The sequence below is a fragment of the Triticum aestivum genome, chromosome 6A, assembly GCF_018294505.1.
Source record: "Triticum aestivum cultivar Chinese Spring chromosome 6A, IWGSC CS RefSeq v2.1, whole genome shotgun sequence".
In the NCBI taxonomy this organism is placed as follows: Eukaryota; Viridiplantae; Streptophyta; class Magnoliopsida; order Poales; family Poaceae; genus Triticum; species Triticum aestivum.
Genome location: NC_057809.1, coordinates 171,765,271 through 171,836,510, shown reverse-complemented (window position 1 = coordinate 171,836,510; position 71,240 = coordinate 171,765,271). Strand labels below are relative to the sequence as shown.

General features: G+C 48.7%; 4 protein-coding genes and 1 pseudogene across 16 annotated transcripts; 2 read left to right on the top strand and 3 right to left on the bottom strand.

The window, feature by feature from the left end:
- Positions 1–9,726: 9,726 nt before the first annotated feature.
- Positions 9,727–14,691, bottom strand: LOC123132653 (uncharacterized). Of its 13 annotated transcripts, none has more exons than XM_044552498.1 (5): positions 14,592–14,691; positions 13,950–14,485; positions 13,789–13,845; positions 13,519–13,699; positions 9,727–11,908 (listed from the first exon to the last, which is right to left on the bottom strand). In XM_044552498.1, the coding sequence occupies exon 5, from the start codon at positions 11,075–11,077 to the stop codon at positions 9,974–9,976; it is 1,104 nt and encodes a 367-aa protein (XP_044408433.1). In that variant the 5' UTR covers positions 11,078–11,908; positions 13,519–13,699; positions 13,789–13,845; positions 13,950–14,485; positions 14,592–14,691; the 3' UTR covers positions 9,727–9,973. The 13 variants fall into 13 exon arrangements, with proteins under 13 accessions (XP_044408433.1, XP_044408427.1, XP_044408435.1 ...); XM_044552492.1 differs by having other exon boundaries at positions 14,340–14,485; XM_044552500.1 differs by having other exon boundaries at positions 13,519–13,721; positions 13,789–13,836; positions 14,340–14,485.
- A 2,545-nt stretch (positions 14,692–17,236) lies between these two features.
- LOC123129558 (glycosyltransferase family 92 protein Os08g0121900-like) lies at positions 17,237–23,438 on the top strand (annotated as a pseudogene).
- Positions 23,439–34,619: 11,181 nt separating this feature from the next.
- LOC123132652 (uncharacterized) lies at positions 34,620–43,101 on the top strand. The gene is made up of 7 exons (XM_044552491.1): positions 34,620–35,126; positions 35,495–35,554; positions 35,750–35,998; positions 36,336–36,412; positions 41,977–42,053; positions 42,142–42,274; positions 42,363–43,101. The coding sequence occupies exons 1-7, from the start codon at positions 34,718–34,720 to the stop codon at positions 42,516–42,518; spliced, it is 1,161 nt and encodes a 386-aa protein (XP_044408426.1). The 5' UTR covers positions 34,620–34,717; the 3' UTR covers positions 42,519–43,101.
- Positions 43,102–48,492: 5,391 nt separating this feature from the next.
- Positions 48,493–49,456, bottom strand: LOC123132651 (uncharacterized). Its single transcript, XM_044552490.1, has 2 exons — positions 48,984–49,456; positions 48,493–48,831 (listed from the first exon to the last, which is right to left on the bottom strand). The coding sequence occupies exons 1-2, from the start codon at positions 49,279–49,281 to the stop codon at positions 48,572–48,574; spliced, it is 558 nt and encodes a 185-aa protein (XP_044408425.1). The 5' UTR covers positions 49,282–49,456; the 3' UTR covers positions 48,493–48,571.
- A 582-nt stretch (positions 49,457–50,038) lies between these two features.
- Positions 50,039–55,350, bottom strand: LOC123132650 (leucine-rich repeat receptor protein kinase MSP1-like). The gene is made up of 2 exons (XM_044552487.1): positions 54,756–55,350; positions 50,039–54,180 (listed from the first exon to the last, which is right to left on the bottom strand). The coding sequence occupies exon 2, from the start codon at positions 53,866–53,868 to the stop codon at positions 50,302–50,304; it is 3,567 nt and encodes a 1,188-aa protein (XP_044408422.1). The 5' UTR covers positions 53,869–54,180; positions 54,756–55,350; the 3' UTR covers positions 50,039–50,301.
- Positions 55,351–71,240: the final 15,890 nt, after the last annotated feature.

Here is a 71,240-nt window from a genome sequence, read left to right as displayed (position 1 = left end):
TCATTTGCTGCATTCAGACAGACGATTAAAAAATTAGCTCGAAAATACGAACTCGGTAGGACTTGGACCATTTTCTAAATTACTCTTAAACCATTCAAAATTAGAAAAAAAAACTTTCAAGATGAAAAAGTAGCGCATTTTCATAAGCTTTCCAACGCCATATCATATGCCTCAATTGGATTAGCCGTTTAGAAATGACATCGAAAATACGAACTAACCTGTTCGGTTTACGAAATTTTACATTTTTTCAAAGTACTCTTTAACCATAGGGAATTAGAGAAAACTTTCAACATGTGGAAGGATCGGTTTTGCAGCAGCTTTCCAACGCCATATTATATGCCTCATTCTGATAAACGGTTTAGAAATGCGATCGAAAATATGATTCACGTTTTGTGTGTGAAGAAAAACGGTTTTCAAAACTGCTCTTAAACCGCTTATATTTTGTCAAAAATTTAAGTTGGGTCATGATATTGGTGTCCATAACTTTCCAACGGTATATCACAAGTCCCGTTTGGGCAATGTTAGCGGAAGTTCAACCTAGTACAGAGGAAGTTCAACGTACTACCAGCGGGGCAGGTCAGGTTGTGATCAGAATATTATTTTGATCCCATGATCAGAATAGTGTTTATGTGTGTGTGTGTGTGTGTGTGTGTGTGTGTGTGTATATATATATTCAGGCGCGTTACTCAGGCAGTTCAGGTTGTGATGAGAATATTATTCTGATCCCCTGATCACAACATGAGCTTCCCGAGTAACACGCCTGACCTTCCCCATGTGCTAGATTGAACTTCAGCTAAAAGGTGTCTAAATGGGGCTTGCTATATGACCCAAGTTAAATTTTTGGCAAAATATAAGTGGTTTAAGAGCAGTTTTGAAAACCGTTTTGTCTTCGTACAAAAAACGTGAATCGTATTTTCGATCGCATTTTTAAACCATTTATCGGAATGAGGCAAATAATATGGCGTTGGAAAGATGCTGCAAAACCGCTCCTTCCACATGTTGAAAGTTTTCTCTAATTCCCTACGGTTAAAGAGTAATTCGGAAAATCGTAAAATTTCACAAACGGAACACCCGAGTTTGTATTTTCGATGTCATTTCTAAACAGCTAATCCAATTGAGGCAAATAATATGGCATTGGAAAGCTTATGAAAATGCGCTACTTTTTCATGTTAAAAGTTTTTCTAATTTTGAACGGTTTACAAGTAATTTAGAAAACGGTACAAGTTCCACTGAGTTCATATTTTCAAGCTAATTTTTAACCGTGCGTCCAAATGCAGCAAATGATATGGCGTTGGAAAGCATGAAGAAATGCGAAACTTTTTTGTATATATTGTTTCTCCTAATTCATTACGGTTTTATGTCAGTTTTGAAAATGGCTAAAAACGTATTTTTGCCATAATTTCTACAAACTTTATCGGAATGGGGCAAATAATATACCACTGAAAAGCTACGAAAAATGTGAAACTTTTTCATGTTGATGGTTTTCTCTGATTCCTAGCCGTTTTTAAGTAATTTCAAAAACAACGAGATCATTCGTTCTGCCTGTATCACGAAACAAATTCTTCGAAAATGCACCGCGTGAAGAACCTGAACTTCTCGGCATTTCTACTTGAACTTCACTCTGTTTTGCACGTGTTTTTTTTGCTCGTAGATCTCCATCCACTTCTTGTAGCTCTCCATCCACTCACCGAAATTGAGCAAATGATATCCCGATGGAAAGCTATTGTAAACACGCAACTTTCCCGTGTTGATCATTTTTTCATACTCGCGACGATTTTAAAAGCTTTTCATCTGATATTCATTCAATGTAGTTGGTGAACTTCCTATTGTTTTCACGTTGAACTTTTGTGACGTATTTTTCGTTTGTAATTTTCTCATCCATTCGTCAGTATTACACAAATGATATTCTTTTTGTACAAACCTCTCTTACAATAACTTTTTTAACTTTCTCCGACCGAGTACTTGAACTTATAACAACAACAAAATTGGGCCTTAGCTTTAATTCATTTTTCTCATATTAAACACACACCATGTAGTACATGAACTTTTTCCATTTTTATAATTTGAAATTTTGTTTTCTTTTTGAAATCAAATCGCTCCCAAATAATAACTGAACTTCTTCGTGGATTGAGAGAATTATTTTAAAACACAAAAAAATAATTCTTTTTTGTGTTTTTGAAGATGGAAATACAAGATGAACCTTTCTCGCAAGAATTTTTGAATTTTCCCGGATAGAGCACTTGAACTTCTGTCAACAAACCTTTTAAGCTTTTATTTTTCTATACTTTTATTTCTCACCTGAAATTCATTCCTTGCCGTACTTGAACTTCTCGTTGTTTTCAAAATGAACTTCTCACACATTTTTGTGTATACGTTGAGTTACACAGAATTGAAGGTTGAACATCATTTTTTGCCATTTTAAAACATGTAATTGGAGATCGAATGACTCGCAATATAAATTCTGAACCGTGCACGGAGGTGCACGTGAACTTCTTGCAACAAATCTGAGTTTTTTATATACTTCTAACTTCTCAGTTATTTCAAATTGAACTTCTTAGTCTCATTCATAGGAAAAAAATGTTTTCAAATAAGTATCAAACATTTTTCTAAAATTGAAACTCGTACCTTTATTTTTCCTATAAATGGAAAAAATTGAGTTTTCCGTAAACATCAAACTACTCCTTTTATTTTAATTCGAACCTTTTTAATTTTAATCTTTAGTAACGAAGAAAAGTGTGTTTTTTTATAAATATTGAACTTCTCTTTTTTTATATAATTTGGACTTCTTGGTTTATTTCTTTTAGCATCAAAATATCTCAGTTTTGTCATAAATATTGGACACCCTCCACAATATTTTTCTAATTAATTTTTCTAAACTATTTTTTGTTATTTTAATTTGAGCTTCTATTGAGGAAACTTGTTGGACAGGAGGAACTTTTTGAACTTTCCTGATATGTGCACTTGAACTTCTAGCAACAAAAAATTGGACTTCACATTTTTACTCATATTTTTCTCATACCATGCAGTACGTGAACTTTCGTCTGTTGTCAATTTGAACTTCTCCCTATTTTACTTTAGTAAAGGAAAAAATCTGAGTTTTTTATAGACATCAAAACCGTTCTAGCTTTTTTTCAACTTCTTTTGTGTGCTTTTTAGAAATGTGAAGATTTGAAGTTCTTCATTTTTTTTCTCTTAGTACCAAGAAAATGTGAGTTTTTATAAACAGCGAACTTCTCTATTTTTGAAATTTGGACTTCTTGGTTTTATTCTTAGAAAATATATAAATTTATTCTTACATCTTTTTCAGAAATGCACCTTTGTACTATATGCGAACTTCAACTTTTTTATACATGAACTTCAATGTGAATTTAAATTTATTTTAGAATTGGGGAAACTTCGTATTTAATAAACTTTTTTGAAATGTTATGTTATTTAATTTGACCTTTCTTGGATTTTTTAGAAACATGAAAAATATGTTTGGCAATAAAAATCAAAGTACCTTTTTTGAACCTCTTTGTTTTGATAAGCATCTTTCAATTTATGATTTTTGCTGAAGTTTTAGTGTTTGAACTTCTAGTGGCTTTTATATTGAACTTCTTTGAATTTTTGTGTTTGAGTCAGCAAATACACATTCATATTTTCATTAAACAAAGGAATGGCAGGACTGATGTTGTAAAAGTAGCAAGCACAATAGAGCACTAACATACACATTCATATTTCTCAATCTCTCACTCCCGTATAATGCAAAAGATGCACACATTTCAACAAAATTTTAACTTTTGTTTACCAAAGCCACAAGAAGTAGCGATAGTACAACAAAACACAAATTCTTATATATTAATTGTTAATTCCCTTTTGCTCCAGTACAACAACGGCAACCTACTAGTGGAAGCGAGCTTTTTTCACAGAGCATGTAGTAACAACACCGAGGACAGTAAAGCGTACAACAAAAACTCTACTCTCTCTCACTATTGACATAAATGACAGCGACCAAAAGCACAAAGAGATGCCGGACTCCAGGAAGGTTGACGAGCAACGGGATGGCACCTCCTGACCTCGGCATGGACCTTAGAATTTTGAAACACTCTGCAACATGGAGGAAGAAAGGCTCGGATCTGGAGCAAGAAGCCAGCGACACGATGAAGTTCAAATTTGCCGTGGGAAGAAAGTCAATGATAGCTATAGGGTGGGGGAACCGGCGACACGGCTAGAAGGCGGGCGTCGAGAAGGACCAAGTGAGGGAGGTCGAGCAATGCAGCGGGGTAGGTGGGTCACGCCAGTTGTGGGGCCCAAGTCGGCAATGGTGGTTGGTGGAAGTCGAGTGCAGCCCGTTTGACCTCAACACTGGGGGTGATTGGTGCGGGTGGTCCGCGTCGGCGGTGGTGTGCAGGATGTGGTGGCCGCGACGCGCGCAGAGGTCCACTGCCGGGCGGTGCGGTGGTGGGATCCAAGGATAGCGGTCGGGGCGGCAGGTTGGGATCCAGGACCGACAGCGGCATGTTGAGATCCAGGGCCGATGGCGCGTGGGGATCCAGGGTCGGCTGTGCATGGATCCAGGGCCGATGGCGGGAGGAGCGCTGGGGTCGGGGGGCGCCGACGAGGCCGGAGTGGCCGGTGGCGGGAGGCGCGCTGAGGTCGAGGGACAGCGACGAGGCCGGACTGGCCGGCGACAGGACGTGTGTCGTGGTCGGGGTGGACGAGCATGGGGGGCGCATTGGGGTCGGGGGTAGGGACGGGGTGGCCGGCGGGGGGAGGCGTGCCGACTCCGGCAGCGGGAGGCGCACCGGAGCCAGGGCGGCGGCAGTTGTGGCAGGGGGCGAGAGGTCCACGGCGCTGGATCGGGGAGGTTGGGGATCGAGGACGAGGTGGCGGGCGTGGCCGTGGCCCTTTTTTTCCTCTGTGAGTTCGGGAATTCAGGAAGACCTTCGCTATATATATATATATATATATATATATATATATATATATATATATATATATATATATGGTCGCGCTATTCATCACCCTGAGTGAGGAATTGTTATTCTTTACCCCAGCCTCTTCATACACCCTACGCACACCACAACTAAGCGCACCCAAAGAAAAAGGTCCTGGGAGGTAAAATTACAATTTGGAGGAACGAGCGTGTCCCTCTGAAACAACCGTAAGCAGAAGGCCTTGTGAGGTAATTTTACGAGATGAATGGAGGTGAGTTACATCGTGCATGTGACAAACCCATTCAGTTTTATTTTTCCATGTAACGTAGTCTTGGCTAGTTTGTTTTGCCTGCCATGTAATTTTACAGCGGACAAGCTACTTAAATTACCTCTGCCCATACGGGCTCTATGGCACTCCCTCTAAGTCAATTTTTCTGCTCAATCATCAATGAATTTCTTTGAACAAGGAAATCTTCAAGTCAACTGCCAGAGAAATGACCATAGAGAGCGGATAGACTACGGAGAGCAAGATGAGATGCTTCTCCAGGTCGTTGTCCTGCACCCCGTCGTCGGCCAGCCGATTCGGCCGAGATGCTTCTCAGGTCATTGTTGTTCGCCGCCATCTTACGTCACTCAGCACGTGCATTATGTTATCTTGCCAACCACCAACATAGCGACCTGACGAAGAAATATACTACTCCACTCATTTTGCCAACCACCAATGTAGGAATTTTGAAGCCGACATAAGAACAAAATAAAGTTGGGAGACGATGTAAAACAAAGATGATCATCATACTCTAAAGAAAATGTCACCAATGCACCATCCATGATTCAATGTAAAAATACATTATATGCCATCTTGCATCTTGTTTTTTTTGAGAGAGAGAACGTCGGCTTTATAGATTAATGAACAACATTACATAGAGTTTGCCGGATACAATCCGGAACAGAATGGAACACACAAAGACTAGAATAGTTCATACATGATTTAGCTAGCACATGAGCAGGAACATTCAAATGCCGACGAACATGCTTGAAGGACACTGAAGAGAAACTTTCAGACATAGACTTGATATCAGCCACCACCACTCCAACTGAAGAACAGTCACTCATAGGCGAGTTGATTCTTTGCACAAGTGAGAGACAGTCAGAGGCAAAGATAACATCTGAAACTTGTACATCATGCGCCAAAAGAACAACACGTCGAAGAGCCATGGCTTCAGCCATTTCAGGTTCCAAGCTACCCTCAATCGGCTCGCTACAGGCCACCACGAATTGACCTCTGTCATCCCTGCCGACGACCCCAATGCCAGACTTATCCAGGCTCGAGAAAGTTGCAGCGTCTGAGTAGAACATGATGGTACCTGACGGCGGCGGAGACCAGTCGGAGCTGGACGCATTGGTTTCACGCCTATGTTCAGATACTGGAAGGAAAAGATGCTGCAGGATAAGGGCGACATAAGCCTTGATCTTCTCAGCAGTACGTCGTGGATGGGGAGCCTCCGGACTGTTTCTCGCAAAGTTTCGAGCCTCCCAAATATGCCAGAGGGTCACAACTAGGACAGTACGCACCTGATCAGACGACCTTGCCAAGAAGTCAAAAATCCATTGCCTTGAGACAGAAAAGTGCCACGGTGCAAGCTGAAATTATATTCCTCTTTGATGATATCCCACACGTCCCTGGCATGTGGGCAAAACAGCAGAGCATGCTCAACATATTCAGACCGAGCACAAAAGCAGCAGTGTTTAGAATTGGGTACCTGGCGGCGTTTAAGTTGTTCCCCAGATGGTAAACAATTGTGCGCAAAGCGCCATAAGACAACTTTCATCTTGCCCGGTGCTTTGATAGACCATAGCAGTCTCCAATCCTTTTCCTGGGAAGAAAAATTGGAACTCAAATCCTTTCCTTTTGAACTATGAGACTCCAGGAAGTGTGCAGACTGAGCCAAATTGTAGGCTGATCGCACCGTGTATTCCCCGAATCTTGTGAATGGCCATCGAACAAAATCCTCACCATGCTTGTAGATAGGGATATGAAGAATCTCGCATGCGACGTCATTCCGAAAGAAGGCACGCACCGTTGCTTCATTCCAGGACCTGCTTTCCTCATACATAAGGCACTTAACTTTAGCATTGGCAGGAATAGGAGAGAGCGGCTGGAGAACACAAGGCGGAGATGAAGGGATCCAGTGGTCAGAAGTAATGTGAACCTGGCAGCCGTCCCCAATTCCCCATTGAACTCCCTTCTTGAGCAGGTCACGGCCAGCAAGAATGCTGCGCCAAGTGGCAGAAGCTGAACGCGGAGCCGGTGCATTCCAGAAATCCGTGTGAGGGAAATATCGGCCTTTTAAGACACGAGCACACAAGGAGTCCGGAACAGTAAGTAGTCGCCACCCTTGTTTGCCTAGCATTGCCAAATTGAAGATGTGCAAATCCCGAAAACCCATCCCGCCAAAAGACTTGGGCATTGTGAACCAATCCCATGATCTCCAGTGTATCTTCTTTTTCCCATCCTCTCTGCCCCACCACTCATCGGCAATAATTTGTCTGAACCTTCTGCAGATAGCCTTAGGAAGTTCAAAGCAGCTCATGATGAAAGCAGGGATCGCCTGAATGATAGATTTCAGTAGTGTTTCTTTCCCTGCTCGCGAGACCGGTCGATCAGACCATCCATGAACACATCGCCAAGCCCTATCTGGCAAGAACTTGAAGATACTAGTAGGGGATTTACCAACCTCGGTAGGCATACCAAGGTAAGTGTCATTGAAGGCTTCGTTAGATATCCCAAGACTCGCCTTTACTCTTTGCTTAACAGTCTCCGAACAACCACGACCAAAGAGTAAAGAGGACTTGTCCTTGTTAATTAACTGACCAGAACCAGAGCAATATAGTTCCAGAGTGGTCTTCAGAGCAGCCACGCTACGAGCATCAGATCTAGCAAAGAAGATAATGTCATCGGCAAACAGGAGATGTGAGATAGGAGGACCGGAACGACCGTTCCTAATGCCATGTAGCTCGCCACAACTCTCCTTTTGGAGTAACAGAATTGACAGTCCTTCAGTGCAGAGCAGAAACAAATAGGGGCTGATAGGATCACCCTGACGAATTCCTCTCGATGGAGCAATAGGTGCAGTAAGCTCACCGTTAACCCTTACAGCATAGCGAACATTGGTTACACACCTCATCACTGAGTTGATCCATGCAGGGTTAAAACCAAGTCTGAAGAGGCAACCATGAAGAAAACTCCACTCAACACGGTCATAGGCTTTCGTCATGTCAATCTTCAAGGCAAAGAAGGGTTGTTTAGCTCGCTGATGTCTGATGGTGTGAAGAGATTCAAAAGCAATAAGAGAGTTGTCAGTGATCAATCTTCCAGGCACGAAGGCACTTTGAAACTCAGAGATGACAACAGGGAGCAATAACTTCAAACGATTGGCCAACCTTCGAGGCAATCTTGTAAAGAACATTACATAGACTAATTGGACGGAAATTCTTCAGGTGCTTGGGTCGTGTCACTTTTTTTGAGAGAGATGGGTCATGTCACTTTAGGAATAAGGACGATCACTGAGTCACAAAAACCCTCCGGAATTGAGCTTCCATCCAGAAAGCATCTCACGGCTCGACAAATCTCCTCTCCCAAGAAGTCCCAATGATTCTGATAGAAGAGGGCTGGAAAACCATCAGGTCCAGGAGCTTTAGTAGGACCCATCTAGAACAGAGCAGCCTTGATTTCCTCGTTAGTGTAGGGCTTACTCAAATCCTCATTCATCTCAGGAGAAATCTTTTGAGGGATAGCATCCAGGACTGCATCAGCTGCATCACAAGGTTCGGATGTGAAAAGTTTCTCATAGAATTGTTGCACCAAACCTTTAATCTCTCGTTGAGTATCACAAAAGGACCCATCATCACGGACCAGATGCTGGATTCTGTTGGTCCTCTTGCGGGCAGCAGCTCGAGCATGGAAGAACTCAGTGTTGCGATCCCCCTCACGCAACCAGTCCACCCTCGAACGTTGACGAGCCATGATTTCTTCTCTTTCAAATAACTCACATAATTGAGTCTTAATAGATCTTTCCTCAGCCAAAGATGAGTCCGTGACTGGCATAGACCGGATGGACTTAAGTCGTTGCTCCAGTCTATTGATCTGACGCCGGATAGAACCAAAAGTGTCACGACTCTAGGACTTAAGGGCCCCAGCGACATGATGAAGATTGTCCCATGTCGCCTGCAGAGAAGAATCACCACTCCGCCCCTCAGTCCAAGCACGTTCCAGCTGCTCTCTATAGTCGGCTGCCCGCAACCACATAGCCTCGAACTTAAAACCTTGCTGCACTGGCCGTTGTGTCCTCTGGGTGGGCTGCCCGGCAAGCTCGATCAAGATAGCATAATGATCAGACGAGGTGGTGATCACATGTTCAACAGCGCAAACATCATGCAACCTTACAAAATCTGAATTGGCCACTGCTCTATCAAGCCGGACTTTCACATGGCACTCCGGGTCTTGGCGATTACACCACGTAAACTTAGGCCCGGAGAAACCCAAATCCATCAACTCACAGTCCATGAGACAATCTCGAAAGGCTGAAATCTGAGCTTCAGATCTGTCCCGGGGACCACAATGCTCATCCTGGGATAGAACCTCATTGAAATCCCCACATACAATCCAAGGACCTTGCCATTGAGCTTTCAAACGTTTCAGCAACTCCCAGAATTGTGGCCTATCCTCTCTCTCCTCGGTTCGCCGTACACAAAGGTAGCACGCCAAGTTGAGCCCGCCTCCGAAGTAACAAGAACATCAATACATCGAGCATTGCTCCCCTTGAGAGAAACATTAACAGACGCCGTCCAAAACAGAGCCAAACCACCACTCAAGCCGTCGGAATTAACGGCCAAACACCCGGTAAAACCTAGAGACCACATAAAGTTTCTGACACGTGAATCCCTCATCTTTGCCTCAGAGAGAAAGAGGAGGGTGGGGCGGTGAAGCTTAACTAACCAGCGAAGCTCGCCAACCGTCGAGTCCGACCCCAAGCCTCGACAGTTCCAGCATAACAGACTCATTGCGTCTGGCGGCGCTGCTCCGCAGCCGCCGCCGGATCCGCCGATCGGGTAGGAGAAGTCCTTTGTTTCTTAACTGACTCAATATCTCCAATCATTTCAAGTGGAGGAGCAGCTCCAACAGAATTGCCAGATAGAACAATAGCAAGCTGATTGATTTCAGAGCAAGTAGTACCTTCAGAGAGCTGACCAGGTGTGTCTTTAGCAGTTTTGCGTTTCTGTCCGGACATACCTTTCTTTGACTTAGAGACCGGGAACAATTCCTTGCCCGAGCCCCCAATCTTCCCTCGGACACGACCACGGGCAGAACTGGCACGCCCCCTTCCACGGGATGAGCTACCACGGCCAGGACCACCCTTAGCTGGGGAGGAAACCTCTGTCTCATCGACCACATTATTCTTGGCAACATTATTGACTTGACTGCTAGGATCAGAAATTCCAGTACCAGCAGTAAAGGTCTTCTGTCCCGAGGTTCTTTGAAAAAAGCCGGACGAGGAAGAAGCAAAACTGGACTTTGAGCCCCCCGACCACTTTGGTTGATCATTAGGAACACACACTTTCATGGCAGCATAGGGGAGCTCTCCATTTTCATCACGGACGCCCGGAGTTGGGCACAACATCGACGAGTGACCTAACAGGCCACATGAAAAGCAGAGGAAAGGTAGTCGCTCGTACATGACTGAATATGTTTCGGTGCTCTTTGTTTTGGCAGATGTTACAGTAACATACCTTACCACTGGTTCCTGAACCAAAACCTCGGCCCGAACCCTCATGTCGGAGCCCCAACAACGACCATCGGCATCCGACTCCACACGCACAATCTTGCCAATCGGCTTTGCAAATTCCATACCAAGGTTGGATTTCATCAGTCTTGGAGGCAGGGCCATAATTCGTGCCCATATGGTCAGTCGATCAAAGATCATCTGAGTCGGTTGAATTTCAGCATCAAAATCCTTGAAAAGGACAGCATGGCAACCCACCATCCATGGCGAGCCTTCCAGAACACAAGCACGGCCTGCAGGGGTGGCGAACTCCGCCACAAACAGGTTATCTCCTACTGGATGGAACAACAAGCCTTGGGGATTTCCCCACGCCGGCCTCATTGCCGATGAGATGGTGTTGATGTGGAGGACGTTGGGGGAGAGCACCTTCCCCACCAGCGCACGACCCGGATCCACCTGATCTGCCTCATCTTCATCATCCACCAAGACCGGTTGCGGCCTCAATCGCCGTCAGACGGAGGCGCTCCATCTCCACCACACGAGGGGCAGAATCAGAACCAAACTCCCCGAGCACCGGGGCGGGGGTCGGCACCGGATCCCTTGTTGCAGGCGCGGGGGCGCGTCGATCCAAGGAGTCCTGGGTCCCAGCCTCTCCAGTAGCCGCCGCATCAAGGGTGGAATTCGAGCCTCGATCTGCCATTGCCAAGGGCAGGTAGCGATGCACAGATCGCCCCTTAATCGCCCCGAACAAAACAGATCTAGGTCAACCCACCACAAGGTAGCGCGGCAAGGGAGATGGAGAGGGGGAAGAAAGCAGCGAGAGAGCGACCGGAATCGCACTCCCAGACGAAGAATCCTCCCAAGGAAATCAGTAGCGGGAGCACCTTGATGTCCTAGGGGAGGGGAACAGAGCAGGAACAGAGGAACGGACCCGCCCCTCGTCCATACCTCGGCAGAAGCTACATCCATCTTGTTTGGTACACCGGCAAGCAAGCAAAAATGTAAACGAAATCACACGGTGACCTTAGAACTATTCTAACAACATGATGCTCTACAAGTTAACGCCAGTTGCATTAATTTACACAACAAGATTAGGGCATTAGTCACTTGCTGTCAGCCATGCAATGCTGGAGTAGCTCCTCTCTCTGTCTGCCATTGTGAGAGCTCCACGAATATTTGTAAACTATAGGGCCTCTCTCGCCGAGCTTCACCCTGTTTATAGGACACAAAAACAAAGTAAGCCTAACAATAAATCCAAATCCAGCTGCCATTCAAACTAATGTTGTAATTGCATAGAAATAAATACCGAGGATCATGAAATGCAATGATGTCAGAACAAGAAACGCAATTCACATGTAATTGGTATGTTTGAGCTGTGATACATGTGTACTGCAAACTGAATATTTCGCCAATCTTGATTATTACACATTCTGGGCGGCCATTTGGAAACTTATAAATTTGACATCTCCTGTCCTATCCTTGCTGGATACCGCTAGCTGTTTTCTAGCTTCATTTATCAAACTACCACATCGGCAATTGCTAGTACCAACGTACACACATAACACAAATACTTACTAATTACTGTGTGTACAAAATAACTAGATCACCCTTCATTTTTTTATAAGCTATGTTTGATCAAGAATGGGGATTAAACAGGGCACAGAACAAAAACGATGTTCAGTGAAATGACCATAGCATCCATAAATAAATATGGGAGAGAAAGAGAGTATAGAAATGAGGGAATACAAGAGAAAACATATCTAAAAGTAAAGTTACAAAAACTATATGCCTGATGTTTTAAATGAAAGGAGTATTTTCCTACAAATTGATTAGTACAGTTCTACTAGTTCCCATTATCCATTTGCTAATAAATTGATTAGCATTTTCCTACAAAAACTATCTGCAAAGGATGAATCCTTATTTCCTCCTACTTCTACTACTTCTCATTATCCATTTGCTAATTACTCCGCCGCCGTCGCTGCCGCTAATCATCGTTAATCTAGTCGATCCATATATTCTAGTACTACACCACGGTGCAACTTCCATCCACTATTTTTTCATCTCGCTACTACAGCATGCGACTGCCTAATTAACGGCTAGCCAGCAAATTTTACAGCATTGTGTGCTGTGGCCAAACATGTGGTCTGTATTCTGAATACTCCAGAAAAACTTTGTTAAGTTAAAACTATGGTATTGTGTGCCTACTGATTAAATTACTGTAGTTTTTGATACTTTGTTTTTTCTGATACTTTGCTACCAAACATAGCCTAAGTTTTTTTCCCCCGAAATAGTCGCCAAAAAATCACCATCATATATATGAAATAGCCATTGTTTCCTGAAAATTGTTATCGCGACGAACTCAATTCTTTTTTTTGCTAGTTCTGAATTTGTTTTCTAGCATGCTTGTAGTCTATAACACTGAACACCATGATCATTAGCTTTTTAACTTCTTTTCGCACAACTTACCATCTAGTGAAATGATATGGTGCAATGCACGAATCTATGACGTAGTCCTGAAACCAGTAATTGGCTACATATATGTCTAGAAAATGTAACCTGCACACGAAAGAACCTAAGCATGGATTTCATGATCTATATAACACACGTCTAACTCCACATAGCTTATCAATTTAGACCAGAACACAATCTACTACTGACAGAGAGGAACTAAATTGTTGGAATGAAATAAAAGATTGTAATGTCAGTATTAACATTGTAGTTTAGCTATGACGAAAACAACTAAATTTTGGACAGAAATCAAAATTTAATACACAATAATTCGCCTCAAGAGAGTAAATTGCTACGTAGTTATGTAAACTGACCGAGAGTAGGTGATACTGAACAGCTCCGGCGGCGAAGACGCGGTCGCTGACCATCATGATGAAAGGAGATGCATGGCGCATCAATATGCATGCCAATGGCCAAACATAACCTGACACCGAGAAACACCAGCGACACTACATGACTACACTCCGCCTTCTTTGAATCCATGACCACCCATCTCTGTGCAAAAATAAGGGTGTTCCTGATAAAAAATGTTACTTGCACGAAAGCAAGCACACAGTCAAGGATATATGGTAAATTCTGATTACCTGATTGGACAGGATGTTCAGCCTCATGACCTCTTCTATCTACAGCCTCTGCAAAAACTGAAAACCATATTAGCAACTTGGGAGGAACACAACCAGGTGAAACGTATGTGGATGTTGATTGGAAGTTTGGTGCGGAAAGCATTAGGATTGACGTTTCTCACCTCCTACCGTGCAATCCCCACCTACACACATGGAAGTAAAACCAAAATAGCCCAAACATACAAGGGCGTCTGGAGCACCATCGCCATACATGGCCTTTGTGAGCTGGAAGAATCACCCAGCCACGGCCAGGGAACCTGCCCGTGCTCATGAGATCCTGGACTGGCCGCAGCCTCTTGAATTGGATGGAACGGCGGCCAGCTCATGACTCCTATACAAAGCGCCACAAGTAGGAAGTCGAGAGCCCTACCCTCGCCGGCCTGGCGCCATCTACACAGGCCACACCGGCAGGACGAGGAAGAGGCCGAAGAGATCCCTTTATTCCGCTTCGTCCTAGCCTACCTACCACCATCAGGACCCCAAAACCTAGATCGTAGAGACCTAAAACATACCTTTGTGGACAGATCCGTGTTCCCATCAGCAAGCCGACACCTAATCAGCCACCGGAGGCGAAGGGGATCGGTGGAATCGCCGCCGAAGGACACCACGCTCCTCCGCGCTGCGGCCGCTCGCCGCCGAGACCTCCCGCCGCTACCGCCTGCAATTAGAAACGCCACGAACCCACGACTAAAAGAATAACCGTCCACGCATATACCAAAACGATAAATTACATCGGCTGAAGGTGGGAGCGGGCAAAAATTTACTTCAATGGGCGCTGGATCCTGTAAAAAAAGGTGAGCGGTGGAGGTGCTAGTGCGTCTGGCTCGGTGGATTGACCAGGATGAGAAATAACTTATTCTTTACCTGCGTTATTAATAGACTTTATATATATATATATATATATATATATATATATACCTCTATCTTATTCTTAATTTTTTTAATAATAAAATGGTTATTGCTTCTGCCCATACGTCATATAAATAACCCCTAAAGTTGCTACAAATTACCGAGTATGCCAACTATAAGTCAAAAAAAACGTTTCGTTTTTTCCATCGCAGGTTGCTGCGCTAAATTTGGTTTATCAGCTAGCGAATCTCCCTTAACATCAGCAAAGATGTTGTAGCCTGGTGGCTAGAGCGCCACACATCTACCTAGGAGGTGCGGGTTTGAATCCAGTCGTCACCCCTTTTTAATTTTAATTTAGTTCTAGAAATTAAGAGAAACCACAAGGAGTACAAGACCTCTATATGAGGTAAACACGTTCCCTTTTTGCCAGTCATTATGTACCCTTGGCCTTTTAATGTGGGAGCTCATGTACAAAGTTTTCTTTACCAGTTACTACACCCATGGTGTCAGGGCATGTTTTCTATGTGCCGCACTTCAACTAAAGTGTTTACCTCTTTTTAATTTTAATTTAGTTTTAGAAATTAAGAGAAACCACACAGAGTACAAGACCTCTATATGAGGTAAACACGTTCCCTGTTTGCCCGTCATTATGTATCCTTGGCCTTTTAATGTGGGAGCTCATGTACAAAGTTTTCTTTACAAGTTACTACACCCATGATGCCAGGGCATGTTTTCTATGTGCCGCACTTCAACTAAAAGTCATCTCAAATCAGAAAAGAATTTTCATCTCAAATCAGAAAAGAATTTTTTTGTTTTCGTAGCTGAACTCGCAAACCATGATTTATCCGTAAAAAAATATCATGCAACCTTGCAACCACAAAATATGAAGTTTTCCGTTTGTACTATCAAATATAAAAAAGTTCTATGTTTATTGCAATCCTCAAGAGAAAAAATTACTGCCCGAGTGCACTTCTCTACTGCAGATTTGAGTTTATTTTCTTAAAGTTCTATTAGTGTAACTCTTGATTTTTCAACCTATTTTTGTCACTCACTTAGAATTTTAGTTCATATTAAAGATATGCAATCTTTGTTCCCACATATCTCGGTAAAGATTAAATTCAGCTTGAATGCAAATGCATTTTGCAGATACAATTGTCTCTCCCGTTGCAACGCACGGGCCTTTTTGCTAGTGTGTGTGTGTGTGTATATATATATAACTAGTTGATCATCATACTAGTTCGTTCGCATCCAATGCGCAACATACGAGGTATCAAGTTTAGGCTCGTGAATGCATGATAAAACAAGACAAAAGATACTCAAATGACATAGATAAATCAAGCAACATTCTCATTGTTGTGAAGAACGTCACCACCAACATCGTCCCTAGCACCTCTATCGCCATCATCCACATTGACCAGAGAGCTCGCACCACCATCGCCATCATTCACATTGACTGGAGAGCTCGCACCACCATCTTCATGAACTTGAACCGAAGAGCTCGCACCACCATCCTCACGAACTTGGACAGGAGAGTGAGCACCACCACCATTGACATGGCTTGCTGAAGCACCACCACCCATGCCGAAGCCACCATCACCCATGCCGAAGCAACCACCACCAATGTGGAAGCTGGCACCACCACCACCACCAACCATGTCGAAGCCAACACCACCACACCACCCATGCCAAAGCCACCACCAACATTGCCGAAAGAAAAACACCCACCAAACCCAACACCAACACCGTCCATAAGTTTTTGAAGCTCCATCTTTCTTCAGAGCATGATCTCCATTCTTTTCGTCTCCCAAAAGTCTCTTTCCATTGCATCCATGCCCTCCGAATTCATCATCATGAACCGGTCCTCCTCGGCGGTCGTCTTGTCCTTCCTCTTTTTCTCCCCTAGGATGAGCTTGCGCTCCTCGAAGGCACACCTATTCTCACACTTCTCCTCTTTGTGCTTCTCTTTCTCCTCGGCCATAGCCACTTTTGCATCCCAATGCTTGGCTAGCATAGCCTCCTTCATCTTTGCCATCTTCAACGCAAAAGGACCCGATCGCCTCCTTTTCGCCTTGCTAACCCTAACCGCTCTCTCCGGGGGCTCGATGTTGATTTGGAGTTAGAAGGCAACACATGGAGCGGCGGCGGAAGGAATTGGAGCGACAGCGGAAGGAGTTGCGGCCGTGGGAGGCCAGGGCATATAGAGCTACAACGACACATGGTATAACGCACCAGGGGCGGCCATTCGGCTGAATTTTGGCGCCGCGAGGAAGGACAGCGAGGTCAGAGGATGGATTGGCGGCGGCGACGGGGTGGGAGGTGGGAAGTGAAGCCGACGGAAGTGGGTTCGCGACAACCGAAAGGGGATTCGACAAAATCAGATGAAATCCGCACATATGAAGGAATTGGGCTCGCGGATGCGGGATCCCACAAATTCTTTTTCGGGGCGGCCCGATTTGAAGTATCTGTTCGGACCGGAGATATAGTATGGATCCCATAAAACGGCAGTTATTATAGCGGACAGGACCGGTTCGCGAGATCTGCTAGACATGTTCTAACCCTAACAACTCTCTCCTGAGGCTCGGCGTGGAATTGGAGAAGGCAACACGTTTTATTACATTATAAAAAAAAAAGAAAAGAGAGCACGTTTCGCAAAATCCAGCGTGCCTGATCGTAATGACGTGGTGGAGCCCAATCCGACCGACGCGGGAAGTGGAACCGACCCAGCGGCCCGCCAGCCTGACCTGGGGAGGAAAAAAAACCAATCCGTGTGCGGGTCGGGTCGAAAACCCTAAACCCAGATCGATCGACCGAGACCGTCTTCTCGGTCGCAACCCAGCAATCGAAGCTCTGCTCCCTGCTCCCGCGAAATCTCAATCTTTCGCCTTCGAGCTCCCGCCAAATCACGCTCCTTCTCCCGCGAAATCAAGCTCCCGCCGTGCTCCCGCCGAATCCAATATGCCGCGACACCGCCGCTGCAGCCGGCTGCGCCGCATCGTCGGCGGTGTCTCAGTCGGAGCTCTCCTGCTGTTAGCCGGAAGCGGAGGCCACAACGCCTACTCGGGCCGCCCGGTCTTCTCGCTGCCCCTCGGCCTCGGCGCCCCCTTCCCGCTCGTCGCCGACAGTCCGGCGCCCCCGCCCTTCCCGTTCGCTGCCGACTTTTCTCCTTCGCCGTCCCCGCAATCCCAATACTCGCCCTTCCGCCTCAGCGATGACAGCCTCGCGCGGCGCCTTCTGCCCCTCCGCCTCCGCGCCAGCCAATCGCCGCCGCAGCAGAACGCGGATGCGGTCCTCCTTCCCGACCAGGAGGTCCTGATCCTGGACGACGCTGAGCCTACCGGCGACGCCATCTGCGCCTTCCAGGGCGGGGCTTCCTCCCCGGCGAGACCGCTCGGGATGCTGCCGGCGTCCGGACTTCACGCATACGTCTGCCGCCTTCCCGACCCAGCGCAGAGCTTCCAGCAGCTCCAAGCGCCGCTCTTACTCCACTCCTCCACCTCCTCGGCCGCCGCAGCTGCTCCAGATTCCCCTTCTCCTTCTCCGGGCCGCGCATTGCTTAACTGGAGCAGCGACCCGATAGTGTTTGACTCGGCTCATCTGGACGGAGGCGACGTGCTCGTCTTCGCTAAGGGAATCAGCCGCCGCCAAGGCCTTCAGTGCCTGTATCGCTACAGCGACGGCGCCGATACCATGCTGGCAACTACACCGGCAATCACCTCAGTACAGCAAGTTACTCGCTGCCCCTCGCCGCCGACACCTGTCAAGTCAGGAGGAAGCACCAAGGTTCTTGTCACACTAGGGGTCACCGGCGAGGATCCCATGCCCTCCCTTGCAACCTTTCGTCGACAGCAAGCTGAATCTTCTTCGGTGACTCCTCAAAAGAGTTCAATTTGCGCCTGCACAATGGGACGCAACATCTCCAAGTTTCTCAGGGAGTGGGCACTCTACCATAGTGCGATTGGGATGGATCAGTTCTTTATCTATGATAATGGCAGCGAGGACAACTTGGCAGGCCTAGTGGCGCAGCTTATCCTCCGGGCTCAACATCACAACCGTGCCATGGCCTTGGACCAAGGTCCAAGAAGCTGGTCTGTCTCATTGCGCGGCCACACAGCAAGCTTCGTGCCAATGGATGGCTGTCATAGATGTTGATGAGTTCATCTTCTCAACAAGCTGGGCAGGATTAGAGAAGCCATCAAAATCTTTGCTAGAGCCCGTTATTTCTGTTGATGATAGCGTTGGCCAAATATACCTTGCTTGTTATGATTTTGCCCCCTCGGGCCAAACAGCACATCCACCGGAGGGGGTCTGCCAGGGCTACACTTGCCGGTTGAAGAGCCCGCAGCGGCACAAATCCTTGGTCCGCCTCGACGCCGTGGAACCATCCCTCATGAATGTGGTCCATCGTTTTAAGCTCAAGCCTGCTTTCAAAAGCATCTTGTAACGTCCTCGCTACGGCTATATCTCCCACGTGTCGAAGCACGACTTAGAGACATAACCACATTGAAAGCAATGTCGCAAGTGAGGTAATTTTCACACAACCCATGTAATACAATAGGAAAAAAAGATACATAGTTGGCTTACAATCGCCACTTCACACAAATACATGAATAAAGCATTACATCATCCAAATACAATCAGGGTCCGACTACGGAACCAAAATAAAAGAAGAATATCAAATGCAACAAAGGTCCCCGATCGACCCCAACTGGGCTCCATTACTGATCAACTAGAACGAAAACAACACAAGGGACAAGATCTTCATCGAGCTCCTCCTGAGCTTGGTTGCGTCATCTGCACGGTTCAACGGCACCTGCAAGCTGATTTTGGAAGTATCTGTGAGCCAGGGGGACTTAGCAATCTCGCACCCTCACGATTAAGACTATTTAAGCATATGAGTAAGGTAAAGGTAAGAGGTGGAGCTGCAGCAAGCGACTAGCATATATGGTGGCTAACATATTCACAAAAGAGAGCGAGAAGAGAAGGCAAAGCACGTTCGAGAAATCTATGATCAAGAAGTGATCCTAGAACAACCTACGTCAAGCATAACTCCAACACCGTGTTCACTTCCCGGACTCCGCCGGAAAGAGACCATCACGGTAACACACGCGGTTGATGCATTTTAATTAAGGTTAACTTCAGGTTTTTTACAACCGGATATTAACAAATTCCCATCTGCCCATAACCGCGGGCATGGCTTTCGAAAGTTCAAATCCCTGCAGGGGTGTCCCAACTTAGCCCATCACAAGCTCTCACGGTCAACGAAGGAATAGGCCTCCTCCCGAGACATTCCGATCAGAATCGGTATCCCGATTCTTCAAGACATTTCGGCAGGTTAAAACAAATCCAGCAACACCGCCCGAATGTGCCAACAAATCCCGATAGGAGCTGCACATATCTCTTTCTCAGGGCACACTCAGATGAGACTAGCTACAAGTAAAACCAATCCTCAAGTTTCCCTGAGGTGGCCCCGCAGGCAACTCAGTTCAGATCAACACTCAGAGTAGCACTGGCCGGGGGGGGGGGGGTTAGAATAAAGATGACCCTTGAGTCTGCAGAACCCAAGGAAAGGTGGTAGGTTGTTAGTGCAAATGGTAAAACCAAGGTTGGGCATTGCTGGAGGAGTTTTATTCAAGGTGAACTGTCAAGGGGTTCTCATTATTACCCAACCGCGTAAGGAACGCAAAATCCGGGAACATAACACCGATATGACGGAAACTAAGGCGGCAAGAGTGGAACAAAACGCCAGGCATAAGGCCGAGCCTTCCACCCTTTACCAAGTATATAGATGCATTAATTAAATAAGATATATTATGATATCCCAACAGGTAAACATGTTCCAACAAGGAACAACATCTCCATGTTCCAACAAGGAACAAACTTCAATCTTCACCTGCAACTAACAACGCTATAAGAGGGGCTGAGCAAAGCGGTAACATAGCCAAACAACGGTTTGTTAGGACAAGGTGGGTTAGAGGCTTGGTTCAACAATATGGGAGGCATGATAAGCAAGTGGTAGGTATCGCAGCATAGGCATAGCAAAAGAGCTAGCAACTAAGCAAGCAAAGATAGAAGTGATTTCGATGGTATGATCATCTTGCCTGAAATCCCCCAAGGAAGAAGAACGAGTCCATGAAGAAGACAAACAGACGTAGACGAACGGGTCCTCACAAACGCGACGTTATCGGAACCAACCCGAAGAAGCAACACCGGAAAGAAAGCAAACAATATAGTAAAACAACCATCACATAATCATGGCACGATGCGCAATCAAGTATGATGCATGTCCGGTTTAAAGAGGCATGGCATGGCAAAGTGCACAAGCAATCCTACAAATTAAGTGAAGCACAATATGGAACGGGTTGCATATTGACGGAACACCACATCAATTATTTAGTTCCCTCTCGGTTATGTACCCAACAATATTAAATGTTGTCAAACATGGCAAGAGGGTGAAGCAAAGTAAAACTACCTATCTAGTCAAGGTTAAATGAGGTCGGAAGCAATGAACTACAATTCCGGTAAATCCCCATATGCATATATTAGGTTTGGTACTGTTCTGCCCTAAACATAATTTTAGAGTTAATAAACATGCAAAATAAGTACACCATGTTAAACTAGGCATTTTCTACCCCAAATGCATATAAAGTTTGTTAGGTTTGGAGCTACGGTTAAATAGTTATGAATTAAATCATTTTAACATGGCATAGGGACAAATTAAACAAACATCATTTTAAACATCTTAAACATGAGTGAAAGTTGCATATTATTAAACTAGACAAAATTCTAGACATATTACATATAGAGATCATTTTAATCCGGTGCACGATTAATTAGTTATTAAGTGCATGAACTTGAAGGGCTTTTCTGTAAAACTGCTTTCTCTGGAATAACAGCTAAATTCCCAGATCTGAAAAAAAAACACAGCAGGCTGAAACTGGGCGGACTGGGCGCTCACCATGGGCCAAGCCCAGTTAGTGAGGGAGGTTGGCGGCGGCCTCACGGGCAGGCCGACTTAGGCGCGCAGCTGGCCTCACCATGGGCCTCGGCCCACTCGGTAGAGGAGGGAGGCCGGTAGGTCACGCAGCTGGGCCTCGCTGGAGACGCTGGGCCGACGTGGTGGAGCGGTCAACACGGGCGCTAGGCTTGCTCCTGGTCGTCTCCTTGCACGGGCACTCGAACCAGGAAGCGGTGGCGGGGCACGACAGCGGCCACGACGGGTCTTGGCGGAGGGGTCTTGGGGCTCCGGCAGCGCCGGAGACAGCGAAGACGGGCGGATCCAGGAAACGGCGGTGCGGACGAAGCTTAGGGGCGGCTCGACGGGCATCCATGGCGGGGTTCCCTGGCAGCGGTGGCTCCTGTAGAACGGGAGAGAGGGAGACGTGAGAGGAAGGAGACCGCAACGGGGAAAGGAAAAGAGGAGGGGCGCGAGGTAGATAGGTGCTCTGCTCCGGCGAGCTGGCGTAGGGAGGTGCTGCTCCCGATCCGTCCTGGACGGAGGCACGGGAGGAGACGAGGCGCTCGGGCCTTGCAGCGTTGCACGGGGCTGCTGGATCCAGAGCCTCTGCGGGATGAACTGGGGCGACGGGGGCCGTTCGATCTGAATCTGACGCTCCAGATCAACGGTGGGGAGCTGCAACAAGTTAGTTGGCTGTGGTATGGTGGATCTGGTGGTGCGAGGTGGCGGCTGTGGGCGGCCAGGCGCGGAAAACAAGGGGCGGCGGCGGCTGCACGGGAATGGAGGGCTAGTGCTAGGTTTAGTCCAAAATAGGCATGAGGTTGGACTATATATAGAGAAGAGGGGAGTTTGGATCATCCGATTAAAATTGGATGATCGAGATAAAATAGGTTAGATGGACCAAACAAATAACCGAAGATATTTTAGAGATGTTTTGGGATGATCCGGAACCAACGGTGACGACTGTCCGGGTCGGGTACGAGACAACTTTTCGGGCGCGCGCGCAAGGAAGGCCGCGGGCTGATGAGAGAGCTTAGGCTAGGCCCGACGGTAGGTAGTGGACTGTGCAGAAGGCCTCAGGCTGAGAGAAGAGAAGAGAGAGAGGCCCGGCGACTGTTTTCGGAGATCGAAAACGTCCAATGTTAGACCGGCTTATTGCCGCTATAGTTATCCGTTGGGGCGTCAAACAAACTCCGAATGCGGTGAAACTTGACAGGCGGTCTATCTACACTATAATAAGACCACACGTCAACTCTCATCCCATTCCGAAAACATTTTCCGGCCACTTATAAAATAATATTTCGGACGTGCCGCGGGCGCGTGCAAGTGTGTCTGGGCTCAGAACGGACAACAGAAGGAACTGGGAGAACCCGGGCGAAAATAAGTTTCAAAAACATGATGATGCAATGCACATGATGACATGATAAGATGCAACACATAAAAAAATGACATGACAACAACAGCGAATAACTGATGGACACCTGGCACATCGGTCTCGGGGCGTTACACATCTGGACCGCGTTCGCACGTGTTAACCACTATAAATACCAAGCTTGGTCGGAGTTCAAAGTCAAGTTCAAGAGGCGCGTGTCCGCTTATGTGGCTGATTGGAAAGATCCGATCAACCTCGACTCAAAGGACCGGGCTCCTGGCTTAGGAGTTGATGACACCGAACCAAAAGGCTGGGCCCAAAGATACTGCGAGGTTAAAGACAATATCCTTCAGCTGTTAACTGCAAGATGGTTCGGTGTCGGATTTGGGAACCCTCATTAGCTCCAGTCAGATCAGGTAACACACAATGGTAAGATCTACCACCTCTCCCCCTCTTTTACATAGTAATTTCTGTTTATTTACACTAACAAAACGTAAATCAAAACCATTAAGTTTTCCAGAATTAAAAATTATCTCTTAAATTGGATGGTATACACCTTTTAAATAGGCTTTAGTTTTTTTGTGTGAATAAAAATAGGCTTTAGGTTGATCGGGAAGCACCACAATATGTGTGTGTTGCTCAATGATGAACATACTCCCTCTAGTCTAGTTCTGAAGAAGCCCCCATAATGCAACTTTTACTGCTTATTTTCGTTAACTATAAAACTCTTCAAATCTATACGTACTTCTTTAAAATACTTTATGAGAGATAACCTTTATTTTTATTATACATCATTACTGTAAAGTTCTTCGAGACAATATTTTTTTGAAAGTACTTTATGAGATAAACCTACACATTGTTTGCACATTTCCAATCCAAAAATATTATGAAATATAGTGAGTCAAAGTTTGGAAAAAGTTAATTAAACCCATGCCTAAACCAATAACTTTTCCAGAACTAGAAGAGGGAGTATAATAATAACCTGAGAGCATTTTCCCTGTCGATGGTTAGCAGTTTGTTTTCGCTATTCAAGCTCTTGCTGTCCTTCTTTTTCCATCTTGAACTGTTAAGAACAGATTTATGTTCATTGTGCCTTGATACTCAGCATGTGACACGGTGCTTTAATATTGGTTCTTTTGCTAAAATTGGATGACTTCTTTTCCTTGAATGATTTTGGCTTAACAATTGGACTTAGATCAGTTGAATTTGTAATGCTTAGCTGGAGCACAACATGAAGCCTCTTTATTTTATTTTATTTTTGGGTCTGTGTGGGCTCGAGTACTAATCAGTGAAAGCTTCACACAAATGAGTTCAAATCTTGTTTGTTGATTGAGGTCCATTTCTTAAGTATCTATTGGCTGATCCTTATGGTTGTTTGGCTTCTATTCTGAAACTATTTGATTGAGATGCTGGTCTACACTTTGTTGGCTTTTCTTTAAAAAAATGAATCTCGGTTTATGATGCAGGTAAGCTTTGGCTTATATGGTTTTGTTCCAGTTTTGACTTGTTTTAATTAGCTGGAAACATCTTTGGAAAAAGTCTTTCTTGATATGGAACTCATACATCAAAATGCATCTCCAATGGAGAATGCGACATTGTCAGACTGATCTCGCAACTTGAACATGTGAACGAGTGTATTGAAATTACCTTTGCTGCCTGGTTTCTACTGATTCGAAGAAACGGGTTCAGCATTTACCCATGGCTGAATACTGTACAACAGTTCTTTTCATTCGTCTCTCCAAGAGACTCCTTTTGAGGCCTTATATGTGTCACGTGGGGCGCTGCGTACAGGCGTGGGTCGCGCGCCCAGGGGCAGCAGCCGACGGCCACAGCTGGCGAGGCATGATCGGGACAAGGAGTCCTGATCCTACGTTGGTTCCTAGAGTCCAGGAGTAGTTAGTTTTCTAGTTTGTTAGGAGTCCAGGAGTAGTTAGTTTCCTAATTTGTTAGAAGCCCATAAGGCCTTTATATATCCTGTAATCTGCACCCTTGGACGCAGGCAATAAATCATTATCTCCTACCTCCTTCTCTACTCCTAATCTCTTCTCCTGCACCATTGAGCAGTTAGGCAAAAACCCTAGCGCTCCTATCAACCGAGACTACGAACTACGTAGTCGAGGTCTTGCTGTCTTGGGCACCGAGGTCCTTGACAACTTGGTATCAGGTTTCAGGCGATCCTCTTCCTCGTCCGCGCTCCATCCGCAGCCCGCCGCCACCCCTGCGTCCGTGCCAAGCACACCTCCATCGCCACCATCAGCCGCCGCCTCGGTCACTTCCGGCATGGCAGAACCAACCACCGCTGATCTGGCCACGATGATCGAGGCCTTGACTGCAACGGTGGCGTCCCTGCAGACGTCCGTCGCCGCGCTCCAGAAGGACAAGTCCACCTCCTCGTCGAGCGCTGCCGGCGCCCACGATGGGCAGCACCACAATGATCGCCCGCCCCGGTTCCAGAAGATGGACTTCCCCAAGTTCGACGGCAAGTCAGATCCGCTCGCTTTCCTCAACAGATGCGAGTCCTTCTTCCATCAACAACGGATCGCCGAGGAGGAAAAAGTCTGGATAGCGTCCTACAACCTTGAGGGTTCTGCCCAGCTGTGGTACATGCAGGTCCAGCGTGACGAGGGCACTCCGCCGTGGCGCCGCTTCTCCGAGCTGCTCAACCTCCGCTTCGGGCCACCTCTACGCGCTAACCCGCTGGGCGAACTAATGGCGTGCAAGCGCACAACGTCCGTAGTCGACTTCCAGGAGCGGTTTGAGGCGCTCCTCCCCCGGGCAGGCATCTTATCAGAGACACAGAAGGTTCAGATCTTCACCGCGGGACTCCAGCCACCCCTCAGCCTCGACGTGGAAATCCACAACCCGCAGTCCCTCGCCGTCGCCATGAGCCTCGCCCGCAAGTTGGAGCTGCGCGACCAGTGCGCGCTCACCTCCGCGCCACCGGTGCGTTTTCAGCAGAAGGGCATCCTGCCGGCGCCCGTACCACGCCTCGCGCCCCCCGCACCGGCTCTACCAGCCGCACCCCCTGCTCCTAGTCTGCCGGAAGGGCGCCCAATCAAACGCCCGTCACAGACAGAGATGGAGGAACACCGTCGCCTGGGCCTATGCTTCAATTGTAATGAGAAGTTTGGCAGGGGCCACAACCGCGTCTGCCAGCGCATCTTCCTCCTCGACCTGACGCCAGACGACGACGACGACACGGCCTCCGCCACCGCTGATGCCTCGCCGACCGACCCTCGGATCTCGCTCCACGCGATCTCCGGCGTGCGCACGAGCGAGACCATGCAGATGCATGTCACCCTCGGGGGTGTCTCCCTCCTCGCCCTGATCGACTCAGGCTTCACCCACAACTTCATCGCCGAGGAGGCGGCCGCTCGTGCTACACTGCCATCCCCCACCATCGAGAAGATGCGTGTCACGGTGGCTAACGGCGAGCGTGTTCCGTGCCAGGGCGCATACCGCGCCGTCTCCTTCCGCATCGACCAGGAGGCGTTCTCGGAGGATTTGCTCGCCTTGCCGCTCGCAGGCTACGACGTCGTCTTGGGCACGCAATGGCTGGCGACACTTGGACCGATCCTGTGGGATTTCCGCGCCCTCTCCATGACGTTCTGGCGGAGGGGACATCGGGTCTGCTGGCGCGGCCTTGCCGGACCGGACGGGCCAGCTCTGCAATCATGCAATGGCCGCGATTTCCTCGACGCCATCCTCATCGAGTTTGACGGCATCTTCGCCGAACCCTCCGGCGTACCACCACTCCGCAGCCGCGACCACGGCATCACCCTGCTGCCCGGCTCTGCCCCGGTGGCCGTCCGTCCGTATCGCTACCCGGCCGCGCACAAGGACGAGCTGGAGCGTCAGTGCGCCGCCATGCTCGCCCAGGGCATCATCCGAGCAAGTCGTTCCGCATTCTCATCGCCGGTACTGCTGGTCCGCAAGCCCGACGGGTCCTGGCGCTTCTGCATCGACTACCGCGCCCTGAACGCCATCACCATCAAGGATGCGTTTCCAATTCCGGGGGTGGACGAACTCCTCGACGAGCTCCGGCGCGCTCGTTTCTTCACCAAGCTCGACTTACGCTCCGGCTACCACCAGGTGCGGATGCGTGCGAAGGACATCCCAAAGACTGCCTTCCGTACCCACGACGGCCTCTGCAACGCGCCGGCGACGTTCCAGGCACTCATGAACGATCTGCTGCGGCCGTACCTGCGCCGTTTCATTCTTGTCTTCTTCGACGACATCCTCATATTCAGCGAGTCGTGGGACGATCATCTTCGCCATGTGCGCACCATCTTTACCGTACTGCACCAGCACCGGCTCTTCGTCAAGAGGTCCAAATGCTTGTTCGCCGTCGAGTCGATCTCCTACCTGGGTCACACCATCTCCGCGGCCGGAGTGGCCATGGATCCGGAAAAGGTGCAGGCCGTGGCCGACTGGCCGCAGCCTCGCTCGGCGCGCGCGGTCCGGTGGTTTCTCGGTCTTGCAGGGTACTACCGCAAGTTTGTCAAGGAGTTTGGCATGGTCGCCGCGCCCCTGACGGCCCTGCTTCGCAAGGACGGCTTCTCATGGTCACCGGAGGCGGCAGCAGCTTTTACCGCCCTCAAGACGGCGGTCACCACGGCTCCCGTGCTCGCATTGCCCGATTTCACACGGCCGTTCATCATCGAGTGTGACGCGTCTACATACGGTTTCGGGGCCGTCCTTCTCCAGGATCAGCACCCGGTGGCTTTCTTCAGCCGGCCGGCCGCGCCTCGTCACCGTTCTCTGGCGGCATATGAACGGGAACTCATTGGCCTGGTGCTCGCTATTCGCCATTGGCGACCGTACCTCTGGGGGCGCCAATTTGTGGTAAAAACTGACCACTACAGTCTCAAATTCCTCCTTGACCAGCGCTTGGCAACCATTCCGCAGCACCACTGGGTCGGCAAACTACCGGGGTTCGATTTCACTATGGAGTACAAGGCCGGTAGTACAAACACAATGGCGGATGCCCTTTCCCGCCGCGACACGGAAGAGACGGGGGTCATGGCTATATCTGGTCCTCACTTCGACTTCATCGACCGCCTACGGCACGCTTCGTCCACCGACCCAGCACTCGTCGCGTTGCGCGAGGATATCACGGCAGGCGCTCGGCAGCTGCCGTGGGCGCTCTCCGACGGCCTCGTCACTTTTAACGGCCGCCTCTACATCCCGCCAACGTCTCCACTACTACAGGAGCTTCTCACCGCAGTGCACGATGACGGACACGAAGGCGTCCTGCGCACGCTGCATCGTCTCCGCCGCGACTTCCACGCACCTAACCTTCGCAAGACGGTGCAGGAGTATGTCCGCGCCTGTGGTACTTGCCAGCGGTACAAGTCCGAGCACTTGCACCCCGCCGGTCTGCTGCTGCCACTGCCGGTGCCCACGGCCGTGTGGACTGACGTCGGCATCGATTTCATAGAAGCGCTCCCTCGTGTGGGCGGGAAGTCTGTTATCCTCACCGTGGTGGATCGCTTCAGCAAGTACTGCCACTTTGTGGCGCTGGCCCACCCGTACACGGCGGAATCAGTGGCGCAGGTGTTCTTCGCTGAGATTGTGCGTCTCCATGGTGTCCCGCAGTCCATGGTCTCTGACCGCGAACCCGTCTTCACCTCGTCTTTTTGGCGGGAGCTCATGCGCCTCACCGGGACCAAGCTGCACATGACGACGGCGTTTCATCCACAGTCGGATGGCCAAACGGAGGCTGCTAACAAGATCATTGTGATGTACCTCCGTTGTCTCACCGGGGATCGTCCCAGGCAGTGGCTCCGATGGCTTCCCTGGGCCGAGTACATATACAACACCGCCTACCAGACAGCAACCCAAGAAACTCCGTTCAAGCTTGTGTATGGCCGTGACCCTCCCACTATTCGCTCTTACGAGTCGGGCGATACACGGGTGGCCGCAGTGGCCAGGAGCATGGCGGAGCGCGACGAGTTACTCGTAGACGTCCGCTATCGTCTACAGCAGGCACAAGCGGTCTACAAGTCCTACTACGACAGACGCCATCGGGACATTCGGCATGACGTGGACGATTGGGTCTGGCTTCGTCTTCGCCAGCGCGCCGCGTCCTCTCTCAACCTGCCAACCAGGGGCAAGCTCAAGCCATGCTTCTATGGGCCGTACCGCATTTCAGAGGTCGTCAACGACGTGGCCTACCGCCTTGAGCTTCCGGCACGCTCGCGCCTCCATGACGTGTTCCACGTGGGCCTCCTCAAGAAGTTCTTCGGCACGCCTCCAAATGCACCACCGGGATTGCCTCCGATCCACAATGGGGCGGCTGTTCCAGAACTGGAGCGCGTGACTCGTGCACGACTAGCACGCGGCGTTCGCCAGCTGCTCGTCCACTGGAAGGGTGAAGCAGCATCATCAGCTACATGGGAGGATCTTGACAGTTTCGTCGAGCGCTACCCTGCTTTTCAGCTCGAGGACGAGCTGCTCGTCGAGGGGGGGAGAGATGTCATGTGGGGCGCTGCGTACAGGCGCGGGTCGCGCGCCCAGGGGCAGCAGCCGACGGCCACAGCTGGCGAGGCATGATCGGGACAAGGAGTCCTGATCCTACGTTGGTTCCTAGAGTCCAGGAGTAGTTAGTTTCCTAGTTTGTTAGGAGTCCAGGAGTAGTTAGTTTCCTAGTTTGTTAGAAGCCCATAAGGCCTTTATATATCCTGTAATCTGCACCCTTGGACGCAGGCAATAAATCATTATCTCCTACCTCCTCCTCCACTCCTAATCTCTTCTCCCGCACCATTGAGCAGTTAGGCAAAAACCCTAGCGCTCCTATCAACCGAGACTACGAACTACGTAGTCGAGGTCCTGCTGTCTTGGGCACCGAGGTCCTTGACATATATGGATATCCACAGCGACAAATCAGTGAGTTCTCGATGGTAGGCACTGCTGTCAACACTGACAACTGCTGTCAACGATGAAGCGCAGTAGTTGACATGATTTACTTGGAAGCTTCAGCCATATGCTTTCGGCCTTCACTCTCACATCAAGCTGCAAAGGAAGTTCTTCGGACCATTTCGAGTACTGTATCATGTGGGCACTGTGGCATATCACCTGCAGCTGCAAACGTGGGTATCCACCCAGTGTTCCACATTAGCCAGCTGAATTTTCCTCTGGATGACGCAACTTGGGAAGACGTGGATTTCATGAAGCATACATTCCCAGCCTTTTTCAAGAAGACAGTCAAAGCATGGCGCCGTCAACCTTCAGCTTCTTGAAGACAAGATCGCGCTCACAACGGGGCATTGTGACTGAACTTGCTAGGTGTTTTAGTCTTCAGTTAACTGTACCGGTTCAGATAATGAACGGCTGGGGATCAATGACGGAAAAGAAGATCGGATGGCTTGCATTCGCTCATCGTCTACCTCTAGCTTATTTACTTTTCACTGTTGCTTTTCTTACCTCATTCTCTCCTTGCCAACCACGGCTGTAACAGAACAATGTATGCGTTAGACGGGATAAGCCCCGATCAATCAATATAGCACTACGCGGCCTCCCATGGGAGGTGAGACGCTTCTGATATTTCACAAGGATGACTTCTTTTCATTGAATGATTTTGGCTTAATAGTTGGGCACCACATGTAGCCTCTTTATTTATTTTTTTTATTTTTTTTTTAGAAAAGAGGGATGACCCCCGGCCTCTGCATCCGGGAGATGCATACGGCCATATTATTGATTATTCTCGAGGACCTTACAAAGTATTACAACAATAAGTCTGAATCCACCATCTTGGCAACACATGCCACTACTCCTACCCAAAATGATGAAGGGGTGCTAGCTAGGCCACTACCCGAACCACTCACCTAAGCCTAACATCAAAAGCCGGAAACCGAAACATATTCGGAATCCCCAGCCGAGCCACATACTGGGTCTGGGGCACAATCCGGTCAGACGCACTCGTGTGTCGTCGCCACCATCTTCCGCAGGTCCATCTTCAGATCATATCGAGGTTTCTACCTTATCTGGCCACTCAGCCATCGGCGTCACCATGACGCCAGACAGCAACCTCCTCCTGCGCGAGTCCATCTCCGCGCATCGGGCGGCGAACCTCCACAGCGCCATGCCGCCGATCCTCGCCGCCATCAATGAGTGAGATGAAGTACCGCTCCACCACGGCAAGTACATTAGTGCTAAGCGAAACGGCTCACAACCGCAAGTCATCGGACGAAGGCGAAGATCCATGGAGAAGGCCAAAAGGGGCATAGCCAAAGCAGTGGTCAGGGATTGGACCGAGACCACGGCAGCCGCCACTGATAAGAACAGGCTACCTCACACCGTCACCACGCCACCAGCAGCTCCACCCCACACGAGCAATCCCCGGAAGACGCCTTCAAGAAGGATCACGGCACCGGATGCCGCCATCGACCATGCAAGGGGAGGGCAGGTCTTCACCTGTGCTCGAGGGAGAAGTGGGAGGGGAGAACCACACCAAAGCCTCCAGGAAGGACCACGGCGCCGAAGACGTCGCCTTTGGTGAGGCCGCCCAACCACCAGATCCGTCCGTCCAGATCCCCCAAGACGGCGACGAAGCCACCAGGGGCTGGAGCAGGGCGCAGATCGGAGCAGATCACGGGCAGGAACGGAGCTTCTCCAGGAGCGCAGGACGACCCACGCGGGGGCGCCGCCTCTCCATCGCCCGTCACCCCCCCGCCGACCGCACGGCCAGGGAGGCAGCCCGCCAGCACCTACCGGCGCAGCCCGCCGCACCGGCCACGCCGGACACCGCCCATCGGAGCCGCCGCCCCGGACGCCGTGGCCCTCCGCGAAGGCGAAGCCACCAGATCCCCGCCGCCACCTTCATTGGTGTCGTGCGGCCGGGCCGGCGAGCACCTCAGGCGGCGGCGGAGGGAGGGGATAGGGAGGGGGAGGCGCGGAGGGGATTAGGGTTTTTTGTTTATTTATTTTTGGTTTTGGGTGAGCTGGGCTAATAATTCATGAAAGCTTCACCCAAGTGATTTCAGATCCTATTTGTTAACTGAGGTCCATGCTTAAATATCTATTGCCTGATCCTGAGTTGTTTGGCTTCTGTTCTGAAACTAGTTCATTTCTCGTGAAGTCATGATTTTGGTGAGATGTTGGTCTGCACTTCCCTTTAGAAAATGAATCTTGGTTTTCTATGACTTTACTTGGAACTTATCTATAATGACATAGTTAAGTTTTGGCTTATATGGTTATCTTCCAGCATTTACAAACAAGACAGAAAGCCAAGTTCAAAAATCTTACCACTGAAGAAGAGGAAGAACAGTTGTACGCTTTGTAATTTTTTATCCTTCTGTAATCTAGTGCATGGCTTTGTACTCCCTTTCCTTCCTAATGATGGAAAATTTTAATGAGGCAGCCACTAAGAAAGCTCAAGATTTATTCCACATAAACTTTGCCTCAGGTTTTGAGTTTCATGCATTTTTTCAGATTTTCAGATTTTTTTAAGTAATTGGGCCGTAATGGCCTATTAGGACCAAACGGCCCATTACAGACCGGCCGGCCGGCACGTTTAACATCTATGCCATATCTGGGCCTGATAGTGCAGCACACGTGCCATCACGGCAACCCATTTATGAACAAACCGCCCTGGATCGTGCTGCCAGGCATGTTTAGTGGAGGGTCAGGCCGTGCCGGCCTACTTGGCCAGGTTTGCTAGTGGGGATACGGTGGGCCGTTCAAAAAACAAAAACATTCAATCATACCTAACATGCTTGACAACCGGCAGCGGGCGACGCCACGACAGTCACAACGAAGCAGAGCAACCCACCACCGCGACCACACCAATGGCAACCACCTCTTGCTCCTTGCCGCTCACCTCCACCGCGGCCCTCTTCACTTCTCAGTCGGCCTCCCCCTCCTCCAAGCGCTTCCTCCCATAGTAGGTGGGGGTGGAGGGGTATTTACAGCCTTCACCCAAAATCCAACCGTTACACACTTTTGACTCAGCTCGGTGACACCGAAGCAAAATCTCGTTGAGACCGACCTGTGTAAAAGATATGAATGTTTGGTTTTTCGGTGGGACCGAAGTGGAAATCTTAGACAGACCGAAATGTGATAACCTAGGCAGGACTTTGTTTCGATAGTTCCGATCAGTTCAACTCGGTGATTCCAAAATGAACAAATTGGCTTATAGAAACTTGGCCACAACAACTCGGTGAGACCGAAATTTTAGGATTTGGCTTTGGCAGTGTGTAGGATCAACTTGGTGGGTCCGGCATAAATCTTTTTAGTGGGACCAAGATGAAATTTTAGGGTTTGGACATATGCGATTTGGAGAAGGTGTTTGAGGATTTTTGGAGCAATATCACTAAGCACTTGAGTAATTGAGTCATGATCAAAACCGCATCCTCTTTTAATAGTATTGACTTTTCTATGGACTCAATGCGATCTTGGACCATTTAACAAAAAATGTAGAAAATGCAGAGTCTTGAGGCTTTGCCAATCCATGTCCTTAGCATTTTGAGGGGTCCACAATCTCATGCTCTTGCCATGCCAATCATTGATCTTTTCTGAAATCTATTTTCAATAAGCATTAGATCAATGATATATATGTTGTTATGAATTACCAAAACCGTTTGGGGATTAGTTGCACTTTCAACGACCAAAGAGAAGAAGGCATGGAAAACTTTGTGGAAGGTCCAGGTTCCAGGCAAGGTTAGAGTGTTCCTTTGGCGTTTATCGAAACATTCGATCCCCACTAATGATGTCAGGGCTCACCAGCGCATGACCAATTCGAGCGCGTGCGGCATCTGTGGAGCACCGGATTCGTGGAGGCATTCATTGGTCGATTACACAATGTCCAGGTGTACCTCGGCATTAGTTAATGAGGAGCTGGCACAAAAGATATCATCCACTACCCAACCGAATGCGAAGCAATGACTGTTCACGCGCATGGAAACATTGCCGCATGACCTCCTTGTAAAACTTTCTGTTACTTTATGGCTATATGGGCAGCTAGAAGGAAAGCTATTCATGAGGGCATCTTTCATAGCCCGCATGCGGTACAAGGCTTCATCAATCATTATATCGAAGATCTTGACATGATCAAGGAAGGAGGGTGGACTCCAATTCGAGCAGCGCTTGTTCCACCAGTGTACCACCATCAAGACCAAGAGCTCCACCCCCGGGGTTCAGTAAGATCCATGTCATCGTGGGAGTCCAACTAGGAAAAAAAGGCTCGGCTGTAGCAGTATGCAGAGACAACAGAGGGAATTATTATGGAAGCTCGGGATTGGTGATTGACGTTTCACATGATCTGACCACGTTTGAGGTGATCGCATATCGGGAGGCACTTGCGTTAGCAGCGGATCTGCATCTACAAAATGTCGCTATATCATCTGACTCACAACTAGCGGTGAATGCGGTAGCCTTAAGGGTTGAAGGAAAGCTATGAAACTATTATCGACGAAATTAAATCCCAAGTAGCTTTTTTCACTTTTTAACTTTTCTTTCGAATGTCGTGTTGTGAATTATGAAGCACATAAGTTAGCGAAGTATTCGGTATGCTTTTAGACTGGATCATGGGATCATGTTTGATTTGGCCAACCTCATGACCCAACTTGTATCCCATTTTGTGTGGAGTTTGATGAATACAATTTTGTCTTACCACTAAAAAAAATCAGTCATACCGGACAGGCCTGACGACCGGCAGCGGGCGACGCCACGACGGTCACAGCGAAGCAGAGCAACCCACCTCCGTGACCGCACCAATGGCGACCACCTCTTGCTCCTCGCCGCTCACCTCCACCGCGGCCCTCTCCGCCTCCCAGCCGGCTCCCCCCTCCTCTAAGCGCTTCCTCCCCTTCCCGTCCCGCCCGCCGCGCCCCGGGACCCGCCTCCGCGCGGGCTCCCTCAGGGAGTGGAGCGAGTTCGAGGACGCCGTCGAGAGCAAGGACCTCTCCCGCGCGCTCCGCTTCCTGCAGTCCGTGGAGCCCGCGTCTTATCCGGAAGCGGCCACGAATGCGGCTACGCAGGTGGCTCTCCCCCTGTCGCCGGGGCGGGACTGGGAGGTGCTGGACACCTGCATCGACGCAGATGACATGCGGCTCGTCGGCCGGGCGTACCAGTTCCTCTCCGACCGCGGGGTCCTCGCCAACTTCGGCAAGTGCAAGAACATAGGTAAACGCCGATCTCTCGTTAATTGTCCCATTTTTTGCGTGATAATTGAATGGGTTTGAGGGCCATTTTATCCAAAATTAGTATCCCAGTTGCCAAACTGCCTTCAAATTTGTACTTGGTGTAGAATTCGGTTTGTTAGCTGTTAGCAATGTTCGATGAGGTCTGCGGGATTCATGGTAAAATCCAGCATTCTAGCTTGTATAAGCTATGTAGAATGCGAAGCTGTGAACTGATCTGAAAGTGTTTCACTATACTGATTCAGTCAAGGAACGCCCTGAAATTTTGCACTTGGCTTGCTCTGTATTTACAGCAATGCACTGATAGTTTTCATTTAGGTCAAGAGATATTTTATACCCTTTTTGCTGCAGTTCTGGAGGGACCGAGAGAAGTTACGCCGACAATTTTAAAGGAGATGACAGGCCTGGAAGGTGAAAATTGAGGCAATATTCCCTTTCTTTCATCTGTGCTCTTCCTTATTCAAACATTGAAGTGGCATTCTTTTTCAAACTCATACTGCAACACTCCTTGTCTTACCAGTGGATATGTGAAATAGGATAATGCACCAATTTAGGACTTCAGCTTCTTATGTAGCCCTTATCTTCTTCATGTTTTACTTTTCTCAGCTGCAAAGCTTGCACCAAAGAAGTGGGGTCTCTCAGGAAATTCTCGTTATGTTCTGGCTACTTTTTTTGGCGGTGCATCTTTTCTACTAACCCAAGGAGTGGATGTACGGCCTAACTTGGCTGCGATATTGGCGTTAGCAACCGGAGATGCACTTTTTCTTGGTGGTACTTGTGCTGCACAAATCTCATGTTTCTGGCCTCCATACAAGCGCAGAGTCCTTGTACATGAAGCCGGACATCTTCTTACTGGTATTTCTTTCCTTCAATGTCTTACACTGTTTTATGGTCTCAAGTCCTGTATCGATCCAACTTTGGGATGGTAGCTTTTATTTGTTAGTTTTGCAGTCTGCTATTTGCATTGTTCAGGATATCGGTAACTGGTACCATATCGGTCAGGTGACGATAAGGGATAATATAGGCGAATTGGCCAGTTAATTGGCCGATAAACCAGTTAATCGGCTATTCGGTGACCCACCGAGTAGCGATTAAGTGGCCAATATTTGGAACAATGGCTATTTGTATAGCATCTGACTTCTGAGACTAGTTTTTACCCTAACACATCTTACTTTCATGAACCTGTGTCTAGCTTATCTAATGGGCTGCCCCATACGAGGAGTCATCCTGGATCCTTTTGTGGCACTGCGGATGGGCATTCAAGGCCAGGTACCACCTTTACTATTTTTTTCTTTTATTATATGTATGTTGTGCTAGTTGTTTTTTTTATGTTTATTATCTGATGAAGTAGTGTAATTTCTGTCGTTTCAATACATCATCCCGCCTTCTCAAAATTTTGAGTTAAGTTTACTTACAAGTTACAAGTAACAAATGTTCTACTGCCATCACTAGCAAGTGGTGTGACTGAGTTCAATCTGCCCATGTTCCTGCATACATTATTAAGAAAGTATGCACAAGTATTTTGTTTTCAAGTTGGATTTAGATGCAGTTTTAGAAGTATTTGCTGATCTAGAAGGCTAATAAACCTCACCAAGTTGGTATGTAGTAGCCAAGACTAAAGAAATATGTCTTGTAAGAAGTGGCTGAGCTAGCCAGCCTTTGGAGCCTGGGCAAAGCCTAACTGTGGCTATGGTAGTTTTAAAAGAATAGGCCCCCGCCCCAGTTCCATTGACCACGAAACCAAATCGGTTCAGGTTTTACATCACCAGTCCACGGGGGAATAACAAAAGCGTTACAAGGAGATAACAAGAACGGGTAAATAAAAAGTTCAGAGAACGTCTTGTACATCTATTAACCGTGTTACAAGGAGATAACAAAAGACATCCACACGACCAGAACCCCAGATCGCACTCAGATGTTGGGGACGACATGAAGCATCATCTCATTCTCCACGAATTTCAGCGAGGTGGCTTCCAGCCAGCGGCCCAGCGCACAAGACTGGCCATAGTACCTTCCCAGGCTTCAGAATTAGCATGCTGCGGCCATGGGAACTCCATCTTCAGAGACTCAGGATGGAACCGCTCTGTCTATCTGCTCTCTTGCACCCTCCGAGCACAGGAGCCGCCACTGAAAGAAATGCAGCAATTTTCCACCAACTCACCCGCATTCCGGACAAATATGTGCTTGATTAAAGCAAATATGATTATGAAGCTTCCACAACCCCCATAACATCATTTGCTACTTTATGGTTGTATTACTTATCCACAAACAGGCTCCAGCCTCAAAGTAAGTTAGCAATGCCTGGAAGTCCAGTGAAATGAGAAATCACTTTCCAAGCATGCATGCCTCAGCTTCAGAACAGAGTACACATGATACCGAAAAAGGCTTTTGCCCTGCTTTATATATAAAGCAAACCTCCGAAGCCACAAGGTCCAACAAAGGTCACACAGCAAACACACGCACCCACACCCCGCACACGAAGTAGCACAACACAAGGTACAAACAGGTTCTGCTGAGGGCACAACTCAACAAGCCCAAAAATGAAAAACAAGTGGCGGCACAGAATGTGAGGATCTAATCCGGCTCTGGTGGCGGAGGAGGAAGCGGCGGCGCCAAGCGGAGAGCCATCGCGTGAAGATCAGCGATGATGGTGGTGATGGCATCTCGGTCCCGGGGGCGGCTAACCGGCCACCAAAGCTGCAAATAACCACACATTTTGAACACAACGTCAGTAGCACGTCGTAGAGGCACACGCTGGATCACAAGCTTATTTCGGACCGTCCACAGTGTCCAGGCAAGGACCCCAATAGTCAGCCACCTAGTGTGGCGGACAGCTGGCGGTGAAGCTTGGAGTTTGGCGAAGAGGTTGGGGAAGTTGTTGTGGCACCAACTACCACCCACCGCTTCGCGGAGGCAACTCCATAGGAATTGTGCGGATACGCAACAGAAGAAGATGTGTTTCGAGTCTTCTTCTGTCCCATAGAGCGGACACATCCCATCTCCCGGGCCATTCCGCTTGAGCACTTCCACACCGGAGGGGACCCGACCTCTGATCCATTGCCACAGGAAGATCCGGATTTTCAGCGGTAGACGGATCGACCAAATCACCACGAGAGGCTCAGGTCTGGGTGTCGTTGCGATGGCCTGGTACATGGATGTAGTGGAGAAGCTACCTGAAGCTACCTAGAAGCGGTCGTTCGCGTGCTCCACGTTAGGCTCATGTAGGGCGATGCATGCTAGAAGGTCCTGCCAGGCGAGGAGGTCCGGGGGCCCGAAAGGCCGCCGGAACACGAGGCGCCCTAAGTCAATAAGGGCCACCTCGACGGAGATCCTAGGTTCGACCGCGATGGCGAACAAATCCGGGAAACGGGCCGCGAAAGGGCGGTCCTCGGCCCACCGGTCGAACCAGAAGAGGGTGGACGCTCCAGACCCCACCGAGATGGAGGTCCCGATGCGGAGGACCGGGAGCAACTATATTAGAGATTGCCAGAACTGAGAGCAACCAGACCACTGACAGAAGGCGAGCGACTGGCCATGCAGGTATTTATTCTGAATGATGCGTAGATAAAGGCCCCCTTCCCCATTCGCAATCTGCCACAGCCAGCGAGTCAGCAGGGCAATGTTCATGCGTTTGGATGACATGATCCCAAGCCCGTCTTGATCCCGCGGTATCCACAGGTAGGTCGTGGGGAAGGCACCCAACTTGCAATTAAGGCGGTCAGCGATGCTTTGGCTCTTGGAGGGGGAGTAGCCCAACACCATAACCTTGCTCTTGTCAAAGTTAATCTTGAGCCCTGACATTTGTTGGAAGCAGAGGAGGAGGAACTTCAGGTTCGTGATGTCGTTCTCGGAGCCTTCCACCATGGTGATGGTGTCATCCGCATACTGTAGGAGGGATACGCCATTCCCTCCCACCAGGTGCGGGACTATCCCGCGGAGGTGGCCCGCCTCTTTAGCCTTGTCGAGGATGGAGGCGAGCGTATCGACCACCATGTTAAACAAGAACGGGGAAAGAGGATCGCCCTAACGCACCCCACAGAAGGTGGGGAAGTAGGGTCCAATCTCCTCGTTGATGTTAACGGCGGTCTGGCCCGAGGAGACCATCTGCATGACCCTGGTAACCCAACGACAATTGAAACCCTTCCGGAGTAAAACTTCCCGAAGGAAGGCCCAGCTGACCATGTCATAACCCTTGTGGAAGTCCAGCTTCAGGAAGACCGCCTTGAGGTGTTTGGAGCGAACTTCATGGAGAGCCTCATGGAAGACTAGGACTCCATCCAGGATATAGCGTCCCTGGATGAAGGCCGACTGGTCGGGGTGGGTGATGCGGTCCGCAAGAGGGTCACCCTATTGGCGTACCCCTTTGCCAGGATTCGGAAGATCACATTGATCACCATGATCGGGCGGAACTGGCGAATGTCGAAGGCATCAGACACCTTGTGGATGAGGGCGATAATCCCATAATTAAGGCGGGCTAGGTCGATGGAGCCCACAAAAAACTCCTCAAGAAGGGCCATGACCCCTTGCTTAATGACATTCCAGAAAGTCTGGAAGAACTTCACAGGGAGGCCATCTGGCCCCGGAGTGGACGTCAGGTTCATGCCCTTGATGGCAGCCCAGACCTCCTCCTCCGAGAACGGAGCCGTGAGGGCTGCATTATCTGCCGCGGAAACGCGCATGTGCTCAGGCTAGATGTCGTGGGCCAGAGCAACTCCTCCCCGAGGGGAGGCTGAGAATAGGGCCTTATAGAAGCCGTCGACATGGGTCCGGATGTCCTCCAGTCGCCGCAGGAGGGTCTCACCGTCCCAAAGCAAGGGGATGGTGTTCGGGCGCCGCCGGCCATTGGCAATGGCCTGAAAATATGCCGTATTGGCGTCCCCCTTGAGGACCCAATTTTGTGTGCCCTGCAGACGCCAGTAGGCCTCCTCATCCGTATATATGACCATGAGCTGATCCTCAAGATCGTACCGGAGTAGCCACTCCTCCGAGGTAAGGCCCGTGGAGTCGGCCCGGAGGTCTAGGGCCTGGATGGAGTCGAGGAGGGATTTCTTTCATTCTCGCAGGTTCCGGCCAAGGTAGATCAGGCACATTCTGTCTTTTATTTAAATTGTCTCTATTTAGGAGCCTGGGAAAATGTGGATTTTTGGTGGGACAGCTTAGCTTCCAAACAGCAGGAACATGTACAGGCATAACTCCCTTAAAGTTGATGATAGTGTAAAATTAACTAGCAGAGTACATCCCTTTTGATTCAAACTTCCAGATAATAGCATCATCATACTCATTAATCTGAAGCGAATTAGCAATATGAATCACATCAAACTGTTTGTTGAGCCGATTCTGATCTACACATCTTCTAAAAGTATCTTTTATATTGCACCCAATCCTAGATGTCAGGGAAATATTATGCCCATACAACTCCTAGAATTGAATAGCAAGACTTGAGGTGCCAAACCAATGGTCTTCCAAGAACTTCACCTTTTTGACATTTCCAATCTTCCACTGATATCCCATCATACCAGCTTTTGCAGCCCATAAGACACCCTCCTCCAAAAGGGAGAGATATCATTGGTAGGACAGGCAAATAAGTTTGGGTCCTGAGTTCTATACTTGCAAAACAATTATCTGTTTCTAGAGTTTGTTGTCATTTAAATGGTACTCCCTCCGTCTCATAATGTAAGACGTTTTTTGACACTAGTGTAGTGTGAAAAAACGTCTTACATTATGGGACGGAGGGAGTATCTTTTAACCCAAGGTCTAGAAGACACATGCTCATATCTGTACCCCTAAACCACCAAATTGTTTTTTTCCTGTATCAACAGATACCAATGGGCTCCAAATTCTTTTTTTCCTGTGTCAACAGATACCAATGGGTTGGATGATATTTATGATGGCTCATATCCAGAAGCAGTATGCCATCTGAGAATTTATGAGAGCTATAGCCCATTTTCAAGATACTTCATAGGGAATTTAATGATACTCATCATGTAAATAGGAATATTTGCTTACCAGGATTGAATAAGAACTAATTTCTCACTATCAATGACAGATTGCAAGTCCTCCTTTCTAAGTTTGTTATAGTGCAAGGGAACTCCAAGATACTTCATAGGAAATTCCCCTAATCTGCAACATAAGGTTTGGGCATAAGTTTGGCCTTTATCAGCATCGATGTTGATAGGCATAAGTTCACACTTGTGATGGATATTTGTTCCAAGCAAGAGAGGATCCGCTTAAGGATCATGGCAGTTTTTTTTTTCAAACCAGATATTAAACCATGCCTAGCAGATTTCATCAGCATTCTAGTGAACACTCAGTTACTAGGTTAAATAGTAAAGGAGAGATAGGGTTGACCAGCTTCAAAGAAGTTGCTATTGACCTTTATAGAGCAAGGATTGTATCAAATTCATCCATTTAGCACCAAAGCCCCTCTGGTGCATCATAGAATTAATAAATTCTCTATTTACTCTATCAAGCCTTCTCATAATCTAGCTTAAACATAGAACCAGATTGCTCGCTGTGTGCTACATCATGAATAATTTCATGTGCATTGCTATGGTAGTGAACTTTTGCCCAAACATTAGTCATCTTCAACCTCAAACACAGCACTGTTTCGACTAAAAAAAATGTTTCTAAGGGAGGCTTGCCAGCCGAGCCCAGCCAGCTGCCCAGGGTTGCCAGGAGGTGGCTCCGCCAGTGCTCGTAAGAGTAAGAATATAGGATTAGACTTCCTTGTTTTTCTTTGTGCAGATTGTGGCACAATGTGTCAAAAAATCCTTAAGGATCTGAGATATGCTTTTCATAGAGATCTCAAGATGTGTAATCTCACACCTCTGCAGGCAGGAACACAGTTCTGGGACGCAAAAATGGAGAAAGAACTTGGTGAGGGCCATCTGTCTAGTACAGCATTTGACAGGTATGTAACCAGGTGTTATGTTTCGATTTCGACACTTGGAGTTTTTGGACATCGTCTCTTCTGTACTGAAGCGAGATCGTAATTGCAGATACTGCATGATTCTGTTTGCTGGCATCGCCGCAGAAGCACTTGTATACGGGGAGGCAGAAGGAGGAGAAAATGACGAGAATTTATTCAGGAGTTTGTGTGTTCTGCTCGATCCTCCGCTTTCTGTCGCACAGGTCTATATTCTTCTTCTGATGTCTCTTCTTACCTTCGTCTTAATAAACCAAAAACAGTCCATGAGTATCTTTCGTTGCTTATCACCAGATGGCAAATAGAGCTCGCTGGTCAGTGATGCAGTCTTACAACCTCCTGAAGTGGCACAAGAAAGCACATAGAGCTGCCGTCAAAGCACTTGAAAGCGGACATGGTCTCAGCATCGTCATTAGGAGGATCGAAGAAGCCATCGCCTCCGACAGATAGCTGGGAATGTTGATATCTTACACGTATTCCTGCCGATAAGGTTTACTTACTGAGAGGTTTCAGCAATGCAAAGAAGTTGACGCACACAAGAAATCTTGCTACTTGCTGAGGCAAGAAGTGGAGTGAAGCTGGGACTGCACGCGCTCTTCAATGAAATCATAACCATAATATAGTATGGCTCGTCGATCCATTGATGTGGTTTAAGGAGGAAAAGGATCATCTGATGCATGTGTAGCCAGATGAGCTCCCGTGGAAATTTGCAAGCTGGGAAAAAGCTATGTGCTTGGTGTTGTTGCCAGTATGCCATAAATGTGCATATATATAGGAGATGTAAAGAAGTGATGATGATGAATATTTTTTTGTACGCTTGACAAATATAAACATAGGTAACAATAGATATACATATACTCCCTCCGTTTCTAAATATTTGTCTTTCTAGAGATTTCAACAAGTGACTACATACGGAGCAAAATGAGTGTATCTACACTCTAAAATATGTCTACATACATCCGTATATTGTACTCTGTTTGAAATGTCTAGAAAAACAAATATTTAGGAACGGAGGGAGTAGCTTTTTGTTTCAGTGCTTTTGACAGCTATCTGGTTGATTGGATGACCGATCGTTGTCTATGGCTTGATTCCATGCTCCAAACATGATATAATACTCGGATATGCAGAACTCACAACTCTATTAGAAAGTAGAATGACCAAGTTTTACAAGAACTTTCAAGTGGATGAAATCGATCGAGTGGTCTCAGTTGGAGATGGGATCGCACATGTTTATGGATTGAACGATATTCAAGCAAGAGAGACGGTGGAATTTGCCAGCGGTGTGAAAGTTTTTCTCTTTTGAGAGAAGCCCACATGCCACTCTTCTATTCCACCGTACCACGGTACCACAGAGGGTATCGGTGGCCTCGTGATCTCCATGAATAGAGATCACTACTAAAAAACTATAACTACTAGTAGAATGCCCGTGCGTTGCCACGGGCTGACAAAACTATATATAGAGAAAGTGCCGATCAAATAAACTACAATTCAACATGTGGACGTTACATGTGACTTATAATTTTATTGCTATGAATACTTGTTATTATAATACTACCCCTTTCCAATTTATTAGGCCCACACGTATCCCTAGATCAATGATATTTTTTTCAACATAATGCAAGTTATATTTTAAAAAGATTATATCATTAGAAACTTCAAATGTTCTATTTTTAAAGGTACAACGTTTTTCATGTACAATTCATATTACAGTAGTAAAATTACCAACCCCGGAGATACGCGCAGGACCTAAAAAGGAGGTAGCACTTTCTCGACGTCCCATATGCAAACACAGTGCATGACAAATTCAATGTGTACTAAAAGGATAGCATAATTTTTTGACATTCTGCACTTAATGAAAATGCAATTTGTTTAAAGTGTATGTATGTCGGTGAGTTCTCGGACTCAACAACCACGTCTTAGGGTTAAGTGGGTTCATTATGAATGTCTAGAAAATGTGAGACATAGAAATAAATTGTAAAATATTGCCAAATACACATAAGAAAAGACGGACAATTATACGTGTGTTATTATCAAAATGGGTGAATTTTCAGTCCTGTCCAGTCAGGTCGCAAACGAGTCGAGCTCGAACGAGTTGGTCTAGCTCAATTTAAACTTAAAATCAAGCGAGCTCAAACAAAGTAAAGTTCAAAGTCGAGTAATAGAAAATGGCATGTACTCAGCTTGTAACGACACATAGCTAATTTTAAGCTAAATAAGATGATGAAATACGATATAATATAAAAAACAAAAATTAAGTATTGTCTGTCTTCAACGAAAAAGGCTCTAGTTTGAGCGCTTTTCTGGTATCTTTCTCTCTCGGCCGATCATCCACCGAAGCGTCCATAGTAGAAAAGTAAAGGAAATGACTTCACGAACACTGAACCAGCGTTGCTACTTACCTCAGGAAAAAAAACCAGCTAGCTCCTAGCTAGTCTGCTACTACCTCACTCAGCTCCGTCTCGACCTCTCCAGACTCTTCCTCCTCCCATCGCCCCTCGCCATATCTGATCCACCGAGCTCCGGCTGCCCGCCGCCTTGTGCATAGGATGAGACCTCCAGGCCGACCTCCCCTACCCTCAGATGCCGGCCATGGCGAACGCCGACGCGCGGAAGGAGGAGGCAACAGGTCGCGTCTTCCACTTGGGGATGAGGCCGACGAAGCTGATAGATGGGAATAGGGCGGCCCTCTGGAAGTGGAGGCAGCAACATGTGTCTTCCTCATGGGCACGAGGCCGGAGGAGCTGGCAGAGGAGGAAGCAGCCGCGCATTCCCGCATGCGGACGAGGTTGAAGGAGCTTGCGGCGAGACTGGAGGGCAGCGTGGTGGAGAGGCAGCGATGCACGAGCACGAGACGAGGCGTACAGGATGGACAAGCTTGCCGCGTACAGGATGGGAACGCTCGTCGGCATCGTTATCAAGTACAGTGTTCAGGTAATCTCCCTGCCCCTCGCTCTATTAATCCCATGTGAAGTGGTTCGGTTTGTGGTTTGCACATTTTTGTTGAGAATTTTAAATAAATAAGCAATATATATCTGTTTATATTTGCACATTTAGCTAGCAGGAGGAAAAAACAGAAATATTAAATCAATAAGCAAAGCGTTTGTTGTGCAGCTGACAAAAAAAATCGTCACGTCGTTCAGGAGGCAGATATCTTCGTTCATCAACTCGGATACCACCATGGCATTAGCATATTTTCCCTCAAACATCCTACGGTTCTTTCCTTCCATAAGTGCGAGGCAACATACATAGCATTTGTGGCTAGGTGCTTGCTATCTTTGGAATTGGCCATGACCACAACTTACTTCCATCATTTCTTGATGTTTGATTCCTAACCTTATATTCTCATCATCTCCAGGTTGGTAGACTCGAGCTCGCAAAAGGAGATAGGGTGAGGCAGGCAGCACTTTCAATGGTTTTGTCGCAAAAGGAGCAGACTTCATCACAGGGCCATCCTCTGCTCAGCATCCTATCTACTTTGAACATACACCTTTTTATCCAGATCTTAAAAGGATAGATATGCAGCTTTATCTGCTTGGAAGAAACTGGCCTTTTCTTTGAGTTCTACATAACTTGAACTTTTCTTTGCTGGTTCACGAGTTAAAATCTGGAAGGATACTTTAAAATCTACGCATAATATCTACGCATAATACGATACTGTCTGAGAACATGTGTGTTATTAAACACACGTATATTTAGAATTATAGACGAGGAGGGGCAAGAGACGGGTGTGCAGCTTGGACTCGCCTGTCGTTGCCGCTCCTGCTAAACCTTAGCTCTACCTCTCTCTCACTACACCTCGCTCGCTCCCTGCGCTCAGACGACAGAAGGAGGAAGAAGAAGATCAGACAAGGCAGTGGACACATGAGTTTTTCCGGCGCACTCGAACGCCCTTTTCTTTCCCTCGAGCACGAACTCGACATGTCAACGAGCTCCACATAGGTGAGGTGGATTTATACCCGCGAGCACTAACATGCCAAGCCTCACCCACACGCACTCGCTCCCCCACTCGCCATGCCCCGCGCGCTCCGGCTCGTGCCCGCGCATCTTGCACGCACACGATCGCCGCGGCCTCCTCGCGCGCCCGACGCGGTCGCCTCCCCTGGACCCTCGCTGACTAACCCGCGTGGCCCCGTGCACACACACGCTAGATCACGTGCACACACACACCTACGCTCGGTCACGCACGCGCCAAGCCCTGTCATGGCCGAACCCGACGCGACCATCGCGCGCACGCACACGCACGCCGCGTCCCGAGCTCGCCGTGGCTTATTGCCCAACACTTCTCCCCAAAGCCACGACCTAGAGGAGGCCGCCGTCTTCGATGCTGACTCCGCCATCATCGCGCGCTCTGCCGCCGGCTCCCTCCGCAGCTGCGGGCAGTCGCGCTTGAAGTGGTCGCGCTCGCCGTACTTGTAGCAGCACCCGCGTCGGTTCCCGCCGTTGCCCGACGTCGTGCTCCGCCCGTCGTCGTCGTCGCGAGCTACTCCCTACTGCCGCTCCCGCACTCGCCACTGCCCCATGGTCAGCAGCAGCTGATCGCCGCCACGCTCGCCGCCGTCTTGTCCCCGGCGCCGAACCCGCTCATCAAATGCGCGCAGCCGCCCGAGCGCCTTTTCTAATGTCTTCTCGTCGAGGTTGCAGAATTGCTCAATGCCGGCGATGACGGGGAACAGCCGATCGGGCACCGTGTCCAGGAGTTTCTTCACAAGCTCCGCATCGCACAGGGTCTCCCTGAGATTCGCGAACCGCGTCGTCAAGCCCGCCAGCCTCCCAGCGTACGCATCCAGTGCCTCGCGTCCGCCATCTTCAGGCGATCAACCTCCCCGTGCAACATCACCCGCCTCGTCGCGCGCACCCGATCGGCGCCGACGAATCTCACCTTCAAGGAGTCCCATACCTCCCTGGCGGTCAGCTTCGCTGCCACCTGCAGCAGCACATCCTCCGGCAGCCCGCCGAGGATCATCGGGCGCGCCGTCTTGCACTCTTCCCGTTCACCGCCGCGTCGGCCGGAGCCACCACCTCCCATAGAGTGTGGGCGTCAAGGATCGCCTGCGCTTTGATCGCCCACGACGTGTAGTTGTCCGGCGTGAGCATCGGCATCGGCATCGACACCGATCAGCCCGTGCCACCGCCGTGTGGCACGATCGCCATTGCCGCCGGCGAGCTCCCGAACCTGAAGCTCTCATGCCAATTGTCGTTGCCGCTCCTGCTAAATCCTAGCTCTCTCTCTCTCTCTCTCCACCTCCCTCGCTCTCTGCGCTCAGACGACGGAAGGAGGTGGAAGAAGAAGATCAGACGAGGCAGTGGACACATGAATTTTTCCGGCGCACGAACGCCCTTTTCTTTCCCTCGAGCACGAACTCGACGTGTCAACAAGGTACACATAGGTGAGGGGGATTTATACCCGCGAGCACTGACATGCCAGGCCTCGCCCACACGCACTCGCTCCCCCCCCACTCGCCATGCCCCGCGCGCTCCGGCTCGCGCCCGCGCATCGCGCACGCACACGATCGCCGCGGCCTCCTCGCGCACCCGACGCGGTCGCCTCCCCTGGACCATCGGTAACTAACTCGCGTGGCCCCGTGCACACACACGCTAGCTCATGCACACACACACACACACACACACACCTACGCTCGGTCACGCACGCACACGCCGAGCCCTGCCACGGCCGAACCCGACGCGACCACCGCATGCACGCACACGCACACCGCATCCCGGGCTCGCCGTGGCTTATTGCCCAACATTGCCGGCCTCCAAGCGGAATTGCATGCGGGCCTTTCCCACGATAATTACACTGCATAATTCTTTCTAATGTAAAAAATAATAAACAACCATTAAGCCAAATATTCTAATATGTTTGCTTGGCATATCACCATACATGATGAAAGAAAATATTGACATTAGCACATAAAAAAGTTATAAGCTTACCCGTACAAACAAAGTCTAGGTTTACATAATTTGTTTAGCGCAAAATAACATGGGCATATTTATTACACCGGAGAGAGTTTTGCATTCATAGAAAAAAACATAACATATAATTTAGCATATACAAAGCCCACAACTCTTGCCGACCTTACCTATGTAATAAATTAGCGCTACAACACAGATTATTAAAAGAACAGTAGGTTCAGGAAAATAGACAAAGAATGCAGTAGTTACTTTTATGAAAAAATAGGATGATTAGGGCCTTGCAGAAGACATAGCAATGCTTGAATGATTAAGTTGTGTATAACTGTAATTGGTATTGCTGGTGGAATTATAAGAGCATACAGAAATCATGGCGGCGTATGTTTCTTTCCACAATAATCATCATGTTTTGTAGTGCATCTATAGAACCACTTTATTAGCTACACAAAAATTATAATTATGTTCTAGTCTGTAGTGGTGAACATTATTCATAAATCACCGAGAAGAAGTCAGGTACTACAAATAAATTATAACATATTTACAACGTTCACATTCTTACACATGTGTCGTAACTCCAGGTAATTCTTTTTGCATCATATTGTAGATATGTATCCTATACATGCAGCTAGCAATTTATACATGGACAACACAAAGGACTTTATCTCCATGAAAGTGAGAAAACAAAGGACATACTTTGAATTTGCAATGCACGCGGAATTTGCAATGCTGCCTGTAGTGCACCGCGAATCTTCAGAGGCCAACGTGCAACACTCGCTACTCTGGGTGCGCCTGTCCAACGCTTGCGTGCAGGCCGGCGTTCCGTCATCCCATATGGCACAACTGGTACGTTTTCCTATTAGACAAAAGAACCAGTGGAAATTGATTAGCCGAGGCTGTTCTATATTCGTTTCCACCCGATCGAAAGCTAGCTAGCAATGAATGGAACAGATCCAGTAGCCTTCTCCACATCGTATTCTTGTGTGCGGGATCAAGAAAAACATGTACCTGCGCCGGCGGCGTACTTGCAGCCGCGCGTAAGGGTGTGTCGTAGGTGCAGCTGCGCATGCAATCCCAATTGAAGGAGAATCTGATTAGCGTCAAGGCCGTCCAATCCGATGCCCACATCGTGCAGCCACGCTTGCTCACGGTGGGAGAGGATGGTGTGCGATCCCGCATCGAGATCGGCAAGTCTAGGATGCACGTCCGTCTCAAGACCATCTAGATGAGCATGGAGGTCGGCGTGCAATTCCGCGTGGTGGTGAGGAGGGGCATGCAGGGTGGGTGGGGCGGCGGCGCGGCGCATGGAGGGCCGAAGCCGAGGAGCAGTGGCAAAGGGGTGGGCTGTGGGATGCGTGAGAAGGGGCTGGAGTTAGGGTTTGCTTGGACCTGATTGTGCATTGGTTACTTATTTGACCACCTAATTTTTTGGGGGGTTTTCTCCACCGGTTTTCATAGGGATGAAAAAAAAATCGGTGGGAGGCGGGATGGAGGAGATCGAAAGGAAGTAGCGAGCGAGCGAACCAACGAACGAACCACGTACGGACTGAGACATTAGGAGTAGAAGATAAGGACTCGAACCAGAATTTCGCCTCTGCCACTTTCAGTTCATTGTGTGGACAGAAACATTTGCAAAAGGACGCGTCACTCGAAGCAAACGGCTTCCATTTATGTTTGCTCGCTTGCCGATCGAAGCAGCTCTGGACTTCAGACTCAGGGAATAATACAACCTGCCAGTGCAAAGTCACAAAGATAAGTTCTGATTTATACCCCTCAGGTTCAGCATTGTACTAGTACTTGTTCTTGAAAACAGCATCTCAGCAACTCTAGACCCCTACGACTTACATCCACGCATTTGACACAAGTGAAAGAAAACATTGCCTATTTGCACGTCCAGTATAATGTCTTGGAGCTGAACTCCTCTTTTTTTTCCTTTTTTTTTGCGGGTTCTAGTAGTATATACAGTATGAAGCAACCAACACACCGCGTATGGAAACGCTCCCAGGCATTGCATATCCCGAGCTCGCCATACATATAAACTGCCAGATCAAGGAGACGGTGCATATATATCTTGTAACCAGCTAAAAACTCAAAAGAAGAGTCACAGCATTATTTGAGGATACATGTACGCAGCTTGATCAGCACTTCAGCAGCACCGTTGCTGCAGCGACTCGTCACATTCTCCAGATAACTGAAGCTTACTCCGCTGATACAAGCTTACAACGATTGGGCTATCGCCTTTCAGAAATGAAATGAAAAGAAGAAAGGTTATCTCTCGCAAAAAGGGTTTATCATTGGATCACATGTCCTCCCTGGAGAGAGCCTGTCACCACCGGAGGCCCGCTCTGGAGAGTGTCGTCGTCGCCGGAGGCGTGCTTTCCATCATCTGTGTCGCTTTCAGGCCCTTCACCACCTCCAGCATGGTCGGCCTCGCCCACGGGTCGTCAGCGGTGCAGCCCCGGGCGATGGCGAGCACGCGCGCCATCTGCTGCCTGCACGCGCCCGAAGCCGGCAGGAGGCAGGGATCGAACACCTCCTTCTCGCGGCGGCGCGCCACCATCCACTGCACCCAGCCGATGAGGCTTCCGCCGCCTTCATCCACCTCCTGCCCCGTCGGCTCCTGCCCGGTCAGCAGCTCTAGCATGACGACGCCGAAGCTGTAGACGTCGCCCCTTGCGGTGCATCGCATCGACAGCCCGTACTCCGGGGGGATGTAGCCGAGCGTGCCGGCGAGGTTGGTGCTGACATGGGTCTCGCACGCGCTGATGATCCTCGCGAGGCCGAAGTCGGAGACCCTCGGCTCCAGGTCCCAGTCCAGCAGGATGTTGCTCGATTTCATGTCCCGGTGGATGATATGGGGCACGAAGCCGTGGTGCAGGAACGCCAGGCCCTTGGCAGAGCCGAGGCATATCTTAAGACGGTCTGGCCATCCCAGCGAGTAGGCTGCGTCAGTCCGGTTCTTCCTCAGCCATGCCTCGAGGCACCCGTGCTCCATGTACTCGTAGATCAGGAACCGCTCATCGCCGGAAGCGCAGTAGCCAAGGAGGGGAACAAGGTTTGGGTGTTTCACCTTCCCAATGGTCTCTATCTCAGCTTGGAATTCACGGTTGTCCTGGAGCTGGTGGCCACCGTGCAGCCTCTTGACAGCAACTTGCCGGCCTCCGAAGAGTGCTGCCCTGTAGACAGTGCCAAAGCCACCGTCGCCTATGATGTGTAGATTACTGAAATTCTCAGTGGCTTTCAAGATATCATCTGCGGCGACCCTCATCAGTGAGTGCTCAAATGTCGCGAGGTTGATACTCAGAGGTTCCCGTGACTTCTTCCCTAGGAGTTTGCTCCTTAAGGTTTCCTCGGAGGTCACCATGGTCTTGCTCGCAGGTACAAGAGCCCACGAGGACCTTCTCTTCAATAGTCTCCGTCTCAAGTAAACCCCCAGAAGAACCAATAGAATGATAATGATCGTAATGCCACAGACGATTGCCGCTAGTGAAACTTGATAAGATGGATGAGCCGCCTTGTGATTGATGTTATTAGCAGCACAGTCCGCTAAGTTGTACGTGCCAACGATGTGGTTACCAGAGAAGTTGGCAAACACAAGGTTAAACATATCACATATACCACATGGGATGGTGCCACTGAAATCGTTGCTTGATAAGTCAAGATAGTTCAAAGTGGTAACATTGCAGACAGCTGAAGGCAGGCTCCCATTGAGGCTATTGCTGTGGATATCAAGAGAGGTCAGCCCTGTGAAGTTGGAAATAGACACATCGAGGCTCCCTGAGAAATGGTTATTGCTTGCATTGAACGTGTTCAGGGCACTCGCGGATCCTTCATCCCCATCGGGACAGGAGAATAGGATTTCTCCAGAGAGGTTGTTGTTACTGACATCCAGACGGCTTAGGTGATGGTTGCAGAGCAAAGACTGGGGTAGATTGCCAGTAAGCGTGTTACCCGACAAGTTCAGCTTATAAATTGCAGGAAGAATGTGGCCTATCTCAGCAGGAATGGATCCATTCAGGCGGTTATTAGACAGAGAAAGGCCCTGAAGTTGTACAGATGGCGCAGACCAAGGAAGCATATGTCCTACTAATGCATTGAAAGACAGGTCAATGGTTGCAAGACCCATCAGCTCGCCAAGCTCTGCAGGAATAGTTCCATTCAACAAGTTGCCTTGCAGGTATAGTTCCGCCACTACAGCACAATCCTTGATCGTTGTTGGGATCTGACCAGTCAATTGGTTGTATGACAGGTCAAGAAGTCGTTGGTGCTGATAAAATCTCAAATCAACGTGAGACGCGTGCGAGAATCCCACACAGATCTCGGAAGGGATAGTGCCTGACAGCTGATTATTAGACAAAGCCAAACTATTAAGCAGTGTCAAGCGTGATATCTCCCTTGGGATGTGTCCGGTCAGACTGTTATAGCTCAGGTCTAGCGTGACGAGGTTTGTGCAGTTGAAGAGCTCTACCGGGATGTTCCCAGACAACATATTGCAACGCAGAGACAATGTTATCAGACTCTTTAGAGTGCCGACCGACCGTGGAATTGGTCCTTCCAAGTAGTTATTGTCAATCCGCAGAATCTTCAAGTGGGAAAGTTCGGCAATGCTCTCAGGGATCATGCCGGTGAGGTTATTGTCACTGAGATAGAGTTCCTGAACAGTTGATGACTCCCAGAACTTGTCAGGCAGAGACCCCGTGAAATTGTTCTGGGTGAGATCCAGGCTTACTAGCGGTAGCTCAGCCAAGTATTCTGGTATCTCACTACAGAGCTGGTTAACTTGCAAACTCAGTATAGTGAGGTTCCTGCATCCTTTGAATGTCTCCTTGATACTCCCTGTCAGATTGTTACTATACAAGTTGAGTGACCGCAGAGAGATAGCTTGACACACCCCGGCAGGGATAGGGCCTGAGAGCAGGTTCTTTCCGGCAGAGAATTCAACCAAATGCTGCAAAGGCAGCAATGGCAGAGGCCCACTGAACATGTTGTTCACCAACGATATGGACTTAATATTCCCCCAGTTTTGAAGCCAATCTGGAATGTGACCCGACAGTCTGTTACCTTCCGCTTTAAAGCTGATAATAGCTTCTAACTCTGCAAGTTCTTCAGGGATAGAGCCAGTAAAATGATTGAAGGACAGGTCTATAACAGTAATCTTCTTGCAGTTACCAAGTTCTTTCGGTATGGCCCCAGTGAGCCCTGCACGAACTGCTAACAATTTAATTAGATTGCTCAGTTCACCGACAGATGTTGGGAGTTCAGCAGTGAAGTTGTTCCCTGATATATCAAGAGTCATCAAGCTTTCAAGACCACCGATTGACCGAGGTATGGCACCATTGAACTTGCAGTTGGAGAGTTTAAGCACTTTTAGCCGCTTCAGGTGACCAATCTCTTCTGGAATGCTTTCAGTGAAACCATTGTTCATTAAATTTATAACTTCCAGGTTTTCTAGTTGACCAATCTCCTCAGGAATTGGCCCAGTCAAACCGTTTGACGACAAAACAAGTCTCCTGAGGTTCACCAATGTGCCTATTCCAGGAAATATTGATCCAGTGAGGCTGTTATTGCTTGCGGCAAGGTATGAGAGCCGGGTCAGATTACTGAAAGCTGCCGGTAACGACCCACTGAATGTGTTCCTGTTAAGGTTCAGAAACTCCAGGTTCTGCAAGGTTCCCAGCTCTGGAGGAAGGCTTCCAGAGATGGAATTCATGGACATGGATAGCTTAGTGAGGTGCTGAAGCTGACCAATGGCAGGGCTCAGTTGTCCGGAAAGGCAGTTTTTGTCAAGCACCAGTTCTTTAAGCATCTTCAAGTCAAATAGTGAAACTGGTAGGGGGCCAGCGAGCTGATTATTGCTCAGGTCTAGGTACTGGAGCTGCCGCAAATTTCCCATAACTTCTGGGAGCTCACCATTGAACTGACATCCACTGACCTTTAACCGAACAAGCAACTGGAATGTCCCGATGCATGACGGAAAGGGGACATAGAGTGGCACATGGGACAGATCTATGGCCACAACCGCGTCTCCCGCACAAGTTATACCTGACCAGCTGCATGGAGGAGTTTTTGGATCAAACCAGTCACGGAGAAAGCCTTTCCCTTGAGGAATTGCATTCCTCAGAGCAAATAGATTCCTTTTATCAGATTCCGGCGATGCAGATATACGGATAATACAGAGAAGTTGGACCAACAGGTAGAGGCTATCCTGGAAAAGGAGGGGACAATCAAGAGTAAGTATCAGTGCTGAGGTAACAGAGTTTTGAACAATGACAATACATCAAACCAATAAATCTTGCAGGCAAACAAATGAAATAAGGTGCTAAAAAATATCCCCTCCGTTCCTAAATATAAGCCCTTTTAGAGATTCCAATACCAACTACATACAAAGCAAAATGAGTGAATTTACACTCTAAAATATGCCTATATACATCTGAATGTAGTCCTTATTGAAGTCTCTAAAAAGTCTTATATTTAGAAACGGAAGGAGCACTTGGCAGAAAAAACTAATCAGGGCATCTTCCATGAGCCAATAGACGATCGTGGATTCAACAAAGCAGAAGGTGATTCAACAAAGCTTAAGCTGGTGTTCTAGATTGGTATATACATATGCTAAATAAGAAATAAGAAATTACTATGTAAGATTAAGAGTCCCAGGCAAGGGGAATCTGGATACATGCCAATGTAATTCTAAATACCATCGCCAACTTCCAAAGAAATTGCACGTGCAAGATTGCTCTTGTACAAACTGTCCAGATATGTCATGCCATTTGCAACACTTACCTGAATATGCTACTCTGTCAGGGTCAAAATGTTCATTTTACATTTCACATTTGTAGCGAAATGCCCTTCCTTGGCTGTTGTTTTCACATCCACACACAGCCAATACATCGAACAGGTTGTGGGCGGCGGCGGACAATCCATCACAGCTCTTTCCTTCTCCCTCTTCTCCGGCAATGCTGCCCGGTTCTCTTTCACCTCGCAGCTGGGCTCACCGGCAATCGTTCGGCACGTCATGACGTTCCTCGCCGTCAGTCGTCACCCCCGACCCGAGGTGTTGGCCTCGACGGTCCTGGTGATCGCGGAGGCACCAGACGGGGAAAGGGAGCCGCCAGGGCCGGGGCGATGACGAGGGACAGGCAGAGGTCGGCGCGCGGCGAGGGGGCGACGGCGGGAACGGATAAGAGCGCGACGGGAAGCTGCAGCGTCGCGTCCCTCGAGCTACAGCGAGAGGCCTCCATCGATCTGCGGGCCGGCGGCGAACGGCCGGCTACTTGCGTTTACGCAGTGCGGAATCCTGACCGGCGAAGCTCACGGTGAGCTATGGCGGCGGGTAGGGGTGGCGGTGGTGGTGGCGGGACTGGAACGCACAAACTTCTATCTTGGCGGTGGGTAGGGGGGTCACTGCTCCGCCGTGTTAAAATCATTTTAACTGTAAATTGGCTTTATATTTTTTGAGCAAATAAAATGGCTTTATATTGAAACGACCTCCAGAAGACCCGTATATACGGAAAGTTCACTCACTGAGGATGTGTCACTTCAACCTATACCTGGCCATGGGAAGGCCGGCCCGGCCCGGCCTGGCGCTGCTCCCGGCCGGGCTCGGGCCTAGATTTTGAGCCTGATGGCCGGGCCGGGCCAGGCCTGGGCCCGTCGTTTTTGCACTTTTCTGAAGGTCGGGCCGGGCCGGCCCGGAACCCGACGGGCTTTTACATGTTCGGGCCGGGCTCGAGCCCAGAAAACAGGCCCGATGGCCGGGCCGGCCCGGGCCCGGGCCTGGGTTTTTTGCGTTGGGTTTGGCTAGGCCTGGCCCAAAGCCCGGCCCGACCCGAGGTATGGCCAGGTATACTTCAACCCTGCCATTAGATTGATGTCTGGTTCTACAAATGACTTTACATACAATTTAAGTTTAAGATCAACCATCACAGACATTACAACGCAACGCAGAGAGTGTGCCCTAAGCAAAACAACAAAGTCGCGTCTCGACCAACACCAGTCATCTCAAAGAGCAACAACTACAAACAGGCCTCCCTTCCTGACGCACCAACCACCCTAGAATGCCTAAAAGGAGATGGCGAGATTCAGATAGACCCAAGCAAGTTATTGTCTTTGACTCACCGGCAACGGCGTACATTGTGCCGATGAAGATCTACCTGGACCAGCGGCAAGCATAGAAAAGGCGCAACACAAAACCTCCAAACCATGTCTCCCCACACGAGGCTCTCAACAGTCACCATATCAGAGACACCGCCATCGCCGATTCGAAAAGGGGCCTAGGTTTCTCCCGGAGACAACAACCCAAGCAAGAGGGCATGCCGACACACCTCCGTGACGCCTTCAAGGAGGAAAACGACACCCACTGGCGCCGTCGCCGCTAGCACCGGCCGAAGACGGGCAAAGATTTTCATCTGTAATGTCGCGCACTTCCAACCATCCCCACTGTATTGAGGCCACTGTCCATGTTGGGTTACTCCGCCACCGCCGCAGCACCTCGCCAATGTGATCAGAACGTCGTGGAACACCGACACACCGCACAACCTCCGTCACACAGCTCACCTTCCACCTCCGGCACGACCAAGACCCCGCAACACCAGAACAAATCTCGACCTCATGCAGTACCCAACCCACCAACTCCTGGCTGGCAGAAGCATAGCGGTTGCGCCTTAGAGCCCCAGATCCGGTCCAAGCCCTCTCCTTTAGCACCTGCGCCAGTGCCACCAGGAGGCCACCACCGCTCGTCCAAACACTGCAGCGAGGTCCGGCCGCTGCTCGCGCGGTAACACCTGGTCGAGAGGCGTTGTGCCTCTCTATGTCCGAGCGGCGTCGCCTCCGCCGTCACCCATGTCGGCTCCACTTGGACGGCACCCCCACGCCTGTGCTCCTCCACTATGCTCCACGTCGTGCACCGCCGCGCTCCGTCGTGCCTGCGCTCCTCACTGTGCCCCACTGCGCACCTCGCTGTGCCCCACACGTGCACCTCGCTATGCTCCGCCGCACCGGAAGAACTCACTCGCGCTGCCCGCTTGACGCCCTCCCCCGCACGAGGAAGGCATGTCGGGGCGCATCGACCACACTCGTCGACTTTGTGGGCCAGGCGCCGCCGCTGCCGTCGGCGGCGGTGGCAAGGGGATCTCATGGAGGCGGGGGCTTCTCGGCGCTAGGTTTGGCGCCTCCAGAGCCTCCCGAGCGAGCGGCCCGGGAGGGGAAAGGGGATCAAACTGGATTTTTCTTACAAGTAAACAAATAGGATTGTCGCCCTGGAAGGCATGGTGTGCCCCCTCTACCATGAACCCCATGAAACTGTCGATCACCTGATCTTCCGGTGCATGTCTGCTTCGTGGTTCTAGAACTCGGTTGGGATTGTTGTTCTTGAAAAAGCGCCGAAGTGCAAAATCTCCACCTCATGTACGTGCCAACCGCTGTCAGCCCCGACACTACCAATGCCTTCACCATCTTGTGTTGTTGGCAACTCTAGAAGCACCACAATGGGGTGGTCTTGGGGTTTAGAGGCCTCACACCCTCTCTCTCCCTCTGCTTTGGAAGGCATGCCGGGATGATGCTACTCTTGGCGCTCACATCTGTCGACTGCCTATCATCCTGAAGCAGACGGCCGGATTGCTCGCCTTCGGACCCCCCCCCCCCCCCCCCCCCGATGCCTTTGATTTCTCTTTTTTCTCTTTGGGTGATTCCATTTACCTTCTTTGTAAACATTTGAGATCTGCCTCCTTTTGGAAATATATTCAGGTGGGAAATGCTCGGATCCCCCCCTCTCCCTCGGCTTTGATTTTTTCCTTACAAAAATAGAAATGGAAAGCAAAACTGAAACAGAAAAGTTTGATCGGATTGTTTATCACTCACGAGCAACGAAATGGCATCACACCTAACCGGACAAAACTCTCAAATATCAACGCGTAGAGCCAAGCCAAGAGTGCACATGTCCCTTTCTCTCTCTCAAATAATAATAAGAAGAATGGTGCACATGCATATGCAATTAATCTACTTGAGACAAGGATCTTAATTCTTAAACCGAGTAGAGTATGTACCTTCCAAAGCATGACTCTGTGCTTGATCAATTCTCGCGAGCCGTGACAACAACTCAACTGTTTGAGCAACGAGAAGAGGAACGAGCGACCTCCTCCACACCACTGCGGCTTTACTCAGGGGCGCTGACCGGCGGCGGCGAGGGAGAGGATGGAGAAGGAAGGAGCGCCAGAGGTAGCGGATGGGAACGCCACCCGTGTCGCCCTTCGGGGGGGGGGGGGGGGGTAGAGGATTCCGAAGAATGTGCTTCCTATCCTCTGCACTCTATTCTTTCATCTTCACCACTGCAACCAGAGCAAGCCCAACTACACCAGATCTGGGTACCGCCAGAGCAGGCCAGAGCCTCCCGCCGCTAAATCCCTTGCTGCCCATACGACCAAGAGGTGCAGCCACCACCGCCACCACGAAGCATGTCGGAAAGACAACCGTGCAGCACACCGCTGGATTGCTTGCCTTGGTACCCCCCTCCGATTTTTTTTTTTGTGATTCACTTTACCTTTGTTGTGAACATTTGAGGGCTGCCTCCTTTTGGAAATATATCCAAGTGGCAAATTCCTGACCCCCTCTCCCCCACCCTCCGTGTTATTTATATTTTACAAAAACAGAAAAGAAAAGCAAAAATGAATTCGTCGCTGATGAGCAACGAAATGGCATCACGGTGTGTTGTGGGGCGTGCCTTTGTACCGGATGCTGTTGATCATCGCTTTATATATAAAACAGGGCAAAAGCCTTTTTTGATAAATGGCATCACGGTTAACCGGACAAAGCTCTCGAGTCTCAATGCACAGAGCCAAGCCAAGTGTGCACATGCCCCTCTCTCTCTCTCTAAAAAAGAAGAAGCAGTGTGCACATGCATATGTGATTAATCAACTTGAGGCAAGAATCTTAATTCTTAAACGGAGTAGAGTATGTACCTTCCAAAGCATGACTGAGCAACGAGAAGTGGAAACGGCCGACCTGATCTCACCCGTATAGAGAGGGGAAAGAAATCCTGAAAACAAGGGATCCAAAAGCAAGTACGGGCTGGACCATGCATGCAAGCAATTAATTAGTTAATGATATCCAAAAAAGCTGCCAAGCAGTTACCAATTGGCAACCACTCTAAAGGATAAGGATTTGTTTAGGACACATTTATATATGCCTTAGTTATCACACATCTAAATAACTCAATCAATTAAAAAAAGATAAAAAATGCTTGCATGAATCTTAGCGTAGAATCAATGTCATTGAAGTTAGATGTGCAATATTTAGAACATATTTTGATGTGCTTTAGCAAAACTAAAAAGGGTAATCATCATTCAAGAATAGCAAAAGGAGTAGAGTCACGGTAGCATTTACTGACACGTCGAGCTATTGTGGCCGCTCTCGGCCGGGGCCATATGCAACCAGGGCCCTTTCAATTTATTACTCCCTCTGCTTTTATTTAGTCTGCATATTAGGTTTGACCGAAGTCAAACTTTGTAAAGTTTGACCAAGTTTATAGAAAAATATATAAACATTTACCATAACAAATCTATATGATGTGAAAGTACATTCAATAATGAATCTAGTGGTATTGATTTTTTTATTGTATATATTAATATTTTTGTTTATAAACTTAGTCAAAACTTACAAAGTTTGACTTTGACCAAAACTAATATGCGGACTATATAAAAACGGAGGGAGTACTAGATTTCGAAATATAGCAATAACTGGGCAAAATAATGTAGTACGGGATTGCAATCTTGAATAAATTTATTATAGGATTGAAAAAGATATGCCCCTTGGGTGTATACCTGCCGTGCATGCATGTCCCACAGAAAGGCAAATTATATGTGAATACGAATAATAGTAGACTTCACGGCGATAGGACCAGCGCGTGATCGGTGTAACACACTTCAGGCATGCAGACCTCAGCGCGTCGCACACGCACGAGACTTGTCAAAATTCAAATGCCCCTGGCAATTCCAAACTCACTAGCTACTGTAGATGATATGTAATTCTTCTCTTGAGGATGTATAGATCGACCTGTAATTCCTTTTTTTATCTGTATATGTAATTCTGCTGGTACTGCAGATCTACATACAGGACAGGAGCGAGATCACACCATTCTGCACGATATGTAGCCCCGTCGGGATCGGCCTGGAGAGCTGGCGGAACAGCCGCGCATGATCGGCCGGAGCAGAGCAAGAGACGAACAAGGAAACAAACACGGCATCTCGACGTGGAAGGGCCATGCAGATATAGAAGGAAAATGGAAGAAGCGAGGGAGGAGGGAGGGACCGACAAGTCTTTGCTTACTCGCTCGATCGGTGACAGAGCCTCGCTCGATCGGGGTGCTGGCCACGTACCGCCGGCGATCGAGACGGACGGCGCCTCGATCGACTGTCCCCTGCGTGTTCGTACTGCCTTGGACTGTCCTGTGGTGAGAGCACGAGAGAGAGGCATGAGCGTGCAGCAAGAGAGAGGGCACGGAGAGACGGGAGGGCGCGCCATCTTGCTTTACCAGGTCTATCCCACGCGCGATGGGCGCGCTCGCCAACTCGCCGGCGACGTGTTCCAGGCGCGGCCACTCAGTCTCGGCGAGCTGGCGAGGAGAGGAGGAATGAAAGAGACAAATGACGGCGTTCCTGGGAGGGTGGCGGCGTATTTATATGGGTTTCGGCTAGGAACGGGAAAGAAAAGGGTGCATGCATGGTGGTGGTTGCCATCCGGGCCTTCGCCTTGAATCCGCCGGCTACCTTCCATTTCTATTTGGCCTGCCACCTTGTGCTCCACACCGCGTTGCTGCCGATCTTGTTTTTTTTTTCAGTTGGGTTTCTCATCTTTTTGTCGGCCGTGTAGATCTCTGATCTAGGAGTGGGTGGGTTCTTCCTTCTTTGTATCTGCCGGCGGCCAATACGGGGTTTGGATTCACGGTCTAGGGTCTAGGCTCGCCGAACCTCCACTATAGAAAGGGCAGGGTAGCGTGGCAGCGATTCAGATGTGACAAGTGAAGAGAGTCGACGTTAAGGCATGGAAGAACATGTGGCGCATGGCGGGGAGCAGGGCGCACGCACCAACTTTACTGAAGTGTTTGTGACGGACCAGGGACGGCGACCGGGTATGACTCACCTACATAGTAATGATATTAACAATGTTGCGAGTGGGACGGGGTTAGAGTGTGGTGTAAGATATATAAGTAGTAGGCATTAAATTTGATGGCTATAGACAAAACAAAACAGGGATGAGATCACCTTCTGTGAGTAGCGGATGCGGGGTTTTTGACCTGAGGGCAGTTGCCTTCGAAATGGCAGGAGGGAGCTTTGCCACACAGACGGAAGGATTTCACGGACGTGCTGACGTGGAAAGTTGTGATTGGGAAAAAGAGGTGAAGCGGGCCCACCCTCATAAAAATCAGGAGGGAGTTTAGCAGTAAGTTGGAAGGGGTCCGCTGCGGCCCGGTAAAGCACCGTGTGTGTAGCATTTTTAAGGGGGGGGGGGTTGCCTAGATGGTAGAGATTTAGAGCATCCCTTTTTTAAGGTAACTACATGTTCATAATAACAAATCACGATTATAACATCACAATAGCACAATTCTAGATAAAGCGAGGACACATATCTCGGTGTGACTGAAAAAGGGACACCCGCTAAAATTCAAAATACAACCAAGCCTTAGAGGGTCACTTCACAAAGAACAACCATCAACCGCCTCCGACCTCTGTCGTCGTTGAATCACCGCCAAATTGGAAGGAGACGAAGAACTTTCACACCCTGGTTTAGAGGAGCACCATCGCGACAAAAGCCGCTTTATGAGCCAATGAAATAATCCGTCGCAAGCGACAGAACCATATCCGATGTGGCACGTTGGCCGGGGAACATCCCCATGCTTCCTGCTAGACACCGGCACCACCTTCTTCATCAGATAAAGTCGAAAAACAACACAGGGGATGCATGTTGTCGACCACCAAGCCATTTGTTCCGCTGAGGTCATCACAGCAACAGTCAAAGAGAACGACAATTCCCGGACCAAACCAAAAGAAACCAATCTCGTTGATCCAAGCGACCATTGAGGAAAACATGCCATCGACTCTTTGACGCCGCCACGAACAACGCCGTCGTCGCCAGTGGCAGAGCTTGGGACACATCTTAGGAGGGGCAAATGGGCTGGGGGGGGGGCAACTAACATCAGGTTTAGGCTAGATTTCTATGAATCTATGGGCAATTACTTATGATAATATGAACAAATCTCCTGGGTAGGGGGGGGGCGATGGCACAGCTTGATATCCACTAAGCTCTGCCACTGGTCGTCGCAACACCTTTATTCAGCAGTACGCCGCCGCTGTCACCATCAAAGCCGTTGTGTCACGAGACATAGCCCTATCCTATCTACAAGCCGACGATGAGGCACTGGGGCTCCCCAACCCTGCCGCTGCCAGAGCAGCAGACAGAGGGAGGGAAAGACCACGACCTCGCCACCGGCGCTGGAAGAAGGGAAATAGATCCTCCTTTTGTGCCGTGTAGGGAGCGCGAGGAAAGTGAGAGAAGAAACCGTCCCCGGTCTAGGGCATCCCCTTTGAGTGTGAAGATAGTGATAGATAGTTATAGTAAGAGTAGTTCTTCATTGTGAAGATGACAAATGAGGGCCCACGAACATGTCAATGACACATTATGTTTTCTCTTTTTTTGTTGCAATCGATGCATAGTGTTATTTGTGACAACCATTAATCGACAATTGCAATCTTTAAAATCGTTCCACAACATCAATAATTATAGTCGCAACACACATAACTTTTACTTCTATCTAAAATGGCATCCATTAATTACCTCCATTTTTTAGAAGTATAGAGAGTAGTATTTTGATGTTGACATTAATTCACGAAATGGATACAAATTTAGAACACAACCTCATCATATAGACATATCTATTTACCATAATTCTATATATTTGACATATAATGTATAGAATTACGAGGCACAACATATAACTTTTAACTTCAATGGAACAACGTACATTATGTCATGGGTGATATGCTTAGTATTGTAATATGGTTTATCATGTTGATAGTATATAGTTTTCGTGTTTTACTTTTATAGTCCTTTAGATCCACACTAATATGTATGGTGATGGTGGTGATTGCAGAACAAGAATGATAATCTATGAAATCCACTCTTTGGTGTCTATGTGTGGTGGACATGTTGGAAATATGCCCTAGAGTCAACAATAAAGTGGTTATTATTATATTTCCTTAATCATGATAAAGGTTTATTATTCATGCTAGAATTGTATCAACCAGAAACTTAAATACATGTATGGATACATAAACAAATACCGTGTCCCTAGTGAGCCTCTACTAGACTAGCTTGTTGATCAAAAGATGGTTAAGGTTTCCTGGGCATAGACATGAGTTGTCATTTGATAACGGGATCACATCATTAGGAGAATGATGTGATGGACAAGACCCATCCGTTAGCATAGCATATGATCGTTTAGTTTATTGCTACTGCTTTCTTAATGTCAAATACATATTCCTTCGACCTCGGGTTTATATGGGTTTCGGCGAGGAACGGGAAAGAAAAGGGTGGATGGTGGGGGTTGCCACCCCGAGCCTTCGCCTTGAATCCGCCGGCTACCTTCCATTTTGGTTTGGCTTGCCACCTTGTGCTCCACACCGCGTTGTTGTCGATCTTGTTTTTTTTTTCAGTTGGATTTCTCACCATTTTGTCGGCCGTGTAGATCTCTGCTCTAGGAGTGGCGAATTCTTCCTTCTTTGTACATGCCGGCGGCGAATACAGGGTTTGGATTCATGGTTTAGGGTCTAGGCTCGCCGAGTCTCCACTATAGAAAGGGCAGGTGGCGTGGCAGCGATTCAGGTGTGACAAGTGGAGAGAGTCGACGTTAAGGCATGGAAGAACATGTGGCGCATGGTGGGGAGCGGGGCGCACACACCAACTTTACTGAAGTGTTTGTGATGGGCCGGGGACAGCGACCTGGTATGACTCACCTACATAGTAATGATACTAACAATGTTGCGAGTGGGACGGGGTTAGAGTGTGGTGTAAGATATATAAGTAGTAGGCATTGAATTTGACGGCTATAGACAAAATAGGGGTGAGATCACCTTCTGTGAGTAGCGGAGGCGGGTGTTTGACGTGAGGGCAGTTTCCTTCAGAATGAAAGATGGGTGTGGGGGGAGGGGGGAGCTTTACTACACACACGGAAGGATTTCATGGACGTGCTGATGTGGAAAGTTGTGATTGGGAAGAAGAGGTGAAGTAGGACCACCCCCATAAAAATCAGGGGGGAGTTTAGCAATAAGTTGGAACGGGTCCGTTGCAGCCCCGTAAAGCTCCGTGCGTGTAGCATTTTTAGGGGGGGGGGGACGAGTTCCTAGATGGTAGAGATCTAGAGCATCCCCCGTTTGAGGTAACTACATGTTCATAATGACAAATCAGGATTATAACATCACAGTAGCCCAATTCTAGACAAAGCAAGGAGGACACGTATCTCGGTATGATTGCAAAAGGGCCTCCTAAAATTCAAAATACAATCAAGCCTTAGGGGGTCACTTCACAAAGAACAACCATCAATCGTCTCCAACCTCCGTCATCGCCGAATCACCACCGAATGGAAGGAGACAAAAAACTTTCACGCCGTGGTCTAGAGGAGCACCATCGCGGTAAAAGCCGCTTTGTGAGCCGATGAAACCGTCCATAGAGAGCGACAGAACCATCTCTAATGTGGCGCGTCGACCAGGGGAACATCCCCATTCTTCCCACTAGACACCGGCACCACTGTCTTCATCGGATAAAGTCGAAAAACAACACAGGGGATGCCTGCTGTTGACCACCAACCCATGACCAAGCCATTTGTTCTACCGCTCAGGTCATCATAGCAACAGTCAAAGAGAACGACAAATCTCGGACCAAACCAAAAAAAACCTAACCTCATTGATCCAAGCGGCCATTGAGCAATACATGCCATCGACTCTTCGACGCCACCACGAACAATGCCATTGAGATGGGGAGAGTCGCAACACCTTTATTCGGTAGTAGGCCGCCGCTATCACCATCAAAGCCGTTGCGCAACGAAGACCTGGCATATCCTATCTACAAGCCAACGATGAGGCACCGGGGCTCCCCAACCCTCCCGTTGCCGGAGCAGTAGACAGAGGGAGGGAAAGCCCATGGCCTCGCCACCAGCGCTGACGAAGGGAAACGGTTCCTCCTTTTGCGCCGTGTAGGGAGCGCGAGGAAAGTGAGAGAAGAAACCATTCCTGGTCTAGGGCATCCTCTTTGAGTGTGAAGATAGTGATAGATAGTTACAGTAACATCAGTTCTTCATTGTAAAGATGACAATTGAGGACCCACGAACATGTCAATGGCACAATATGTTTTCTCATTTCGGTTTGTTACAATCTGTAGGATCAAAAGTATGTCTAGAGGGGGGAGGGGTGATTAGACTACTTAACCAAATAAAAATCTAGCCTTTTCCCAATTTTAAGTCTTAGCAGATTTTAGCTACTTAGCACAATTCAAGTAATTAACCTACACATGCAATTCTAAGAGTATAGCGACGGAATGTAAAAAAATTGCATATGAAGGTAAAGGGAGGAGTTTGGAGGGAGCAAACGCAATATAGACACGGAGATTTTTGACGTGGTTCCGATAGGTGGTCCTATCGTACATCCACGTTGATGGAGACTTCAACCCACGAAGGGTAATGGTTGCGTGAGTCCACGGAGGGCTCCACCCACGAAGGGACCACGAAGAAGCAACCTTGTCTATCCCACCATGGCCATCGCCCACGAAGGACTTGCCTCACTAGGGTAGATCTTCATGAAGTAGGCGATCTCCTTGCCTGTACAAACTCCTTCGTTCAACTCCACAATCTTGACGGAGGCTCCCAAGTGACACCTACCCAATCTAGGAGACACCACTCTCCAAAAGGTAACAGATGGTCTGTTGATGATTGATAACCCACAAGTATAGGGGATCGCAATAGTTTTCGAGGGTAGAGTATTCAACCCAAATTTATTGATTCGACACAAGGGGAGCCAAAGAATATTCTCAAGTATTAGCAGCTGAGTTGTCAATTCAACCACACCTGGAAACTTAATATCTGCAGCAAGGTATTTAGTAGCAAAGTAATATGATAGTAGTGGTAACGGTGGTAAAAGGTAACGTTAGCAAAAGTAATATTTTTGGTGTTTTATAGTGATGATAACAATAGCAATGGAAAAGTAAATAAGCGAAGACCAATATATGGAAAGCTCGTAGGCAATGGATTGGTGATAGAGAATTATGCCAGATACCATCGATCATGTAACAGTCATAACCTAGGGTGACACAGAACTAGCTCCAGTTCATCAATGTAATGTAGGCATGTACTCCGAATATAGTCATACGTGCTTATGGAAAAGAACTTGCATGGCATCTTTTGTCCTACCCTCCCGTGGTAGCGGGGTCCTATTGGAAACTAAGGGATATTAAGGCCTCCTTTTAATAGAGTATCATACCAAAGCATTAACACATAGTGAATACATGAACTCCTCAAACTACGGTCATCACCGGGAGTGGTCCCGACTATTGTCACTTCGGGGTTGCCAGATCATAACACATAGTAGGTGACAATAGACTTGCAAGATAGATCAAGAACTCTCATATATTGATGAAAACATAATAGGTTCAGATCTGAAATCATGGCACTCGGGCCTAGTGACAAGCATTAAGCATAGCAAAGTCATAACAACATCAATCTCAGAACATAGTGGATACTAGGGATCAAACCCTAACAAAACTAACTCGATTACATGATAAATCTCATCCAACCCATCACCCTCCAGCAAGCCTACGATGGAATTACTCACGCACGGCGGTGAGCATCATGAAATTGGTGATGGAGGAAGGTTAATGATGACGATGGCGACGAATTCCCCTCTCCGGAGCCCTGAACGGACTCCAGATCAGCCCTCCCAAGAGAGTTTAGGGCTTGGCGGCGGCTCCGTATCATAAAACGTGATGAATCCTTCTCTCTGATTTTTTTCTCCCCGAAAGTGAATATATGGAGTCAAGGTTGAGGTCGGTGGAGCGTCAGGGGGCCCACGAGGCAGGGGGCGCGCCCAGGGGGGTAGGGAGCGCCCCCACCCTCGTGGACAGGTGGAGGCCCCCCTAACGTGGATCTTCCTTCCAGTATTTTTTATATATTCCAAAATAATTCTCTGTTGATTTTCAAGTCATTTCGAGAACTTTTATTTATGCACAAAAATAACACCATGGCAATTCTGCTGAAAACAACGTCAGTCCGGGTTAGTTACATCCAAATCATGCAAGTTAGAGTCCAAAACAAGGGAAAAAGTGTTTGAAAAAGTAGATACGACGGAGATGTATCAACTCCCCCAAACTTAAACCTTTGCTTGTCCTCAAGCAATTCAGTTGATAAACTGAAACTGATAAAGAAAAACTTTTACAAACTCCGTTTGCTCTTGTTGTAAATATGTAAAGCCAACATTCAAGTTTTCAGCAAAGATTATGAACTAACCATATTCACAATAACATTTGGGTCTCATGTTTACTCATATCAATGGCATAATCAATTAGCGAGGAATAATAATAAATCTCGGATGACAACACTTTCTCAAAACAATCATGATATGATATAACAAGATGGTGTTTCGCTAGCCCTTTCTGAGACCGCTAAACATAAATGCAGAGCACCTTTAAAGATCAAGGACTGACTAAACATTGTAATTCATGGTAAAAGAGATCCATTCAAGTCATACTCAATGTGAACTAATAGTAATGAATGCAAATGACAGCGGTTCTCTCCAACTGGTGCTTTTTAATAAGAGGATGATGACTCAACATAAAAGTAAATGGATAGGCCCTTCGCAGAGGGAAGCAGGGATTTGTAGAGGTGCCAGAGCTCTGTTTTGAAATAGATATGAATAATATTTTGAGTGGTATTGAGGGAGTCCTGGATTAGGGGGTGTCCGGATGGCCGGACTATACCTTCAGCCGGACTCCTGGACTATGAAGATACAAGATTGAAGACTTCGTCCCGTGTCCGGGAGGGACTTTCCTTGGCGTGGAAGGCAAGCTTGACGATACAGATATGTAGATCTCCTACCATTGTAACCGATTTTGTGTAACCCTAACCCTCTCCGGTGTCTATATAAACCGGAGGGTTTTAGTCCGTAGGACAACATACAGAACAACAATCATACCATACGCTAGCTTCTAGGGTTTAGCCTCTCCGATCTCGTGGTAGATCTACTCTTGTACTACCCATATCATCGATATTAATCAAGCAGGAGGTAGGGTTTTGCCTCCATCAAGAGGGCCCGAACCTGGGTAAAACTTTGTGTCCCTTGCCTCCTGTTACCATCCGGCCTAGGCGCACAGTTCGGGACCCCCTACCTGAGATCCCCCGGTTTTGACACCGACATTGGTGCTTTCATTGAGAGTTCTGTTGGGGAACGTTGCAGAAAACAAAAATTTTCCTACGATTTCACCAAGATCCATCTATGAGTTCATCTAGCAACGAGTGATCGGATTGCATCTACATACCTTTGTAGATCACGCGGAAGTGTTCAAAGAACGGGGATGAGGAAGTCGTACTCGACGTGATCCAAATCACCGGAGATCCTAGCGCCGAACGGACGGCACCTCCGCGTTCAACACACGTACGGTCAGCGTGACGTCTCCTCCTTCTTGATCCAGCAAGGGGGAAGGAGAGGTTGAGGAAGATGGCTCCAGCAGTAGCACGACAGCGTGGTGGTGGTGGAGCAGCAGTACTCCGGCAGGGCTTCGCCAAGCTCTATGGAGGAGGAGGAGGTGTTGGAGAGGGAGAGGGAGGCACCAAAGGCGTGGGGTGAGAGGCCCTCCCTCCCCCCCACTATATATAGGGGGCCTAGGGGGGCACCGGCCCTAGGAGATGCAATCTCCTACGGGGGGCGGCGGCCAAGGGGAGGGGGCTTGCCCCCCAAGCAAGGGGGCGCCCCCTTTAGGGTTTCCCCCAACCCTAGGCGCATGGGCCCTAGGGGAAGTGGAGCCCCAGACCACTTTGGGCTGGATCCCTTCCCACTTTAGCCCATGGGGCCCTCCGGGATAGGTGGCCCCACCCGGTGGACCCCCGGGACCCTTCCGGTGGTCCCGGTACAATACCGGTGACCCCGAAACTTGTCCCGATGGCCGAAATAGCACTTCCTATATATAATTCTTTACCTCCGGACCATTCCGGAACTCCTCGTGACGTCCGAGATCTCATCCGGGACTCCGAACAACTTTCGGGTTACTGCATATACATATCTCTACAACCCTAGCGTCACCGAACCTTAAGCGTGTAGACCCTACGGGTTCGGGAGACATGTAGACATGACCGAGATGGCTCTCCGGTCAATAACCAACAGCGGGATCTGGATACCCATGTTGGCTCCCACATGCTCCTCGATGATCTCATCGGATGAACCACGATGTCGAGGATTCACACAACCCCGTATACAATTCCCTTTGTCAATCGGTACGTTACTTGCCCGAGATTCGATCGTCGGTATCCCAATACCTCGTTCAATCTCGTTACCGGCAAGTCACTTTACTCGTACCGTAATGCATGATCCCGTGACCAGACACTTAGTGACTTTGAGCTCATTATGATGATGCATTACCGAGTGGGCCCAGAGATACCTCTCCGTCATACGGAGTGACAAATCCCAGTCTTGATCCGTGTCAACCCAATAGACACTTTCGGAGATACCCGTAGTATACCTTTATAGTCACCCAGTTACGTTGTGACGTTTGGTACACCCAAAGCACTCCTACGGTATCCGGGAGTTACACGATCTCATGGTCTAAGGAAAAGATACTTGACACTGGAAAAACTCTAGCAAACGAACTATACGATCTTGTGCTATGTTTAGGATTGGGTCTTGTCCATCACATCATTCTCCTAATGATGTGATCTCGTCATCAATGACATCATATGTCCATAGTCAGGAAACCATGACTATCTGTTGATCAACGAGCTAGTCAACTAGAGGCTTACTAGGGACATGTTGGTGTCTATGTATTCACACATGTATTACGATTTCCGGATAACACAATTATAGCATGAATAAAAGACAATTATCATGAACAAGGAAATATAATAATAATCCTTTTATTATTGCCTCTAGGGCATATTTCCAACAAGTTCCTCTGTGTCGTCGCCGTCAGGCTTGATGGCTCCTACGATCATAAATAGTGATGCAGTCCAGGGTGAGACCTTCCTCCCCGGACAGATCTTCGTCTTCGGCGGCTTCGCACTGCGGGCCAAACTTGGCCATCTGGAGCAGATCAAAAGCTATGCCCCTGGCCGTCAGGTCAGATTTGGAAGTTTAAACTACACGGCTGACATCCGCGGGGACTTGATCTTCGACGGATTCGAGCCACTGCCGAGCGCGCCACACTGTCACGACGAGCATGATCTAGCTCTGCCGCCGAACAGTGCCCTGGAGGCCGCACCCGCATCGGCTTTGACGCTTAATTCGGAGCCAACTGCGCCGATCGAGGATGGGTGGCTGGACGCCGCCTCGGGGGCTGCGATCCCAACGGCGATCGAGCCGAACACCAGCCCCGCACTCCGCGAGACTCGTGACTCCAAGGAGCCGGACTCCTCTCCGGACTTCGAACCCTCCGCGCCCCTGCCAATCGAATCCGATTGGGCGCCGATCATGGAGTTTACTGCCGCGGACATCTTTCAGCACTCGCCTTTCGGCGATATTCTGAAGACACTAAAGTCTCTCTCTTTATCAGGAGAGCCCTGGCCGGACTACGGTCAGCAAGGTTGGGATACGGACGATGAATAAATTCAAAGCCCACCCACCACCCACTTTGTAGCCATTGTCGACGATTTAACCGACATGCTCGACTTCGACTCCGAAGACATCGACGGTATGGAAGCCGATGCAGGAGACGATGAAGAGCCAGCGCCTATTGGGCCCTGGAAAGCCACCTTGTCATATGACATATACATGGTGGACACCCCAAAAGAAGGAGATGGCGATGGAACAACGGAGGATGACCCCTCCAAGAAACAGCCTAAGCGCCGGCGTCAGCGGCGCCGCTCAAAATCCCGCCAAAACAAATATGGTGATTCCAGCACGGGAGATAATAATACTACGCAGAGTGCCGAAGAAAACCCCCTCCAGCAAGATTCAGCACAAGAGGATGGAGAAGCCAGCCCTCATGAGAGAGCGGCAGATAGAGAGGTCGAGGACGATAATTATATGC

What these genes read in the sequence shown, in the direction of transcription:
- LOC123132653 (XM_044552498.1), bottom strand. Translation starts at nt 11,077, where the DNA reads ATGAGGCCGGCGTGGGGAAATCCCCAAGGCTTGTTGTTCCATCCAGTA.
- LOC123132652 (XM_044552491.1), top strand. Translation starts at nt 34,718, where the DNA reads ATGGCGACCACCTCTTGCTCCTCGCCGCTCACCTCCACCGCGGCCCTC. An exon ending in AGCCGGACATCTTCTTACTG is followed by an intron (nt 35,999 to 36,335) that starts GTATTTCTTTCC and finishes ACCTGTGTCTAG; the next exon opens with CTTATCTAATGGGCTGCCCC. An exon ending in GGATGGGCATTCAAGGCCAG is followed by an intron (nt 36,413 to 41,976) that starts GTACCACCTTTA and finishes ACACCTCTGCAG; the next exon opens with GCAGGAACACAGTTCTGGGA.
- LOC123132651 (XM_044552490.1), bottom strand. Translation starts at nt 49,281, where the DNA reads ATGCGCCGCGCCGCCGCCCCACCCACCCTGCATGCCCCTCCTCACCAC. An exon ending in CAAGTACGCCGCCGGCGCAG is followed by an intron (nt 48,832 to 48,983) that starts GTACATGTTTTT and finishes TTTGTCTAATAG; the next exon opens with GAAAACGTACCAGTTGTGCC.
- LOC123132650 (XM_044552487.1), bottom strand. Translation starts at nt 53,868, where the DNA reads ATGGGAAATTTGCGGCAGCTCCAGTACCTAGACCTGAGCAATAATCAG.